Source organism: Nesoenas mayeri, assembly GCF_963082525.1.
Source record: "Nesoenas mayeri genome assembly, chromosome: 2".
Taxonomy (NCBI): Eukaryota; Metazoa; Chordata; class Aves; order Columbiformes; family Columbidae; genus Nesoenas; species Nesoenas mayeri.
Genome location: NC_137543.1, coordinates 59,470,135 through 59,542,223, shown reverse-complemented (window position 1 = coordinate 59,542,223; position 72,089 = coordinate 59,470,135). Strand labels below are relative to the sequence as shown.

General features: G+C 35.8%; 1 protein-coding gene across 5 annotated transcripts; it reads left to right on the top strand.

Moving 5' to 3' along the window:
* The first annotated feature begins 24,687 nt into the window (after positions 1-24,687).
* On the top strand, positions 24,688-54,382 carry TMX3 (thioredoxin related transmembrane protein 3). 5 transcript variants are annotated; one of them, XM_080340273.1, is made up of 16 exons: positions 24,688-24,739; positions 25,019-25,073; positions 29,440-29,479; positions 30,741-30,864; positions 34,001-34,046; positions 35,133-35,213; positions 36,602-36,701; positions 36,958-37,035; positions 38,747-38,813; positions 41,447-41,545; positions 43,548-43,605; positions 44,469-44,522; positions 44,892-44,948; positions 48,006-48,135; positions 50,360-50,428; positions 51,512-54,382. In XM_080340273.1, exons 1-16 carry the CDS (start codon positions 24,694-24,696, stop codon positions 51,776-51,778), a joined length of 1,371 nt encoding a protein of 456 aa, XP_080196399.1. In that variant the 5' UTR covers positions 24,688-24,693; the 3' UTR covers positions 51,779-54,382. The 5 variants fall into 5 exon arrangements, with proteins under 5 accessions (XP_080196399.1, XP_080196401.1, XP_080196402.1 ...); XM_080340274.1 differs by having other exon boundaries at positions 24,700-24,739; positions 30,140-30,864; XM_080340275.1 differs by lacking the exon at positions 51,512-54,382 and having other exon boundaries at positions 50,268-50,388.
* Positions 54,383-72,089: the final 17,707 nt, after the last annotated feature.

Here is a 72,089-nt window from a genome sequence, read left to right as displayed (position 1 = left end):
CATAAAGGCAAAAAAGGTAGAAAGCAGTATTTAAATAAATAATATACACTTAATTGTAAGAATACTTGATAGGCTACAAAAATACAGCTAGCTAAATTAAAATTTGCAGTGGTAGTTTTTCTTGACAATATTGCTTTAAATGACCGTATGTTCTTGCCAAATTTGTACACTTTAAATTATTGTAAGATCTACTCCTCTTGGTGTTGAAGTCAATGACAGTGTTTTCAGTCTGTTAATTACCAACTGCTTTAGAGCATTCATTTTCTAACAATTTATTTCTCAGGTCTACCTGATTTTAACATCAATACTTTAAGGTGAAGAAGTGGCCTCAATTCAAAACTGGTTACACGCAAATACATAAAAATGACAGAGGTCATCTTCTACATTTTTCACTAACCTCCCCTTCTCTGAGAGGTTTCATGACAAAGTGATATGACTAGTTTTATTAGTGATACCTAATATATCAAGGAAATCCTTATAACTTCATTATATTATGCAAAGAATTGCATTCAGAAACTCAAAAACCCCCTAAATTTACTAACATGGGTAATCTAAAAGAAAATCTATGCTTTTAGCAAAAGGATTATTTATAGTAGACTCTGCTTCACAGAATGGTTGTAAGAATCAGTGAGAACTAAGAGAAAAAGCAGCTATCTGGATAGTCAGTAGGCAGCCTGTTAGTACTATTTGTTATATATACTTATTAAACTCATCAACATTACTTTTGAAATTTGACTCTTGATTCTCATTAGCAATGGATCATCCATACAGTCTCACACCATCTGGGATATTTGCCTTTCAAATACTGACAAACTAAATATCTTTGTCCAGTGTTGAGAAACCATAGTATGAATTAATTATATTTCATTGCATTAGAGTAGTATCATATAGATAAGAACACACTTTTTTCTTATCCTTGCATCAGACATTTTCTGAAGGAAGTTAAGAATTTACAACCCATTGATGGAGTTTATGAAACTAGAAACACTAAAAAAACTGCTTGCTAACAGAAGAAAGCAAGATGAACTGCTACCAACTCATAACTGTTCTCATGACACTTATGTTCATAACTCTGACTCTGACTAAGTTACCAAAGCTTTACTGATTTATCCAATTGCAGATGCATTACACATTACAGTGATATTAAAAGGTTTTCTGTATTGAAAAAGTACAATCCTTATACTAATTTCTAAATAAAAAATAAGAAATAACTATTTAACAAACTGCCACTTTGAAAATTTTGAAAACTTACCTGGTTATGGTAAGTAAGGATCCTACTACATCTGAAAAACAAGCTATGTTTAATGGGGTGTTAGAATTAATACTACCCGATAGCAGCAAAAAGGACAGAAGAGAAGAATTTAGCTGGATCTAACTTAGCCACATACTTCAAATACTATGTGTTTTCTCATCCTCAATACTTCTGGTAGGTATTTCAGATTGTTTTCCTCCTTACTATCAGCATGATAGTGACCTATACTTTGTCCCTGAAGAGAAATATAAAAATTAAACAGTAAACCCACAAGCTTAAGACCCCTTACCCTCTGGGTTTGCTGAGCTCCTCTTGCTTCTCAATGCTACAGACACATGTATAAACAACAGAATTTCCTGCATCCTTTTCTCATCTGCACTTCTCTGGGACTTGGCCAACAGGGTTATTTACAGCATTAAGGCCACTCCACAGTAACTTGAAAAAGTTTCTCATTGGTCAGGCTTTATAAAAACTAAAACCATATTTTTTTTAAAGCACAAGACATTTATCCAAAATAAAACTTTCTGCCATGCTGTTCTTCACTAAGTATTGCTTTATGCAGTTTTTATTTCTGCCTCTCTTTCTAAACTTAAGACTGTGATAGCAGTCCCTGAAATGTTATGTATAAGTTTAAATTAATTATTCTAACCACAGTAGTTATGTACAGGCACTCATCTTTTCCAGGTTGTGTGGATTCTTATGCTGCTACTTGCTCTTAGTATACCTCCAGACTTTCAAATATCCCATAATAAGATTAGTTTTTCCCTCTGCATGACTGTATATCATCTAGCTACTACATGCATTTTCATAATTGATGCAGTAATTAGCCAGATGTTGTTGGACATTATTATGAATAGTGGTAGCATTTTAGATTTTCAGAGATATGAAAAGAACATGGTGAAGAAAGGTAAAAAAATATGGATTTTGAAAAGAACATTTCTGAATTTTTGCATTAAAGTTTAAAGTTATCATATTAAAATAGTAGGTAAGAAATATTTCTTTAACTAATATAAGCTCAAACACTTTTTGTAAGTGACATGTGACAAAGCATGACACTCCTGTTCTAAGACTGATATCCCGAGCCACCGACCTGGTAGATCCTTGAGACGTAAAACTGATATAGATAGATACAGCTGGAATGATTTGCCATAGCTCTGAAAAGCTAAAGAATTCTAATTAAAAAACCTCATAATGTACAGAATACTGACAATTACTATGTCATGATCTCAGACTGAAAAGTCAGTGTTCCTTACTCATAGATTTAAGGAATATATCTCTACTTCCTCACTAGCATCGCACCAACCTTTATCAGCAGTATAGCAGGTAGTCTTTTCATCATGAATAGTAACTATGGCTACAGGACTATTCACTTAAATAAGGGCATTGTTTGATACCAGGATATATATATATTTTTAATTTATTTTAAGGAAATGAACAAGCAGAAGCTTACACTCCCCTCAATTACATGGGTATTCTATGACTCTCAAAACATATTCCAGTGCCAGGAGACAAAAGACATTCAGTAAAAAAGCTGAAAAAAACCTCAAGACATTTCTGTAAAAAAAACCAAACAAACCCCACAAACAAACCACAACCAAAACAAAGCAAAAAAACCCTCAAACAAACAAAAAACCAAGCCACACAAAACAATTCCAAAGTAAATTAAAAAACAAACAAACAAAAACAAATCCCAAGTCTATATTAAATTAAAAGCAACAAAAAAATCCCAATAAACCCCAAATCCGAACAATAAAAGAATAAGACAACAGCTACTTTATGCATCTTCCATGGTTTCTTGAAAAACTATATATATCTCATCTCCCACTAGAATACTCTCTGGCTACATTCCATTATCCCTACTGTAGGAAATCAATTCACATTTTAAAAATCAAGTTATGTACACATCATAAGTTACATGGTATGGTATTCCTTTGTAACTAATCACATTTCAACTCATCATGAGATATATAACTCACTTTCTACCATTGTTTGCTCATTGCAGTCTCCCAATGCATCCAAGAAGCCTGTTCCCTTGCCCATACTCAAACAAATTTTTAGTTTCTAGAGAAACTGATGTACATTCATCTTATCTGATAGGAAGCTAAGTGAAATTGATCACAACTGAAAATATCTCCACAAGTGAAGATCTGTAACAGAGAAGTTAACATTCTTTTTTTTTTTTTTTTTAAGTGTCAGTACACTATGTGAAGGAAGTATTACTGTTGGCAGCACTGCTAAGTATATGTTGAATTCTTTGCCATGGGTATATTAAAAATCCCCAAAGCTTCTTTTTTAGTGCTTTTCTCCTGGACATCCATTTTTAAAAAAAAGATGAGTGCTATTAACTACTTTTGGGGAAGGCAAACGATAATTTTCAGGGAAAAAGGCACAAAACAGAGTTATCCATAACAGACCAACAGTAAAGCTATAACCAGAACTCTACTTGGTGCTATTCTGTTACACTCCTTCATGATGCCACTCCTTCATGATGCTAAGGAACTACTAGGAAAAGTACTACGAGGTACTATTGGGGAAAGGTAGCAAGGAACCTGACAAGCCTGTAGTGCTAGATATGATAATCAAATTTAAAGTTTTATTGAAATTAATAAGTGGAATAGTTAGGTATTTTTATATTTTTACTCATGAATTTAATCTTCCTTTTCAGTCTCATTTGACCTTGATGTTAGGCATAACACTAATAATTACAGAACAGTTGTTGCCAACATGCAAGCTTGCTAACACATGACATTCACATAAGGAACTAAATTGTCTTCCTAGAGATCTTGAGGTACATAAAGAATTCTTACTAAGTTCATACTAAGAACATTCATGTGTTCATCAGGAAAATGATTTTTGTAAGAAAACTGTACCAAGAAAATACGATAAGGACTGTAGGCAGCATCAATAATCAGGAACGATACATGGTATTAGCTGTCAACTGGACTTTGCAGCCCTGACTAGTGTGGGATAGATTCCCTTCACTTTGAGTACATTTGAACTTTGGCAGCATGCATGATCTCCTTTTCCAAGATTCACAGAGAAGTATTAACAACATAAAAGCCAAATTTTGAATTTTTTAACGTCAAGACCTATCCCTTTGAGATCACAAAGGAAAAGACCCAGTCTTTTCATGATTACTGAGCCAAAAAGGATCATTTAAATTTGGCTTAGAGGAGGAAGTTACAGCAAGTCGTTTTTCAAAACACACAAGTTAACAATATTTACTATATTGATGCAATTTCCTCAGCAGATATAAGAAATCATGTCACATTACTGTTCAAGCCAAAACAATAAAGCACTTCAAGCACAAATAACAATAAATCAGAACATCCCTGTTAACTAAATTGGAAAATAGGGAGGGTACGAAGCACTGAAATTGTAACCTTTGAAACTAGGCTTCCTCAAGTATTCTCAAAAAACACATAAATATGCTAGATTGCTTGTGTTGATGAAACTAATTTTTAATCTTATTATAATTTCATATTACTCCACACAATTTTACAAAAGTGTTTGTTTGTTTGTGGCTTTTTTAATCGCAAGAAGAAAGCTCAGTTATTTCAACTATTTCTGATTTTATTCCAGGGATCTCCTGACCAGTTGATGCTTATTTTTAAAAGAAGTTATGGTATTTGCAAGAGGATAACACTACAGCAATTTTAATATGAGAAATAAAAGTAAAAATGTAGGAATTGTTTGCCTTTTATGGTATTCATATTATTTTCTACCGAATGACTACAGAAACATTTCCCCTTTCCATACATTATAAATAAGTCACCATAATAGTTTCCAAATGAAGTCTCAACAAAAATATCATTAAAATTTTCTGGTACATCTGATGCAGAAAACACTAATAAAACTTCATAATTTATATTTGTGATTACAGTTTACTGTTGAAAGAATGTGATGTTGAAATAGCAGCAACATACTTTACAAGAATTTTAAATGGAATCAAATTAAGAATATATTAAGCAGTTTCTTTTTATGAAGGAAAAAATATTGTTTCTAGCTTGATATCTCAATATGAAAAACTAAAAAGAGTTGAGTCAAAGAGATATGGTTCTTTTTGCTCTTCATTGTAACCAGAGTGTATAGAGAGGCCACCTTGCCAAACCTTGTATTCACTGCACACAGGTGTGATGCTGCTGTGAATTCTTGTGTCTTCAGCATTTTAAGTGACAAAATTTGGCAAGATCGAAGGTTCTATGTTATTAAATTAATAAAAAGAATGTTTTCAGTTAGGTTTCTTCATATTTGGAGACTTAATCTGTAACTATTTCAGAAAAGAAACTATCATAATTAGGTCTTTAAATCAGCAGATTGTAAATAACACCCAAGTAAAGATGTGTTCCTGATTTTTTCCTGTAGTTCAACATCAGCTGCATACACTCCTTACAGGTCAACATTAGTTAGAAACCATAAAAAGCATGAATGTATTTAAAAACTTGTTCCACACTCCTGTAATGACTTTGATTAGGTCAGTTGTCCTTATCCAGGACTAAATAAAAATTAGACCCCAGATCACATTTATGTTTAGAAAGCCAAAAATTAGTCTGTTGTTTGTTTTTTTTTTTTTTGTTTTCGATAGGATTGGTGTATTTTTTTTTCTAATTTTTCATACATAAATAATAACTACAGCAATATAATACTTTTATCTTTCTGCAGTTTTCTTTACTCAAGCAACCACTGAAGCATGACCAAAAATGTACTTCTTTTGGATAATTCAATAAACAATTTTAGTTAATAAGTAATTTCTCAGCAGCCTAATGAGAAACACAGGAATCTTTTCTTGCAAGCCTCTACTCTATTGTTTGTTAACCTACCTGTTATTGTTGTAAAAATTAATCACAGCCTCAAAACGAACATTGTTAATCACCCATTATATACAGCATAAGACAGTAACACAAAGAGATATGCAAGCTACTTCCAACAGTATTACTGGAGAGCACTAAAAACAAACAAACAAAAATGCATTGGTCTGGGCAGAATGTCAGGCAAATGTCTTGAATTAAAGTTTTCAGTTACGACAGCAGAAACAGTATTTATGGGTGTACTTGTACGTTACAAATAAGCTGCAAAGTACTACACCATACCATGCACTAGAAGTGGTTGTAAAACAGAGCTGGTATTAATCTAAACACATGGATCTTTATTATAGCATAAAAATACCCTCTCATTAAAACTACTAAGCACAATTAATCTGGCTCTTTCCATGTAGTCTCACAGCCATTTCTATTACAAACACTTCGAAGTTTACCTTTCAGCCATAGTCTGAACAAGTGAATACCCACAAAGACAGCATGACACACAACTAAGGGTCAAGATTGTTCTGAATGTCTTGCATCTGAAATAACCCACAGCTCTTGAAATACACCTTTTTTAAAAACTCTTCCACATAATCCCTAAGGAATAAGGAGCCCTTAGTAAAATAAGCCATTCTAACTGGACTTGAGAGTCCTGTAACAAATATGAAGGTGGCTCCTATGGATCAGCCTGAGAAGTACATCCATTTCCCACTACTGAGATTAGTATTTAGTTGACTGAATTTTATTTTGAATGCTAATGTTCACTGGGAGCATATCAATAGGAATCCTAAATCCAGTTTAAACTTTATTTTCCATATTAATGAGACTAGAGCTTGGGTCATCTTGTTTTACAACTTCTTTACTGAAATGGAAAAGGGCATTGCTTATTACCTGCATTCTGGTTTTGTCAGGGACTTATGTGTCTTTGTCATTTCTAAAGGAGTACTGCAGACTCGTGGGTATACATTAAAAATATTTATTCTCTCATTTAACACTTTAGTTTACATTTTAACTTCTTCAACTTTTTAAATAGCAAAACTGGTCAGCACAATCTTGTACAGTTTCAGAGTATTCTCTTACTAATATATTATGCTTAATCCAATTGTTTCCTTCTATTCTTAGTGACTTTCCATCACACTAAAAAACATGAATACCAAGCAGAAATGAAAGGATGAACCTTTCCAATATCCAAGATCCTATCACAGATAAACAAAAGAAATACATTCTGGACTGTTTAACTTGACTCAATTTGATGGCTAGTATTTCTTATGAACAAGAAGAAAAGGACAGGAAAGCAAGAGAGAAATAGAATAAAAATTGTTTTTGTGGAAACTTTGCTCATTAATGCAATTCAGATAGATATTGATAGGTACAAGAATAATTTTCAAAAATCTAAAGTGTTAGTAACTTATTCTTTCATTCTAATATTTGGGATAGTTAAGGTGGGAATAGCATATGGAAAGGAGGGGGGAACAAAAGCAAACCAACCAAATTTAAGTATAAGTAAGGATCCCTTCACACTTACAGCAGCATCTTTATTTGTATTCTAAAAAAAATAGTTTTGTCTTACAGTGCAAGCATCCACTCGGAAAGTATTCTTTAGTGAGACCTTTCCAGTTCTTGTTCTGCTAAATCTCCACTCCATTCCTTGCTTAAAGGAAATCAGTGCTGCAATTGAGAGAGATTACTTTCTAACACAAAAGGAGTTCTGTTCTCCAGCCCTCATAATTTAGCTATGAAGACTCAGCTTTAATAGTCACTAAAAACTATGCTGTTATAAATCAAAAACATGCGGTAAAAATATGGATTTGGAATGAGAAGAAATATGTGGGCAAATTCAAATATCAGAATTAGAAACAGAAACCATCAATAAACTAATTTAGTAACTGTCATGGTTTAACCCCAGCTGGCAATTAAGCCCCATACAACCGCTTTCTTACTCCTCACCCTGGTCGGATGGGGGAGAGAATCAAAAGAGTGAAAGTGAGAAAACTCGTGGGTTGAGGTAAATACAGTTTAATAAGTAAAGCAAAAGCCACACACCCAAGCAAAGCAAAACAAGGGATTCATTCCCTATGTCCCACAGCAGGCAGGTGTTCAGCCATCTCCAGGGCAGCAGAGCTCCAGCACGTGTAACACTTACCTAGGAAAACAAACATCATAACCCCAAACATCCCTCCCTTCCTTTTTCTTCCACCAAAATATATACTGAGCATGCTATCATATGGTATCGAGTATCCCTTTGGCCAGTTTGGGTCAGCTGTCCTGTCTGTGCTCCCTCCCAGGTTCCCGTGCACCTGACACAGCATGAGAAGCTGAAAAGCTGAAAAAGCTGAAAAGCCCTTAGCAACAACTAAAATATCAGTGTATTATCAACACTATTCTCACTCTAAATCAAAAACACAGCACTGTACCAGTTACTAGGAAAAAAACCTAACTCTATCTCAGCCAAAACCAGGACAGTAACTCAAGCATACGTAGATTGTTGATAAATTTATATTTAATATGAGTGGTGGCTACCATCAGCTTGTCACAGTGATTAGCCTTAAATCTTTTAGTGCCTCATGAGTTCTACTGATCTACAAACAGGGACTGAAAACTCCTGTTCCTGCATATGACAACCCCACAGTTCACACCATGTGTCTGAGGGCATTGTCCAGTCTCTTCTTGAACACTGTCAGGCTTGGGGCTGTGACTGCCTCCCTGGGGAGCCTGTTCCAGTGCTCTACCACCCTCTGGGTGAAGAACCTTTTCCTAATGTCCAACCTAAATCTCCCCTGGCACATCTTCCTGCCATTCCCTTAGGTTCTGTCATCGGTCTCTAAAGAAAAGTGTTCAATACTGCTCCTCCTCCTCCCCTTGTGTAGCTGTAGCTGTAGCCATGATGAGGTCTCCTCTTAGTCTCCAGGCTGAACAAACCAAGTGACTTTAGCTGCTCCTCATATGGCTTCCTCTCCAAACCCTTCAGCAACTTCATAGCCCTCTTCTGGACACTCTCCAGTAGCTTAATATCTCTTTTTATACTGTGGCACCCAGAACTGCACACAGTACTTCACTTTGGCTTTAGCACATGACATCAGGTTATTTAACATCAACCACATTATTTTGGTTTTAAAACGGTCTTTTTTATGTGTACCAATACCTAGCTAATAATCCATGGATTCTGTTTTATATATCTAAATGTGATTGTAATTTGACCTGTTAGTCTTTAGTTATTATTTTTTCCAGTTTCAAAATCACATATAGTTAGAATATGTCTTACATGTGTACAGGTGGTTTGTGGCCTACAATGCCAAGTTATACTATTTCTGCATTAAGGATGGGATATTAAAGATTGGATACCACTTTCAGAGCACACTTACTTTATATAATTTAAAAGATTATTATCTTCCAAAGTTTGAGTAAATTCTGAGCAATATGTGGAAATGGGTTTATGAGATTTAATTAGCAAGAAGAAGGATAGAGAAACTGGAAAAAACACCACTTTCAGCAGATTATAATCTTGATATCTGATTTTCATTATGAATGACAACACCTGCTTTGGTATTCGCTTTTACTTCATTTCCTGTTGTGGTTGTCCCTGGGGAGCTGTGCAGGGACAAAGGCAATGTCTAATACAAAATGTTAACCACCTGTGCAAATCTTGTCTTTACTACTCAATATTTATGCATTTATGTATTTTATAATTCTCCTAATATATCTGTCAATTGTCATACTAATGTCACTAACATCACTAAAATCACAAACAAATTGAGGTAGGTAAAAGTCAACAAAATACAGAATAGGTTATCTAATATTAGACGGGACAAGGTTACAGTCAGGCTTTCTCTGTGTGCTCCTTCAGGTAGACTACCACTAAATTTAGAAGTTATTCTGGCATCTCTTTTTTTCCCTTGTAAGCACCTAACCACAGTTATCTCAGATTCTTCTTCTGCTAATAATATTAATATAATAGAATAGGAGAAATGGAGAATTTTAATAGAAACAGCAAATAACGCAGTTTAAAGAGGATTTACGTTATCTATACAAAACTGTGCTGAAATTAAGCAAATGTTTGCTTAAATAAAATCTGCATCTATTATGACACAAATAATTTGCAAGCTTGCACAACTGAACTGTATTGAGTTATGGAAACAACTAGAATTTTTGATAATATTTTTGTATTTATGTTATTTTTTAATATAATATTTAAAATAACTATTTTCCTATCTAGTTACCTTTATTTGTTTGTTCTGATAGTGACCAAACGTGCTATAGGAAATACTTGCTTCTGGCACAATAATTGTGCTGCTGTAGTCTTTGTTTCTAAATCCAATAAGGTATGAAACGATAGATACAGATTCTGACAAGGAAACATTGGCTATAGTTACAGTAAATCACAGAATCACAGTATGTTTGGGATTGGAAGGGACCTCAAAAGATCATCTAGTCCATCTAGTCCTGCTGGAGCAGGAACACCTAGATGAGGCTACACAGGAATGTGTCCAGGTGAGTTTTTAATGTCTCCAGAGTAGGAGACTCCACAGGCCCTCTGGGCAGCCTGTTCCAGTGTTCTGTCACCCTCAATGAGAAGTTTCTTCTCAAATTTAATTGGAACCTCTTGCGTTCCAGCTTGAACTCACCACTCCTTGTCCTACCATTGGTTGTCATCGAGAAGAGCCTGGTTCCATCCTTGTGACACTCACCCTTTATATATTTATAAATGTTAATGAAGTCACCTCTCAGTCTCCTCCAAACTAAAGAGACCCAGCTCCCTCAGCCTTTCCTCATAAGAGAGGTGCTCCACTCCCTTAATCATCTTTGTGGCTCTGCCCTGGACTCTCGCCAGTAGTTCCTTGTCCTCTTTGAACTAACAGGCCCAGAACTGGACACAATATTCCAGATGTGGTCTCACCAGGGCAGAGTAGGGGGGAAGGAGAATCTCTCAGCCTACTAACCACCCCCTTTCTAATACACTCCAGGATGCCATTGGCCTTCTTGACCACAAGGGCACAGTGCTGGCTCATGGTCATCCTGCTGTCCACCAGGATCCCCAGGTCCCTTTCCCCTACACTGCTCTCTAATAGGTCATTCCCCAACTTATACTGGAACCTGGGGTTGTTCCTGCTCAGATGGAAGACTCTACACTTTCCCTTGTTATATTTCATTAATTTTTTCCCTGCCCAACTCTCCAGTCTGTCCAGGTCTCGCTGGATGGCAGCACAGCCTTCTGGCATGTCAGCCACTCCTCCTAGTTTGGTATCATCAGCAAACTTGCTGATAGTACACTCATCCAAATAGTACACCCTCATCCAAATAATTGATGAATATATTGAATAATACCAGCCCCAGTGCTGACCCCTGAGGCACTCCACTAGATACAGGCCTCCAGCTAGACTCCGGCCCACTGACCATGACTCTCTGGCTTCTCTCCTTAAGCTAGTTCGCAGCCCACCTCACTACCTGATCATCCATACCACACTTCCTCAGTTTAGCTGTGAGGATGCTGTGGGAGACTGTGTCAAATGCTTTACTGAGGTCAAAGTAGACCACATCCACCTCTTTGCCATCATCTATCCGCCATGTTATGTCCTCATAAAAGTCAATGAGTTTGGTCAAGCACAACTTCCCCTTGGTGAAGCCATATTGACTGCCCCTGATGACCCTCTTATCCTTGATATGCCTTGAGATGGCACCAAGGATAAGTTGTTTCATCACTTTCCCAGGGATGGAGGTGAGGCTGACCAGGTCTATAGTTACCTGGGTCCTCCTTCTTGCCCTTTTTGAAGACTGGCAAAGATGATGGAGAGTGGCCTAGCAATAAGTTCAGATAGCTCCCACAGCACCTGTGGGTGCATCCCATCTGGACCATGGATTTATGGATGTCCAGATTGCCTAATTGCTCCCTAACCCAGTCCTCATCAACTAAGGTGAACTCCTCCATTGTCCTGACTTCCTCTGGGGCCTCAGAGGTACGGAGCTCCTCAGGACAGCCTCCGGCAGAGTAGACAGAGACAAAGAAGGTGTTCAGTAACTCTGCCTTCTCTGTATCTTCTGTCACCAGGGCACCCACCTCGTTGGGCCTACATTGCCTCTGCTGTTAGTTTTATCTGCCATGTATTTGAAAAAGCTCACTCTGTTGTTCTTGAGACTTCTCACCAGGTTTAATTCTAAGGAGGCCTTAGCTTTCCTAGTTGCCTCCCTATATCCCCTGACAACAGCCTTATATACTTCCCAAAAAATGATGGCTCTTGTCACCATGGCAAAATACAAAGAGAAAAAATGTTGCAAAAGGAAAATTTTTTAACTTCCCAATGAAATGGACTCAGCAGCAAAAATGCTCTCGGACAACATTTGGCACATGTGCTATCATTTTCAAACGTGAAAAACATCAGTTCTGCCACCTTTTTAAGACTGGACATATGTTTATTAGTATTTTCAGATGGTTTTTGCTCAATTATATGTCTACTTTCCAGGAGAGATACATGTTTCCAGGTAGTTAGAAACATACTCTGTTTCAACTTGACTCTGTGTGGTTACTGTATGGGAAAAGATTAAATCAGCTTCTATATCAGTTTTATCAAAACTTTTTATGGCTTAGTTAAGAGAGACCTGATTGGAGCTGACTAGTGAAGCTGAGATAAAGGTACAGGCACATGGGCTTAAGAATAACCTGTTTCAAATGAAGCGTATCAAGGAAATATTGATAAGCATTTAAGAAACTTTGTAAATTATTTATCCATAATGATGTCAATAAGACTTAAAAATTAGTAACGATGTTTTGCTGTTCTGTGGAACACTATGTACCTTATGCACTGTGAGTCAGACTACAGTATGAAACCTCAGCATTACTATATGATCATAAAAAACATTAGTACTGTCAAAATAAGCTTAAAAATCAAATAACATAAAACGAATAAGCTGGAACTCTTGCCCGGTTTGCAGAAATGAACACTGTGAGCAGACACTGAAGATGAAAGATGAACAGTCTTAATCATCAAATTCCACCCAGCCTGAACCTGCCGTGAGACTGGGAGAATATAGAGGTATTTGAATAATAATTCAACACATGTGTTGTAAAGCACAATAGTTATGGGAACTGTTTCAGCAGATTTTGGCTGAGGTGTATCATGCCTGTGTAAGAAAGAGCAGATCTTAGTTCTTTGTCCACAGGTCTTAGCAAGAAAACCCATATCTCTACAAAGCAGATTTCAACAAAAGCAAAAGTATCATTATTCTCATATTTCCATAGAGAAAATAGGTGGAAAGTATTTGACTTTTTCATACTTAGTTAGCTAAAGTATGAAAGTTATTTGACTTTATCATATTTTAGCATCTGAGCTGCAGAACTATGAAAAAAAAAGTCCTGAGCATCACTGCAGCAGTACTAGCCGGTATATATCACCTCCCTCACAGTTAAATTTCACCTGGTCTTCGAACTGATACTAATTTATTCACTATGAGACTGTAACATTTCTTTTGGACATCCTGTGCCTTGATGTGTGTAGGACTTTTTACCACTAATCTTTGAATACAGTTTTGTGCAGGGCATCAGGACACCACAGCGGCTAGGAGGGTGGTGGGAGCTCTGCAGGGGTCCCATCAATGCAGGCAGTGGCAGACAGGGTCCTGCTCCAGCCAGGAGCAGGGCAGCAGGGGACACCGGTGCAGCCCCAGTCCCAGGTATGGGGCACCTCTCTGGGGATGGGCTGAGGCTGGGACATGGACCTGGCTCTGGGGTCCCACGGCTAGGCAGAGCAGGGCTGTGGGGGGCTGGAGACTGGCCTGGCTGGGATGTTGCTGGGACAGGGCCTGGTGGGCCCAGGGGACTGCAGTGGTGTCATGGGCTGTGGGCAGGGTGGAGGGGCCCTGGGGGTGGGCTGGGACAGGCAGGTCTGGTGGTGCCTGAGGGCCATAACACAAGGCATCTAATGATGTCTCTTTTCCCAGTTCAGTCAGTATTGGATATTTTAAAACAAATCAATATAGAACAAAAATGTATTACAGAAGTCAACTTAATTACATCTATGAATCTGAAAGATATAATTAGCTTTGATAGTTATCTTTCATCATTGTACCTTGATACTTGGCCATGGCTTCACACTTGCATTTAGGGAAAAGAAATTTAAAGCTAGACTTTGAATAGATCATACTTGTACTGAATCTAGTATCTTAAAGCATTTATGCTATGCTCTTTTGCCCATTTTTCCCATGCCTGACTTTGAGGGTTTTTTTCCACTGCCTTCTTGGCTTTTGTACCAGCACTTTTCTCAGTAACTTCTCTCATTAATTGCTGTATGACCCTCTGCCGTGGGGTTCAGCCATCTGAGATCCACAGCCCTAGTTTGCACAGCCTTTCTACCCACCCTTGGCTCCAGTACACTTAAAAACCCTCTTGTTTAGGTTTGAGAAAGCAGGCGAGCCAAAATTAAGCAAGATAAGGAAAGTAAAAACAGATGGAAGTGCAACCATTGAAGCGGGAACAGTTAACAGCTCCAGGACTCTAAGGGAAAAGTACTGACGTAAAACTGTGAGACCTTTCCCTCCTGCCAGCTCCAGGGAGCTGGAAGACAGCAACTCAGCAGCAGCAGCAGGCCATGTCAGCCCGTTTGGAGGAGCCTGGACTTTCCCTAGCCGACCAACAGCTTGTCTGGCCTGTGAAGACTCAGCCACTCCCAAAAGGGTGATGAGTACATTAATATCAAACCCAGGAGCTTGCTAGTTCTCTCCCGCCATCACATGTATTATCCCTCCGTACCCTTCAGTAGCACATATCTTGCTACAGAGCCTCTGCTTGTGGTGAAAGCTGACAAAACAAAGTGAAGGAAGAGGACAGTTTACAGGTTCTAAGAAAGGACATTGTGTCCATCATACAGCTAGCAAAACATTTCCCTGTCCTATGAGAATTTAGAAAAAAAAAATATATATATATTATCTAGAAATTTCTAACAATCAACTGGAAAAAACATAGAGGGAAAATTTAGAAGTTATAAAATGAGAGCACTTAGTGGCTTCATGCATTTATCTCAAAATTAAGAATTAGTGACTGAAAAATTAAAGCTATTTATTTTCAAAGTAGTGCCATTTTTAGAATTTAAGGCCCCCTTTTTATGCATCTATGAAATGTTAATTGACGACAACATTTTTGCATCAACAGTTTTGCTGTTGATAAGCATTTTCAGTACAAAACATTTTGTGGAAAATTTCTACCTAGTTCTCTGTATTTGGATTTGCTGTGGGTCTTCCATTAAAATAAAGCAGGCTAAGGCATGATAGGTCTAGAAAACAGAAGTTCTCAACATGTTCTCAACATAAGCAGCTAATAAAAGTACATCTACACCTGCACGAAGTGACACAAACTATTTTGATGAAATTCTGTTAGTTATTTTCTGCAGGTATCTAGAAACAAGATTTTCAGTATATCTAAATTATTGCAAATATATGTTAGCACACAATTTTCCTTTCTTGAAACTAAGACACTAAGACACATTGCTTGTGATTTCTCAGAAAGAAAGTCTCTGGCATAGCAGGTTATTCAATTCTGTCCTTTAAATCCTACATTGGGTTTTACCTGCACCACCTGCCTCTCACATTTTCCTTGATATTCATGGATATTTCAAATTAATCCACATTGTATTGTGAAGTTTAATGATGAAAACTATTCTTATAAAGACAGGTGCTACTACAAATACAAAAAATAATGTTAAACTATACAAGCAATTATGTCAGGGGAAATTTAATATCTGGGATAAAGGAATGACAGAAATTACAAAAGCTATAATATTTCATGTAATGTGTCAACTTCTCCCTTTTTCATTGTATAAAATCTTAAAACTACATAATACTTTATTTTTTTTCTGTATTGGTATAATGCAGGGAATATCTATGAACCATATGTAATATTGACTTATTTAACTTGAAGACAAAGTAAATCTTTCCGCAGTGAAATTTTAATTATATGTGTAGTTTATATGTTTATGTTATTCAGAGCTAATATTCTGAACAATATGAATTTTCTCTCATGAGACTTCTGAATGGAAGTGACTAGAGTGTGCTTTACAAATATTAGATCTCACAACACCCTTACGATAATAAAATTTTTATGCATCTTTGCAGATGAAGTAAATGCGTACCATGTATGTCACACAGGAAGTAAATGACACAGATGACATGGAATTCAGACTCCTAGACTCTGTCAGATTAGAATCTTTAAAAAAAAAGTGCACAAACTCAATCCTTAGATAAGGAGAAAAAGAGAGTGCCAAAACAAGCAAATAAATTCAAAAGACTATAAATAAAAATGTAGGGAGGTTGTGGGGTGTGTTTTTTTTGTGTTTTTTGTTTTTTGGGTTTTTTTTATTCAAACAAGATTGTAGATTGTCTACCAGAACATAATGTTTTCAGATCAATAAGAGCAGAATAATTTCTCGCATGGATGGAGGAATCAGAATGGAATAACAGCAAACTCCCAAAATATTTTTACCAGATATCTCAGCCCCTTATTATATTAGCTCTTCCAGTTTCTGCTGCTGCTAATAATCACAGGATGCTGACATGTGTACAGCTAGTTTCTACCAGTCCCAGCAAACTGTAGTGAGCATGCTGCAATTTACAGTTCCAAGATGTTGACAGACTGGTTCACATGCCAACAAAACATTACTTTCTTTCATAGCTTCAAAGCCTGAAAGGAGGACATAAAGTTCTGCAAAAATCAGTGGGATGCTGGAAAGCTAAGGCACAAGCTTAGCTGTTTGTTACAAAGATGCTGGCCATCATTCCAGGGGAGATATCACAGATCTGACTTCAACACAGCATCTGGCAACAGGGTTGCTCTCTACACAGGCTGTAAAAAATAGGCTGAGAAAGTTTTTCTTCGGGGCCTCAGCCTGGCATCCAGCTGTGTATCATTTTTGTGCACTACCAGTTATTTCAAACAGTTATATTTTATACACATTTGAATTAATTTTGTATTGTGTATCTAATTCTGTACTTTGTGCAGGTATTTTTTCTGACAAGTGTGTCCTTCGAAAATTTTGGTATTTCAGGACAGCATTTAGATAACTGGTCTGTCATTATACTTCTGTCAATTACATGAGGCTGGAATCCTGAAAATCTCTCTAGTTGCTATTGAAACTCTTGTCTGGCAAATATTCAATTTTTGCATGTGCAATTGTGTTTCAAAATCCAAAAAGGAAGGATAATATGTTAATACTTTCAGAGATTAAAGAATAATAAATGTTACTTTTGAACCATGTGAAAATATTAGCCTTAATTCTAAGCCTCTGACCTCCAGACAATAGGAGATTATAAAGTCAGGACAGAGCAAAAGTAATCACAGTGCAGCACTGGATGTCAAGTGACAGAAAATGTCTGGCTCTAGAAGAAAACTTGCAGCATTGTTATGTTCACTTGGATGTTTAAAATACCAAGAATAACCTTTGTAGGTTCTGCTGTATCCTTTTACCCAAATAGAACAATCCCATTTGCACTGTGCAGCTGTCAGCCTCTGCCTCAGTGACACCCCAGCCGGGCTAGTCTCCAGATCCCACAGCCCTGCCCTGACCACCCATGGGCCCAGGGAGGTGCCCAAGGCCTGAGGTTGCCGCACTATCCCCTTGCTACCCTGCTCCCGGCTGGGGGATGGGATGGGCTCTGGCTGCCAGACCCTGCCCTGAGAGACCCTCATGGGGAGTCCCTGCTACTTTCCCTTCTCCTCAGGAGCACCAGTCCTGGCAGTGGCCCTGAAGGTTTCTCCCTTCATGTTGTGCAGTCTCAGAGGCTCGGGATGCTGATGGACACCCTGGTAGTGCTGTCTTCAGCTCTTCTGCAACCAAGAGCAGACATCCTGCATGAAAGATTGTGAATTTTAACATTTACATTTAAGTTCTGCATAACATACTACTGTGTCTCTCTTCCAAAAGAAGACAACTTTTCTTATGCGGAAACTATACGGATACAATACGGAAATCGTAATAGTTACCAACTAGAGAGATTGGTTTTCTTTAATACAGTGTCTGTTTTTTATCACAGCTATTACATTAGCACCACACAATCTGCTTGCATCCTGTTGGCTCTACAAATAGAGCTCTGCAGATGTTTGCTATTATCTATAATTTAGAAACTATTCCACCAAAGAAAAAAACCCTGAGAATTAATCACCCTCTTTGTCAAAGGGCCCTGGAAGAAGCAAAAATGTCAGAATCATTGCAAACAAATAAAAAAGTGCTTGCATGTCTGTTTAAAACAATATAATGTTGTTCTTACTAAACAAAAGTTAAATTATTTTTCTTTAATATTTTTTTCACCACGAAAGCAAATTACAGCCCATGCTACACCACATCTATAAAAACCCTCTATGAGAAGAGGGAGAAAGAAAATCCTTAGGTGATACATGGACATGTGCAGATCAACAGTAACAAATTAACTTATTCAAATTCAAGAAGGGTAGTGGTCATCATATGCATAGTGACACACAACTTGCGTAAACTAAATAGGTCTATGTTTGTGTGGTTAATGAGATACTAAAATTACAGTGATCAGTATTAAGAAGTTATTTTATATTTAATCTGATATGGCACCTTAACCTGAAATTGTAAAGTAATTTTTTTTTTTTTTTTTTTTTTACTGTAGAAAATTTTAACCATGGAGTTTCCAGAGAAACAATAAAGAAGCTACAGAACAACTTATAACTATGTTTTGTCCCAATTCCTCCTGCAGGTGTTGCATAGTGTCTTGTTGACAATACATTTTCCACGTATGTGAAATACGGCCTAGTGATGGGTGAAATCAGATTTTTCACAATATCAGGGTAATAATTTATAGTACACCATTTAAATAAATTTTTTTTTTTTTTTTTTTCTTTTTTGCTTCAGTGTACAGTTGTTTCCTTCAAAATATTTTAGCTTATTTATCCTTTACATAACTGGAAAATTATATCTATGCAAATTCTAGTCTGCATTCTGAGCATACAGTTAACTGTGAATAGTAATTGACGGCATAATGATGTCAATAAGACTTAAAAATTAGTAACAATGTTTTGCTGTTCTGTGCAACACTATGTACCTTATGCACTGTGAGTGCGACTACAGAAGCCATCATCACCATACTAATTTGGAGTTGGCAGAGGAAGAGGAAGCAAAATGAAGAAGTCATGGGTACGTTTGGAAGCATTTTGAGATTTCAGGGTCAGAATACAATTAATAGCTGAAGCAGGAAGGGATTCTTGCTTATGTTTGGCTCAGTGTGAATCTTCAGTGGTTAAGGCTTAGAAAAGCTGGTTCTCTTCCTGTTTCTGCCATTGGCCTTTGAGTGTGGTCTTGTGTAACTACTTTCACCTCTGAATGTTTTTTTTTCCCCTTCTTTTTTCTTCAATAGACATGCTATTACTAATATGTTTTGACTCAAAAGACATCACCAGCCATGTTAACTAACATTAATTTAAAATATATTTTCTTTTGTTTTCTTGTTCTTTCCTCCTATAAACTCAATAGTTTTGCTAGAAAATGACGTGGCTAAGTTGGGAAGAAAATACTGTTGAACAACTCCTTGCCTTTCCTCTAGATCTCCCAAAAATACCACAAATCTGCTCTCATTTCTATAGTCAGAGTGATGGGCAACTTCTCTGGCAGCCAGCAGAAGAGTAAATATTAAAGTATAATAAAGCTAAATACAAACCTTGCATAGGACAGCTCCAGAGTTTCATGTATTTCTTTTGCATGAATTAGTCTCTTGGAATTTCAAACAATATCAAATAAGTGTTGCGACATACAGAAAAATCACTGTACTGAGCATAACAAAAATTCAGATGTGAAAATTACTCTTCAGCTGACATGCAATTGAAAGTTTTGCAAAACATCACTTTAATGTGTCTGTAAACTTTTCTTAGGAAAAAAAAAAAAGACTCAGTTAACTAGCCCTTAAAGACTGTCAAACAACATCATAGGCATAGGTCTAACAACTGCAAAATGAAAAAAAAAAAAAAAGAGAGAGAAACGAAAAACCCAAACAAACAAATAAAAACCAAACAAAATAAAAAACAACCCACAAAGATAATTTCCACTAAAAATACCCACAATGACAATTTTGTTTCACCAAGGTAAAACCGCATTCAAAATTTGGATAAGAATGTTCCTATGTTACTTGTATTCCTTGATGTGAATAGCGTTCATTTTAGCTGCAAAAACTCAGTTTGACTCCCACCCACCCCAACCCTGACTAAAATATAGATACCTAGCATTTAAAACTTACTTAGCAGTACTTTCCCATGTGGAAAGAGTGGATAGGGATGGTTTTGCCTAAAAGCCAAACCTAGTTGCTTGTTAAGAAGGCCATGGCTGGATGACAGTGCCTGACTGCCTGCCTGCAGCTGCTTATAGCTGTGCCCAGCTGTATTCTGAGGAGGTCCCTGCTGTGGGTCGGTGTCAGAAGCTGCTGTGGCAGGATGGCTACAGGGGTGCGAACTGGAAGAAGCTGCTGCAAGACCAGAGGCATCGTTCCAGGATCTGATTGACTCTGCCTGACAGTCTGGGTGTGGTGTGAGTAGAGATCTAATGTTAATAACACCTGCAATTACCAATTATGCTGTGTAATTAGCTGTAATTGCCTATTATTTATAAAATGCTATATACATAGAGTATTATTAAAACTTTTCTATGGTAGCATAGTGCTGCTCTTGTCAGTGTTTTCAGTGTAGAAAGCACTTCTTTTATGTACTAACAGGTCTATCTGGACATTAAACTGGTTCTTTCGTAACTTTCTGGTCATCATGTCAATCTCTTATAACAGACAAACCTGAAAAAAACCACACAAACTGAATGCTGAAAACATGAAAACTGAATGCTGATTACTCTGACATCAAATTTTGGAACAAATATATTTTTACCCTAATTAGTCTATGATATGCCCAAATCACTCCTCCATATATTTCTGACAGGGAAGAACTAAGAAAAACACCCGTGATCAACCATGGGAATCAATATTCAGTACATACTGGATAATATGTAAATGTTCTCAAATTAATTTTCAAATTATATAGTACCATAATATAGGATGTTCTAAATATTATAAGTTATAAAGCAAACTTTAAAGTAAACCCAGATAGAAAAAAGGAAAATGATACTTTTATAAATACACTCAAAGACCACCAGGTGTCTCTGTAATAAAAGGAACCTAAAAATGTAATGCTAAAAAAAAAAAAAAAAAAAAAAAAATCAATCTCCAATACTCCCCCCTGAAAACCACATAAAAATAACAACAAAAAAAACCCCTAAGGATCAGTTCAATCTAGTCTAAAAACCTAAAGTTATACAGAAAGGTGAAATGTTAATACAGGATGAGCAAAATTCTGCTCCCAGTGTCAACAGTATTAATGCCATCAGAATTATGTTTTTTATTCAGATTCTACTTTATGTTGTGCCTTGCAAAAACTGCAAGCATTCTCATGCAAAGTATACATAAAAATCCTCAAAGTGTACCAGAACATGTGTAATTATCTCTTCTTCTGATTAAACATGACATTATTTCATTGCAAGTTTATCACTACTTTGAATTTAACTTTGATTAATGACAACTCTATTAGTGATTTAATTCATTTTATGAAACAGATTTAGGCTATTTCTAAAGGGCAGTACTGACACAGGTACAGCGGTACAAACCCACTATAATAGATGCAGTCGCTATAGGAAGATACTATGTATCTGTACAGATTATTCCTGTAGTGGAAAAGAATGAACACCACTAATACAAACTATTTACAGCAGGATAACTTTGCGTATTGTCTATTATGAAATTCAGTACTGAATGATACAGTTACTGATATTCTTGTTTATAATAGTGCCGACATTACACATGAAGACAAACACTTCTGCAGCTGGCATGTAGTCGAAGAGTGCATAGATGTGTTTTGTAAAAATGTAACACCACAAGAAGCATTTGTTCACAAATGTGCACATATCACTTTCAAATTCCCTTTACTTTGTTGTTACAGCCTACCTGGTTTATGCGAAAAGCTACTTGAGTAGTATTTAGATTTTTGTTTTGCCTAACATGTCTTTGACAGCAATTCTTAACTGTGAGCACCGTAATCTTAACTGTTTGGTAAAAAGGTCATTATCAAGGAGATGAACATTCTTAAAGAACAAAACTTTTATACCTTATTAAGTAATAAGAAACACATTTTTCTATATTTTCAAAACCAAGTCTTCTTTAATTTTGAAATTACTAAGTTCATTCTGGGACTACTTCTATTAAAATTAAAATATCCTTTTTTCCAAACATTCTCAGATTTCACATAAGAGCAAGGAAAACATGAATAGCTGTAAGCCATTTTGTATAAAATCTTTGTGTATATGTTCAGAAACATCATTTTTTTCATACCTTCTGCTCAGTTCATTTACCACTCATCCCTTCTCTTCTCTAATTGTCCTTCTTACACTAAACTCCAGTGACTTTAGTAATGTATTAATCCTGTATTTTTTTTTTCTCAAATGAAATGTTCACAGTAGAAAACAAACTCAAAACCCACTTGAGATTTCTCTAGACCACATCTATCATTATTTATTTCCTTTGCGTGTCACATTATTTTACCACAATACTTTGTTACTTGGCTTCAGTGCAAGAGCTTATATATGCATATCACAAATGGCTTTATTCAAATCTACACAAAATTATGTAAAATGTTCCTTGCACTTTAGAGGTTATTTAAAGCCAACCATAAAGTAAGTCAGAGAACAGGATTATACTAATTTAACAGTTACTATGCTATTCCGATTTTCCACTGTATGGATTTTCCACTAAGGGATTGATGGGGTAAATTGTTTTCATTATCTCAGTCTAGACAGCAGCTAGATTAGGATCAAAACAGATGCCAACTCTCATTTGGTCAGGCATACAGACACCACTTAGCTAACTGTGGTATGCAGAAAGTGAAATGCTGTGGAACAGAAATTACATGTATTCAGTGAATAATTTTCATAGTTTATCCAATACTTACTAGTTTCCCTATTGATGGGGGTGGGAGAAGAGGAAGGAAAAAAAAAAGTGAAATAGTCTTATCAAGATGTATAATGCTACATAATCTTTCAGTGAAACACAAGAAAGAAAAAGATGCATCTCCCATAGAACAGTCATATACTTTTGAATTCTTGACCTATTTCTCAACCAATAAATCTATGCTATAGTATTCGGCTTTTCCAAAGGGCTGGAAAACTCTGCAGATTACTTGATGAATTCAACATATTCAGAAAGCATTAAGTGAAGGGGAGGTCCTCACCAGGGCAGGTATGGCCTAGTGATGAAGGTAATGAGTAGCCAGTTCATTTTCACGCTAGAGAAGGAGAACATGTATCTACATACATGTAGATACCCGCAAACGTACATACACACAGAGCAGCCCCAAAGTGAGGCAACTGCAATGTTAGCTCGTAGACCCCATCATTAAAGGAAGAGACTTGAACATCTAAGTCAGAGGAACTGAATTGTCATTGGAACAATCTATCCTTCTCCAACAAAGACCTCAAACATTTGCAGGTACAGCTTAGGAAAGTAACTCCAGTATAGAAGGGTGTGTCTAAGAATTTTTACTGAAGGAGTCAACACTGAAGAGGTCAAGGAATCACACAGTGGTTGAGGTTAGGAGGGACCTCTGGAGGTCATCTGGTCCAAGCCACTGGCTCAAGCAGGGTCACCTAGAGCTGTTCAGGACCACGTCCAGAAGGCTTTTGAATATCTGCGAGGTAGGAGACTGGTGGGCAGTGCCCAGGCACCCTCACAGTCAAAAAGTGTTTTCCACACCCTCACAGTGTTTCCCGATATTCAGAGAGAACCTCCTGCGTTTCAGGTTGTGCCCATTGCTTTTGGTCCTGTCACTGGACAGCACTGGAAAGAGCCTGGCTCTGTCCTTTTTGCACCATCCCTTCAGATACTTAAAGACATTGATAAAATTCCCCTGAGCCTTCTCCTCTCGAGGCTGAATAGTCTCAACCTGCTTTAACTGAAGAGGTGTTTCGGCTGGATTAATGGCTCTTCCAGGACCTGCAGAGCTGTACTGGAAAAGACAAGCTAGTTGAAGATAGGGAAGACTATAACAGGCTTGAAGGAATGAGGAGACCTAAAGATAATGACACGGTCATTAAGAAGCAGGTAGCAAGCCCGTGTTTCGCAGCCATGCTGCAAGAGGGTTACTGACACAGCAGCAAGTGGCACGGGATGCACCCTGCCCATCAAAGACCGCTGGCAACACGACAGGCATAACACGCTTTTCTGCTTTCCAAGGCATCAGATCATTAATTTCGCTTAATGAATCTTGTGGGCCCCAACTCTGCAAAGCCCTGGGGAGATGACAACGTCCACCCACGCCGCGACCCGGCACCGCGCCAGGGTGTCACGATCACTCCCCCCGCCCTCCAACAGCGCCTTTCGGCGGTGCGGAAGACCCGGGAGTCGGCAGGGAACACGTCGCCCGCGGGCCGGGCCGTCGCTGCCGTTAGTCCCCTCCGCCCCCTCACGCAGACCCCGCGTCAGCTCGCGCGAAACGGCCGCCAACGGCCAAAGAACCCCGCCCGTCGCAGCCCGCACCGCCCTCCGCGCCTGCGCAGTGAGTAGGAAAGGTCGCCGCCGCCGCGCGCCGCTTCTCCTTCCGGCCGCGCCGGAGCTCCTGTCAACATGGCAGCGGCGGGCGGGCGGCGGCAGTGGCTGGTCTGGGCGGCAGGTAGAACCCGAACAGCTGCTCTGGGCTGGTGGCTCTGGTCTGGCGGCAGGAGGAGGAGGGGGGAAAGCGGTGGACTCCGGAGACGGGGGAAGGGCCGAGGGGAGCGGCGAGCAGCGCTGCGGCAGCGGACAGCGCGGAGCGCTGGGGCTGTGGGAAAGTATTGAAGGCGTGAGGGGAGAGGAGAGAGTGAGCACAGGGGTGAGCCTGTCAGCTGGCGTGGGTGGGCACCCCCAGTTTGGTTCAGAGATCACTCACGGTGCGCTTTTCCTTTTCTCGCAGTGGTTGCACATGTGGTGGCATCAGGTGCGGGGTTTGTGGAGGATCTAGATGAGTCGTAAGTACTGGGGTGCCTTGCTTGATTATTTAGATGTCGTTTGCCTTTTTGCGGAGGTGGGGAGGTGACCTCAGACTGAACAGCTGTGTGTGGAGTGTGGCTGTCAAGAAAGCTACACTGAAAAAGTTTGTACATAGCAGGAATAGCAGAAAGATTGTGGCCTGTATTCACTAGATGCAATTCATGAAGCTGAAGATCACCTTTGTTTCGCAATGATATTTAAAGCTGTCATCATGAGTGCTGTTAACAAAAATGTTCTCAGGCTGCCTTGCTCGTTCCTTCTTTTTGGTAGAGTAGATGTATTGGTAGATTGATGCCTGCCCTGAATAAAAGCTGGTTATGTTTAACCACATTCTTCATTAGAGTTTGCTGCGTAGCTGCTGTAGGGAGTTGAGAGAATAAGTGCATTCACGCATGGCCAGAAACAGTAGAGAAAGGAAGGCCTGCAGGACTAGTTCATGGCTGCTGGGTCTCCCAATTATATTCCAGTGTGAAAATATGCTTTTACAACAGATTTAGTCCTAAGCCCATGGAGGTGTTGAAATGGATATTCTTGCCCTTAATTTGGTTGTATATTGTCATTGTTCTTGTACTGCTTTGCTCTAGCAGTTTGATGGCCATGTACTTGCTGTTCCCAATAAAAACTAGCTTTCCAAAAATTAAAGTAACTTTTTGTTTGTCAGATAAGGAAGTTAATCTAAAGTGCTACAAAGCAGCATGAGTATTAGAATTGAAATATAAGGTATAGAAAACACTAGCTGGTAGAAGAGGAGAAGGTGGCATTAAATGGCTGTTTATTGTAAATTTAAGCCAGTCGAAGGTGATGTTTTTCGAGGGTTCATCCATGATAAATTGCATCATAGAGCTAAGCAGTCAGAAAAACATTCACCTTTTTACCATATTTCTTATTTAGCTAGAGCAAATAATCATAGGATCAAATAAGGTTCAGTGAAATTATAGGGGAGAGAATGGGAACATATGGAAGGGGTACAGGAGAGAGAGAGACAATAGCATTTTTGACTGGTGTTTAAAGTGTTGTTAAAAAGCAACTGAAGCACAGCAACAGCTTGGACTTGATTTTCAAAGCTTATTTTTGAAACATGCCTTATATTTTCAAGAACTTAAGATAAAGCGATCGAGTGAATAAAATAGCATCTATCTGTGCCTCTGTATCATGTTTCCATACTGTGTTTCCATACCATGTTTCCACAGATGTAAATTTAAATGTAGTTGCTGTTTTGGAATGAAGAAGTGTAATTCTGTAGTCACATAACTTTTTTTGAAGTAGTTGATAGAAGAAAATCTTACTCTAGAATAATTTGATTTTTTAACTACAAAACTATACAGATGCCTCTATTTGCAATTGGGAATAAGAATCAAATGATGAGTTGTTCAGGACAGGTTTGTTATTTGTGTGGTTTTTGTTTTTGTGGGTTTGTTTTGTGTTTTTTTGTTTGTTTTGTTTTTGTTTGTTTGTTTTTACTTTTTAACCAATTGACAAATGGTGTAAAAGGTGAGGAAAACAATTACTTTTGAAAAAATGGAGCAGTGACTAGTTAAAGTTTCAAGTTTTTCATTTTATATATAAGTAAACATTATGGAGCTTTTGCTGTCACTGAAAACTTTGAGTTTTATTTAAATTTTGGTAGTAGCAAGCTATGCCTTCTAGCACGAGGTGCAGGTGCCTTTCCCAAGCTTGCAGGATGTAGGAAGACAAGTAGCAGTGAAGAACTAACAGGTGCAAATTACACAGCGTCACCCATCTGGTCTGTGGACAAGATACAAAATAAGAGCTATGGTTCCTGTCGGCTTCTGCTGATCTAAGTGCTGCCTGCCTCAGATCAGTGCTCATTCTGCCATATTTGCTGAGTTGTTTCCAATGTGGTAATGAAGCAGATAAGTAACTTGACTAAAAAAGCAAATATTTTTGTCTGTGAGGATGCATTGGTGGTTCAACCCTGGGTCGTGGAGATTGAGGCAGCATTTCGTCCTCTAGTTCCAAATGTTGTGAAGTTGTATGTAATTGAGACAAATAATTTTGATTCAAGGGTGCACAATGCTTGTGTCATGTTTCTACCAGTATGATTGTGTTTGTTTCAGCTGACAGAAGGAGGATTGCATAGGACAGTTAATAAGAGAAACTGAAGTCTTACACTTGGAAATGTATTTGCAGGGCCTAGAAACAGCACCTTCATAAAATGCTTAAAAACTCATTTATACAGAGTATTATGTTTTTCTTCAGCAGTATGTTGAACTTCGTTAATATTGTCAAATAATTTAATCATTGACATTACCAAAACTATAATAAGTTTAGATAGTTGTTTTTTTGTCACACTTCAGATTTTTGTTTCTGTTGAAGTTGATATTTTAATTAAATAGGTGCTTGTAAATGAGTGGTACAACTTGAAATTTATTATTGTAAAACTACAGTATTTTTTATAATATCTTAGGCCAAAGTTACTAAATTCCACTAGAATGCTCTGCTTCCAGAGGTTTCCTTTCTTTCCTGCTTTTCCTTGCTGTCTACTGGATTTATAAGATTTCATTTTACCTTTCTCAGTTCTTTAATGGTCTTTGTAATCTCCTGTAACAGTCATACTGTGGCAGGAGGAGGAGAACATTTCTTTTTAAATTCCTCTTTAACAAACCAAAGGTGATATTCTAAATTGAAGCATGGCCCAGGATCTGATGATTCAGTAGCTGCTTTCTGCCTCTTGCATCATATCCAATTATTTGACCTCGTAATTGGAAGTTACCTGGAGCTTCATTAGAATCCTCAAGAGATGCTAGATACTAACTAGTTCTTTCATTAGCTCTTTAGCACTTAAGATGGTGAAGTATATTTTTAGTGAGGTGGTCAGCTAAGCAGTTTTGTGACTTAAAAATGCTGCTTTCCTGTAGCTGTTCTGTATTGGTCACTTCAATCATTACAAACTTGGTATGCCATCAAGAAAACAAAAAAGGCTCAAATTTACCAGTGAAATGCTGCAATTCTAGGTTTCAAACCCTCAGTGCTGTGATTAGATTATAGTAGTGATTTCTGATTTTTTTTTTGTTGTTTTTTTCAAGCAGTAGTCCATCATCAGCATTAATTTTTCTTCAAGACTGTTACGGACTGCTACAAATCTATTCAGCTTTAAATATCACAACAAATCTTCTCTCTCTGCTAACTTCCTCTGAGCCAGTTATAGGAATGCTGCATATTTGCAACTGATGAGTTGGGCTATAACTTCTATTAATTGAATATTAACTTAAAGTGTAGATCTCACACTTAGGATGTAATTCCACAGATATTCCAGATGCTTTTGCAGTAAGAGTGCCACAGTAAGAATTTTGTTTAATGTATTTTATAGCATGTGACAGTAGTCCCAGTTCTAGTCACTTTTACAAAGGCTTTTACAAAAATCAACCTTGCATTAAAATTCTGTATTATTTAATTCTCAACATAGAAATATTTAAGTAATCTGATAATTTCTATGATCTTGTAGTGACAACAGTTCAGTGAAGCGTGTAAGCAACGTTTCAAGAAGTACCAAGGAACTTTGATGTATCTAGTTCTATTTTTGTTTTAGAGGTTTTAGCATTTAATGACAGATATTTAATATTTAATGACATATATTTAATATTTAATGACATGTATTTAATAAAACTAGTCGGTTTATTAAGACACCATTACTTTAGCATTAAAAGTATTCAATAGTACCTATATATCTCTGTTTTTTGTCAGTAACTTGAATGTTTTTGTTCCAATAAGTTGGTTTCTTGTGTGCAACTTCGATGAAAACATAAACTGACACACCTATAGTGGAATGTTGAAGGAGGTTGAACTAAAATTGCTTTGCATATTAACTTTGAAGATAATTTAGTTCGCCTACGTTAAGTAAAGCTAAGATTAACAGTGTAAGCCAGTGCACCAAGAGTCTGTATTAGTTGATCTATAAAAATGCAACATTTTCTAAACAGTCAACGACAGTATTTTATATAACTAGAACAGCTGCAAAATACTTCTTCCCCTGAGATTACATATCCTAATCAAACATCTTTTGTGTGTTTTAGTCTGTTTTCTGATTTCTTAATGTTTTTCTTGTTTGTTCGGGGCTTTTGGTTGTGTGTGGTTGTTTGGTTTGTTTTTCTCTTGGCAAGTGGCTGTAGAGACCTAATTGGTACAACTGTGTATGTGCAAGGGCAATCTTAATATGGAAAAACAACTCTTTCCTCCTTCCCTCCACACACAAGAAACAAAGCAGAATTCTTGTGTTTATAGATTTATACCAATTTGATTTTAGACTTTGCCTGTTTCAAACATGCACTTCACTTATTTATTTTCAGATATCTTATATATTGATTTCATTTTTTCTCCCTCTAGGTTTAAAGAAAACCGTAAAGATGATATTTGGCTTGTTGATGTAAGTATATGAGAATAATGGGAAGACCTGCTAATGGAAATCAAAACAATGTTACACTCTGTAGTAAAGCTGCTTGGTCATTCAGAAAATTGTTTGTACATGGTGCAGAAAAAATGACGGTAATTCTTCTGACTGCGTGGGTAAGCAATCTGTCTGTATTGTTCACGATGAACCAGGAATTAGACTGAGTACTGGATGCAGACAGACTTCATCCTGTATTTTACAGTCCTTACAAAAGGAAAGCAGATTACCTAACACAGTTAGGAGGTGATAACCTCTGTTCTGAATTTTTACAATTCCACTCTCTAGTTATACCAGTTAATTTGAGTTCAAGACATTTAGTACTACAGCATTGAATATATGAGAGGCTGCTTTTATTTTTTTAACATACTTGGAAAGATTCAGTGCTCCTTATTTCAGAGGCAATGAACTGTTAAAGAGATTGAGCTTGTTTGGGCATGAGAGAAAATTCTTTTTAGCTCACTCAAATATGAACTGTAATTCCAAAATTGTGTAATTCAGATTTGTCATTTTTTGAGTAAGGAAAACTATATATGCTGATTCAGAATTGATCAGTAATGTATAGGAAAACAAAATCCAACATTGTCAAGTTGCATTCTGATCTTGTTATACCAAAACATTGATATCTTCCCTATTTAGTTCACTGAGGTGTTGCAGCGAGACATAGGCAGAAAGATGAAATCGAGTCTCAGCTCTGCTTGACCCTGAGAAAATGGGATCAAATTTACAGTGGGCATGTAGAAAAGTAGTTGCTGAAGAACTGAAATCCAGACGGCAGCCTGGGGAAGTATACAAATATACATCCTTTCCAATAATAGTGTTCCCTTATTGGCAAATAAATTCATATTCCTGGATAGATTCATTACATGATCTTTTACTTTCAAAAAAGAGGAAAATATTCCAAAAGGGAGTTGTTGTTGGTTTTGTTTTGGTTTTTGGTTTTTTTTTTAATGTTAATGCACAGTCTCTTTTAAAATAAGAAATCATAAAATAGTACAGCAATTGCATATATTCTTTTCAAACTTGTGCTTTCATATTAAAAGTAGCACCAAGTCATAAAAGCACCGTTTGTCACTCCAGCTTTGTAATCAACTTGCAATTTTATTAAGACTTAAAGAACACCATGACTGGAAAATAAGCCTTGCTAATGTATTTGAGGGTTAATAATAGAATCAACTTCTCTTAATTATTTCTTGTCATTAACTTATTTTTTTTTTAATCAAATGCGTTTGCTTCTCAGTTTTATGCACCTTGGTGTGGCCACTGTAAGAAACTTGAGCCTGTGTGGAATGAAGTGGGTATGGAAATGAAGAACATGGGCTCTCCAGTAAAAGTTGGGAAGATGGATGCAACTTCTTTTTCTAGTAAGTATGGTTTGGTTACAGGTAATTTCATGACAATTTCCATTTGGAAACTTTTTAAATTTTTTTCATTAGTCATTCTTTTGTATCATAGCAAATGTATACACAGTCATTGGAGAACAATTTCCTGATCCTTTTATTTCCAGAAGTAACAGCATGCATTTTTTTATCGCGCTCTTTTCTGCTTGTGTAGGGAATTCTTCCTGACAAATGAAAGGTAAAAGCTTTTCAAAGATATGCTTTTGATAAGCTTCTTAGAGTACTGTTATACAGGCATCTTTGTGTACGTCTCTTGACAGCATCCTGGTTTAGGTTCCTTATATTACTGTTGGACAAGTTCTTGTGTTCTTGCTGTTACTCTTTTCAGGTAATCAGTCCTTAAGATGTTACACCGAAAGCCTGCTGAAATTGCTGAAGTCATTGCATCAGTATTGAGCCATTTTTTTTTCATGTTTCTCTGTAAATGTCTTCTTGAAGAACCAATTTCAGCTATTTTAACACTTGCATTTTTGATGATGACTTTATGTAGTGATCTTTTCAGAGAAAAGCCAAAACTTCAGGTATTCAGAGAAGTGGTTTGGGCAGGCATTAGAGGATTGTTGCATACTTAACAGTATTTTCTTAGTTCTAGTATGCTTGTTGTCATTTCACTTTGATCTATGTTGAACCAGGAGGATATTTAAGAGGGAAGGGATAGGGAGTAGTGGGGCCAAAGTGAGATCTGTACATGATAAAACTCTGTTATACATGTAAAGTTTTTAGTTAATAACCATTAAACAAAATTATTCAGGATTGTTAAATTTGTGTAAAATATGATGCGGAATACTTTTTTTCACTGATATTCCATTTTTTTCTGTATTTACATATAGCAGAGTTTGGTCTTTTGAGATTAAAATGATCTTATCTCAAACACCAATTTATCATATGTAGCTTTTCCTGTAAAACCACATAAATTTGGCCTTATGTTTCATCTTAAAAGTAATTATTTGCTAAAGAAAAATAAGTCTGGAGAATTAAGTTTCAAGATCATCTAACCAGATAACTTCAAAATTGGGGATAGATTTGGTGTATCTCTAATGTTCCAGTCTTGTATATCACATTCTAAATCATATAAATTGTATAAAGTCTTACTCCAAAATATTTGCATCTGTGATTCAGATATGAAATTTTTGTATTTAATATGTAGAACAGAATTGGCACTTTGTTCTAGAATTCAGGTTTGCATATTTAAAAATTACTAAAAAACTTCAAGGGTTCCTTTGTGCCCTGCAAATGTTATTCATGTCAGATTTGTTACTGGTTTTGTGAAGAGTAAAGTCCAAAAATATTTTGAAATAGTTTCATGCCTTTATTTTGAAAGCGGAAATTTTACAACATTAGGTATGAAGAGCTCAGTCCACTCTACTTAATGTCTTCCCAATATAAAGATTCTCTGAAATCCAAGTAATTCAGTCTTGAGAATACCAGAAGGAAATGCAGCTGGACACACATGTGTGACTGGGGAGGAACATAATTAGTTGACTCTGCATAGGCTGTGTTTCTATTGGGAATGTGAAGCAGTGTGAAACACCTGAACTTTAGGTTGCTGTCATCAGAGAGCTGAGACCACAGCTGAACGTATAAAGCATTCAGTAGTGTTGCCACTGTTAGATGTGTGGAATGAGGATACAGCAGTTATATCAACAGAACAGTCACCTGGTGGTGCTTGATATCAGTTGAATTTTCATGGATGTTAGCCTCAGAAGTCCACTGAATGTGATAAAAGTAGAAATATGTTGCACCTGGGTCTAGCATAGTTGCTGCTGTTTGCCTATAATGCATTCTTCATATCAACCAGTGGAAGTGATGATGTCAATAAGCAAGTAACTTCCATGATGTTGAGAGGACTTTAGTAATCTCCATGGCTGGGATGTTTAAAAAATGTGTTAAATAATGTCTGCTTTGTAGTTTTTACTGTGCTTGAGAGCTGTGCAAGGAGGAACTAACTACCTCTCGACAACTCTTATGATTCAGTGTTCTAATTCACATTTCAATGCATTCTACTTCTACGTAGTACAGCTATGAGAGAAAAAAAAATCAGAATCAACTTGATCCTAGTATGCGTATTTCTTGTGTCAGTCTCATTTGACTAAGATGTCCATAGGCGAGCTGCTAGTTTTATTTGTTGTTCTGTGCAATTAGGATTTTGATCCAGGCAAACAACTTTAGGATCACCGTTTCCAAACTGTTATTCGGAGCCCTGCACACAAGTCCTTGCACATCTGCTGCTCTGCCTTGTAGTTGGTAGCTTCCAAATATTTATGTTAAAAGTATTGCATCTGGGTGCATTTGAAGGGAATTGCACAAGCATAGTCAGAATGTTAGACTTACTGTTGCCTTTTTGGAAGAGTACTTAATTTAACTTTTGGAAAACGCTAAATTGGCTGGAAAGTGTAGTTTAAGGTGGCAATTTTTACGTTCACAACAGGGCAGTTGGAAATTGTACTCTAATTGATGGGAATAAGGTTTTAAACAAACGTGATGTGGGGGGGGGAAGTTTGCAATTGTCTTTTTTATCAGTTTAGTAAGCAGCAGTTAAGTAACTGATAGCTTAGAAAGTGTCTGTTTCTGGTGAAGTTGATGACTGTAGACATTTACCTCTGCAGAATATGCTTCAAAAACTGACTTTTTTGTAAATACTACATTGTGATACTGCATTTTTGTTGTTACACATTACTGTAGCACAAGAAGTTTGTCTTTTATATATTTTTTTTAAGCAATAGTATTTGCGACTCTACATCCATGATGCTTAATTCTCACCTCTGGTATTTCCAGCCAATTGTATGTGCATATTAAATGCATTTTACCCTTTGGTGAAAACTGACCAAGCATGTCTATTTATGTCTAATCCCATTTGACTTGTGTCAAATGAATTGAGAGCCTATGCTGGGACTTTACAATATCCCAGAAAGAGGTCAAAAATTTAATGATGTAGCTTCATAACAGCAACTTCATTAAAGCAAGTAAAATAATTCATATTGAACTAAGTGGTAGGTTGTTTATTTATTTGGTGCGATCTGAATAGTAAACTATGTTTAAAGATTAAGATAGGAGAGTGAAAATATCTTGGTTCACTTTGGCATTAACACGTTTCTTTCAGGTATTGCATCTGAATTTGGAGTGCGAGGCTATCCAACAATTAAGCTGTAAGTTGATGCTTCCCATTGAATTTCTAACAGTTACCTGACCTACCACTGATTTCATGACGGTAAAAAAAATTAGTGCTCTCCACTTAAAAAACCTGAACCAAAAAACAAACCACAAAAAATCAAACAGAAATACTCCACCTTCTGATTTTGACATCATATTTGATTTCTACTGAGCTGTTTTGCATTGAAATTCAGTAATATCAAGGTTCTTGTTTAGAAATTGAACTCTTAAAGACAGGTTAGCAAGTTCGGAATTCATTTAAGTGCTCTTTTCTGTGCAACTTTGTAAAAGTGTGCATATATAAATACATACTTCACATTATTGCATTATTATTACTAAAACGAATTTCATGTACCAATTCACTGGACAGTTTAAGTGGGATTCAGTCAGTAGTTGTGTACCTGAGTCTTGTTAACTTTTCTGAGTTGCTGATTGCATTTTCTTACTTTTAATTCCATTCTATTCACTGCACCTGAAAATCTTATGTAAATGACAGTGGTGGTTCCTATATAGGGTGAAGTGTGAGAGCATTTATTTGACTAGAGAAGTATATGGAGATTCTTTTTTTTTTCATTTAATTAAAAAAAACCCACAACACAACATTGGAGGACAGCATATATAGAAAAATGCCAGTCCATAATAGTAGACATAGTAATTTTGAGTATTTTTTACTATGAAGGTATGGGTTTTGGTAGCAGGTTATTGTTTAAGCAAATAGTATTCATAATACATAATAAATGTTGTCAAATCAGTTTTCTCATAAAGGCAGCAGAGATGTTTAACATATTAATCTTCAAGAGTTAAAAACTTTATTGGCGTATAGAGGCATAGAAAATGTGGTCTGTGATTGGTTTTTTTTCTGTGAGTTTCCTAAACCTATATGAATTCAACTAAACCTGTTAAAAATAGTAAAACTTACTTGAATATTCTTATAATCCCTAAGCAGTATAAATGCTGAATATGTAGGGTTTTTTGCATGGTGATAAGGTGCTAAAAAGTGACTATAATAAACATGTAAAGATTGAGATATAGTTTAGTTGATTTAAGTTCTGTTCTTTTTTTCCTCTTTCCTGTTTATCTAGCTTAAAGGGTGACTTGGCATACAACTATAGAGGACCTAGAACTAAAGATGATATAATTGAATTTGCTAATAGAGTAGCAGGGTAAGTATACTTTTCTGTGAGACTCGTTTTGGTGACTTAAAACTTTTGTAGGATTTTGAGGTGGGCCAAAATTTAAATCTGTTTTAAAAAGAACAAGACATTGACATGAAGTTAATAACTGTATGTACTATACATGTGGTTGCATGTGAAACTGGAGGTGAGTGGAATGGAGAAGGTACGTAGAGAGTGGCCAGTCACAATCCATTCTTTACAGTGCAAGAACTTGGGGCTTTTCAAAGTAGTGGAAACTCTGAGCAGCTGAAATTCTTGGAAGGGGGAAACAAGAATACTAACCTAAATTTTGTCTGATATAGACATCATTACCAAGGCAGAATCTGTTTAATACTCGAAAGTTATCCTAAAAATGTCAGTTTAATATATGCATCTGAAAGGTTCTGGGAATTGGCAACATAAGGAAATTGCTTTTACAGAATTGTTCATAACAGTTTCTGTTGGCTTTTTTTTTCTTCCCTACGATGACTTGTTACCTCAAAATGTTATAGAGAGTAATCTTTGGGGAGAAAAAAGGATCATATTTCTTTCCTTCATTCTTAGATATAATTAAGAAGCATTAATCTAGGTACATAATATTAATTATTGTTCAGAATTCTGTGGTTTAGGAATTTCAATGGTCTCTATTAATTTACCAGAATTTTGTAAGATTGTGTATTTCTAAGCACACATTTTCTATCTGCTCTGCTTACATTCAGAATTTATCTCTCAAATGGTTGAGACTTTATTGTGGCTGGGGAGATATTGTGTCCTTTCGCTATATGAAGAGGGCTTATAAAAAAGACGGAGAGAGACTTTTTGTCAGGGCCTGTACTGTCAGGATAAGGGACAATGGTTTTAAACCAAAAGAGTAGAATCACATTGGATATAAGGAAGAGATTTTTTGATAGTAAGGGTGGTGAGACACTGAAATAGGTTGCCCACAGAAGTTGTGGATGTACCATCCCTGGAAACGTCCAAGGCCAGGTTTGATGGGGCTTTGAGTAACCTGATCTAGTGGCATTGGGGGGTTGGAACTGGATGAGCTTTAAGGTCCCTTCTAATGCAGCGCAATCTGTAATCTGGTAAGTGGCATGTGTCTTTACATTATAGCAGGATTTTGTACTAAGATATTAATTTCAAGTGTTCTATTAGAGGAACGTAAGTTTATTTGGGGGGGATTTTAGTGGTTTTGCTTTTAGTTGAAACTGAAATAAATTGAAAAATTAAATGAATTTGCATTGGGGAATTTAGGTTTAAAACAAACAACCAAAAAAACCCTGTATGGCATTTTCTTGGGGATTTTTATTTGTTTGAGTTTTGCTGCTTGTAGGAACTGAGATTTTTTTTTCTTTTTTTTTTTTTTTTTTTTCTCTCGTTTCTCTCCTTTCTTCCAGACCTCTTATCAGGCCACTTCCTAGCCAGCATATGTTTGAGCATGTGCAAAAGAGGCATCGTGTACTTTTTGTGTATGTTGGTGGTGAATCTCCTTTAAAGGTTTGAAGCTTGATTAAACAAAGTTACTTCTTTCAGCTATTTGTGGACATAGTTTAAAGTATCTTCTATAAAGTCCAAAGACTCAAATGCATGCTTGTAATAAATTCTCATCTTTTAGTTTATTAAAGTGTTTTTACAATCTTGTGTCATAGCCATATTTTCTAACTACTCTTTGAAGATAAGATATGTCACAAAACTTTCATTTGAAGCATACTAAAAGTTCAGAAATTGAAAACCATTGTTTTTATTTTTGCAGGAAAAATACATTGAAGTTGCTTCAGAACTAATAGTTTATACATACTTTTTTTCTGCCTCAGAAGATGTGCTGCCTGAGGTAAGCTGTTTCAGTTCTGATTATGTCCTCAGAAATTGGATAGTTCTCATATACAATTTTGCTGCTTTGATGACACAGAGATGGCTTCTTACAATGTATTTGGCTTTGATAATTTTTCAAACTGATTACACTCAAACATTTAATTTTTGAGTCTGGTGAAAGAGTACAAACTAAGTTTAAGCCTGTCATTGCTTTGTATTGGCCAAATTACTTGTTCAGCCATGTTAATAAAATTAAACAGAAGATATGCAAAACTCAATGTGGACCTGCTCAAGAAGGTAGATACTTTGATTTTTAGCCAATGAAGACCTCTTGTTGCTCCTTACAGCCATTTCACCAGCTACTTTTGTATTTAGTTTGGGGGTCCATGGCATGGAGTACCACTGGTACCCTAATAATCAGAGAAATGAAAAGGTAAGTTATTTTCATCTTGTGCAACACAGCTGATGAAAACATTAGTCTGCTCGGGGATCAACTGATCCAGTCTCCTGTCTGCAGAATTCTCATGTGTCTCTTTGGATAATTCTGTAACAAGGAAATAATTTACAGTTAGTCACAACAGTGGAAAAAATTGCTACTACTGTTGTTAGTCTAACCATTTTGCCTTATGTGTTGAAACAAAATCAAGAGGCTTTTTAATTTCTTGTTATCTCCAAGTGGGACCTACATCTACTCCAAGCCTGACAATGCATGACTTTGAAATTAGTTTGAGATTAGCAAACTGAGAACTAGCACCATTTATTTATTTTTAGTCACTCGCATTTTCCAATATTTTATCTCTTTATAAATAGTATATTGTTAGATTTCCAGTAGCCTGGTATCGAAAACTATCTCAATTCGAATATTGCTATTTGCATGTCAGCCCTATCTAAGCAAAAGAAGTACTGTTCACTTGTGCAGTGGAAAGAATGTAAAAGGCTGGAACTCTCTGAAATTCTGTGGTCACAGTGATTGATCTAAGCAGTGAGAGCTGTTTTCCCTGCCAAACATAATTTCTCACAAATGTGTTGTAAACTGAAGTAATTATGGTATGCAATAATCTGTGGAGAGAAGCAAAAATGTTATTAAATCACTGGTTGCTAGTTATAATGAGCTTTTGCATGACAGTATTCGCTGTTGGGCTTTGTTTTGTCACGTTAGGTGGTGGTGTTCCAAGCTTCGGGCATCTTTTGCTAGCAGTAAGCTGTACGTAGGCTGATTGACCCTTTAAAGGTGCTAAACTATGTTTTAGGCAAATAAGTGAATAAAATACCGTCTAGAATTACCTTTGTCTTACTCTTTCATATGAGCTGTTACATTATAAACCTACTGCTGTTACATTGTAAACCCATTGCTTTTACATTTATTTCCAAGAAGGATGATGCAGAATGGCATGTCATTTGGAAAAGCACTCGTGATGCTGTTCTGGTGTTTCTCAAACATATTGGTAAATTAGACAATTCAGCCAACATCATCATCAGAACAAAGCTCCTGATACAGTCCTTGGTTCCTTTACACTGTGAGAGCTGCATCTCAAAAATATTTTTGTTGTGTTACTTTTTCACATGCAGAATTTGGTAAACCTATTTTAGTAAGAGTAGACAGGAAACATTTAAATGTACTTTGAGATTTTCCCCATGGACTAGGTTTCCACACTTTAAGATTTTTTTGTTTGTTTGTTTAAAAATCTTTCAATCTTTCAGGGATTAATAGAAAACCACCTCTCTTTCAGTATGTGACATTACCTGAATTGCCTGCTGTTGTGGTCTTCAAAGATGGAACTTACTTTGTTTATGATGGTAAGTAAAAGTGCACCGTACCTTAGGGCAAGATATTTAACGTACATATAGAGAAAGTGAAACAGTTGAAATTTTTTTGAAGGTTATGTTGAGGTGCTGGGAAATTCCCCAGTTTTATGATTAATAACAGCTCCTTCATGAAGAAGAGAAAAACTAACTAGTTCTTGTGGAACAAAATTCATTTGAGAAGGAATTAGTTTTAGCAAATACTGAAGTAGAAGTGATGACATTTGCTCTCTGCTATTAGTAAGATGTAGCTTCTAATATTATTGCTTTGCTGTCATTAATGCGCTGAGAAAAGTTATCTCCTCACTTACTGTCCAAAATATGTGCAAAATAGAAGAAAACTCTTACTGAAGCAGAATCACACATAAGATGAATTTCCAGTTCCAAACAGTTAACCAGATTTTTCTCTAAGTGCTTTTTTGGACAGTTGTATCTCTCTCTGTCTTAAGCGTAACATGATTTTTTTTTTTTTCCAGATGCATACTCTGCTCAGAGATTACTTGTAAGAGTCCAGTTTGAGATTTTTGTGCCTTGGCAATACAGTCTGTGTATTTTTCTTAGTACAGCAAGTTTTCCTTCAAAAATTATAAAGGAAGTAGAAGCTGATTTTGCTTTTATTCCAAATATTGAAGTTTGGAGGGCCTTCACTGATAGCTTTGAGCACATTTGTGTTACTTGGATATTGGTAGTGGGAAAGGATCAGACAGCATTAACCTCTCTCCATATAACTGACAGAGTGTACTGTACATGCATAGAATGGTTGACCATTTAGTCTGTTTTTTCCTTCTTGCCTGTGTCCCTCACAAAAAGAGGTTAAGAAGACGTGGACTGTTGTCACTGGAGCAGTTGATAAACAATTCTAGGCTGGATAAACTCCTGTTGACTGGCTTATTCAGTGTATAGACTGTCCACCTGAGACTGGTGGTGTTTCACAACACCACTGCAGCAGTACACCTACCATTTATATTAAAAAATGTATATCCATATATATAAAAAGTGTATAACTGTGTGTATGGATATCCATATATAAGTGCAGCATTATACTGTACCATAAAACCAATGCTTTCTAGTCTGTAAGATGCATGCACACACATGCAGTTAAATTGCATCTCGTGGGTTGGCTTGGAGGTACATTGCTTCTTTACAAATACATCTACTCTTGATTTAGATTGTTTTAAATGCAAGTTTTTACTTTAAGTTGAAAGTGCATCACTCAGATTATTCTGTTGTTTTAATTTCTGAGGATCAGTAGTACCACAGCAAAATATTCCAGATGGGCTGTCAAGGATATTCTTTGTGATTTCATAAAATGGTTGTACTGGTGTTCCTCTTAAGTCTGTTGCCTTACCAATCATCTTACAGAGCAAAAGTCACTCTACAACTCTTTTGATTTGCATTTTATTTTATTTTATTTTATTTTATTTTATTTTATTTTATTTTATTTATTTTATTTTTTTTTTTTTCGTAATGGGCCTGGAGAATGAATACTTGTCAAAGAGAAACACTTCTGAATTGCTTTTTACTGTGTGACCCACTTGCTTTTTCCACACCTTTCAACACAAACACAAAACTAGCAACAATGTAGACTTCTAAATTACTTTGCAAAAATTTTACTCTTCTATAATGTACTAGCAACATTGTAAAGCAGGTTAGGAAGATGCAGTATGAGTGACTGAGTGAGATTATATGTGCAACTATTATGATTAGGCAGAAATTTGAAGAGCTCGCTATAAGAAAAAGGTTGAACAAAATCCATTTCAATACTCTGGCCTTTTCTGGCATTTTTTTTTTCTTCCGCATAGTAAGGGAATGGGATGCAGATCTATAGTAAGCTTTAGGCTTGGAACTGCTTGCTACAGTCTCGTGACAGTTGTTAACCTGAAGCTATTGATAATTCACTCTATACAATAGGATTTAACACAAATTATTTAATATTCATTTATATGTGTGTGTATATATACGCATCATATATATGTTTATATACGTTATTCTTTTTTGCTTGTGTTTAAGATATAGTATTGCTGGTATGTGTTAGAATTTGATTCTTTACAGGTTAAAATATCTAGCATCTCAACCTTTCTTTCAATATGACTGATTTTGAATCATGTAAATATTTGTTCATTTACATTCACAATGCTGTTAGTGCATCTGCTTTTTCTTGATTTCTTTCTATTTCATTTAAGGACTATCACAAATACTGCTTGTTTTATTTTTGTATCTCTTGACTTTGTTTTAAACTTGAATGTGTTCCCACAGCACCGCTCCCCCCCCCGCCCCGAACAGGGACCGAAAGTGTTCCTTTCTGCACTGGGTCACAGTTATCTTCTAGAATAGTATTATTAATCCTTGATTTAGGAACAAATAATAATCAGTTCAACTTTTCATACTTTACTATGATACACTTACTTTTTGTTCAACATTTGAAAATAGCTTTAGAACGTGTAAAACTGAAGAGAAGTGTTCAGAAATCTGTGAGATCTTGTCAAACAACAGTAAAAGAAAAACAGGGAAAAAATAGTATTTGTAATACTGAAATAAATAAATCTGATTACCTACCTTATCAAATGAAAAAAGAAGATATTTTAATGCATGATGTGTGCTTAATTTTCAGCATTTTTTTTTCCTAGAGTATGAAGATGGTGACTTGTCATCCTGGATAAATCGAGAAAGATTTCAAGGTTATCTTCATGTAGATGGCTTCACGCTGTATGAACTTGGAGATACAGGTGATATGCTGCTGCCACTGAACTCTTTGACATCTTTTGTACTTAACACTGAGAAAAAAAGTAAAAAGCAATAAGAATGTGTTTTTTAAAACTCAAAAACAAATTAATCTCAGAGTTAGTGTTGATAGTGCCAATCTTTTTTTGATGTAGATGAGACCTGTTCTATTGACTAGAGGCTTCATCCAAAGCCTGCACTGGTCCTTTCCTCACAACGTGAAAATTAGGATGTCTAATCCTGTATTAGTCACAAAAAATTAGTAGGACTTTTATTTTAAGAGCAGCCTAAATGTTGCATAAATTACACATTCGGTCTTGGAACACTTAGAAGGAATTTTATGGCTGGATTTAGAAGTATCAAATCTGGATGTGTTTAGATATATCTTACAGCTGATGGATTCAGATATCTTTAAAGGTGATAAAATAGGTAAGGAAAGGAGGAGAGCATGTACCAAAGTGGACCTGTCCTGTAATACTTTGGCTTTTCTCTACTAAAATTTTTTGCAAGCCAAATGAAAACTTTGCAGCCAGGTGACTTCTAGAATAGACAAATGACTTGTACTGCTCTTAAGGTATATGTGCTCTGAAGTAGAAGAAATTCTCTTAAGTGTTGATTTTTCTGGGCCAGGATACCTTATAATCTACATTCCATTTCAAAAAAAGAGAAGTTTATATTCAAATAACATTGAGTTATTTCAAGTTTTAAAGATTATGAAACATCTAGTTTCTTACATGTTTGTGAAACTAATATTTTTACACCTACAAAGGTAATTTACAGACGTGCTGTTACAAATTGTTTGAATGTAGCATATTTCTTTGTTACATTTTTGTCTAACAGTTCCTCAAGTTACCAAAAAGCCATCATTTGCTTTATGTATAAATGCAAAGTACTTGGAATTTATCTCCATCTTCTTTTTTGGTCTGAAAAGTAGTTGTCTCATAGTGTATTCACTAACTAGTGTCTTGAGGTGTGGAAAGAAGTGGGAAAAGTGAGGAATGTGGTATGGGAGAAGCTATTACTGTTTCACAAGAAAGCCTGGGAATGAGTCATTGTACTTGCTCTCAAAACTCCTCAGTATTACTTGAACAAGAGTGAGTTTCTTTTTCTGAGGGGAATGTTTTCTGCAGCGTGATGATAGGTAGGAATTGAGCAATAGATTGGTCTGGGAAGGATGGTTTTTGAGTGAATCACAGCGTCTAGAGAGACTTAACAAACGCTTCTTCTATGCTCTAGAGGCTTTAGTTAATCCTGCTGATGACTATACTCTTAACAGCTCTGGTTCCGTGTCAGAAACTGCTTGATCTGAAGAACCTTTGGCCAGCTTTTTAAACATATTTTGATCTTGTTCACCCTAGGAGGCTGTGTGTTTTGTTTTGTTTTTTTCTTTTAATCAGAAATCACAGAAGTGAATCCAGAAAAGATCAGTATATTCTGGTGTTTGGTCTTTAAGCTCCTCTGACAGAAATCTATGAACTAAGGTTTTTTTCTTTTTTTTTTTTTTTTTGATGTAATGAATTCTGGGCTCTGCCAGTAAATTTTCCTTTTTTTTTTTTTTTTTTTTTCCTATAAGGACAATGCTCAACATTTTCAATAGTATGAAAAAAGTCAGCACTGAATCCATACTACAGTGATTCAATCAGTTAGAATCAGCTTGTAATTGCAATTATATAATAATGTTTTTTCACAGCCTCTTATTTAGGTATATGGAAATATGCAGCTTAAGAAGGGAATTAATTTTTATCGGTGTTTTTTCCCTTTTCAACTTCTTTCTTTAGATAGGCTTTTCATAGAATGCTAGTGCTGTGGCTTCAAGCCACATCTTAATTTATTTACAGTAGCTTTAAGAAAACCACAGTTTAATCAGCTAGAAGAGGCTGTGTGGCATTGAAGTTGCTTTATACCTCAAGCTAATTCCTGTCCGTTATCTTCTAGGTTGCAATGTTTTCCATCTGACAATGAGTGTTTAATTTTAAATGTTTTCAAGTATTTTATTCCTTATTTTAGGAAAACTTGTGGCTATTGCAGTCATTGATGATAAAAACTCTTCAGTGGAACATACCAGGTACAAAATTTAGTATTGGTGACACTATGGGAGAAATGTGCTGGTATGACATAGAGAACTTTTGGAGTTTCTTAAATATTCAGAAATGCTAGGTTACAATGATGGTTACATTGCATATGTTCTCTAATTTACGACTTCAGCCTACTGAACTTACTTTATTTATGGCTCTGTTGAAGCACATGTGTGTTTGATGAGATGATGGGAGTTCCTGTATCGCTCTTCTGCCGCTTGCAATGAGACGACAGGAGCCAACAGTGATTGCATAGCTTTTTAAAGCTGTTGTGTCACCTTTTAAACATACATGAGAGTACTTGAGGTCAAATGACTTTGAGATGAACTTAGTAAGTTTAAACAAATGACTGTTCTTCAGGTCAGTTACATTAAAAATGAATTTACTAATGCTTATATCTTAGTTGTCTGTGGAACATGTACTAAGAAGAGACACTTTCAGTTGAGTTGGGGTTTACTGGAGAGACAGAGAGGAACAAGACCTTCCCCTTCTCTTTCTGATTGCATGCATTGTTAGACTAATAAAATATTGTTCAAATACTGTGTATACTATTTTCCCAGACCTCTTTGAGTTTTCTTCAGAGGCACAGTACTGCATATTCAGAAGGCAGCAGGTGGAGTGAAGCAGCCTGACTGTCTGTGTTTCTCTCATGTTGAGCTGATGTGGTAGATAGCCTTTCAACCCTCAGAAACCAAGCAAGATGAACAAGGTGCTTTTTGTTAATGGAATAGGGAATCCTTGTTGCTGATGCAGTACTATTTGCTGCTTACTGGGGGAGATCTCTGTATTTATTGTTTTGTATTTTAACAGAATATATCCTGGATTATCAATGTCACTTTTTTTTCCCTTGCAGACTAAAATCTATTATTCAGGAAGTTGCTAGAGATTATCGGGATCACTTTCACAGGTAGACACACATGGTACAACAATATCTTAAATGAACTTCTGCATTAACCTTTCTAGGACAGCAGTCTTTTTTTTCTTTTTTTTCCTACATGAAAAATGTTGTAGTGTCTGCTACTATATTCATATACTCATAGGACCAATCCATTAACTGAGTGTGTTTTGGGAGGCTGACTGTCTTGTACAACACTGATTTTTATTTTTATTTAATTGTTTTTATTTATTTATTTTTATTTTTCTCTTTTTAAATTATATTGCTCAGTGTGTGCTCTCATCTTCAGTTATAGAAAATGTATTTATGGAAGAACATTTCCTGAAACCCATTGTTCTGTTTTCTTTTGCGTCATTCTGCTTTTCACTGCTTCTCTTACAGAGATTTCCAGTTTGGCCATATGGATGGAAATGATTACATTAATAGTTTACTAATGGAGTAAGTAAATTCTTACATTAATATTCTTTCTTTTATTGTATTTGTTGCTAAGTTTATTTAATTGAAAACAGAATGCTGAAGAATTCAGCATGTAACACAGTATCAGTTGCTTGTTAAATTAAACTGCATAATTTAATGTCAGAAAGCTTGGCTTACTGATAATGCTAACTGACAAAACTTATATTTTACGTCTACTTGGTTAAATTAATTACCCTGTTAGAACTGTAGGGTTTTTTTCCTTCACTTAATTTACAGGGCACTAGACAAAAGTTATGTCAATTTGTAACAGGAAATGTACGTAATGGTTATATATTATCTATGGTTTTTATATCTGGAAAGGCACATTTCATTCTTGATGCACTTTTAAGACAGCTGCATAGAAATATGCTTCTGCAGAGAAGAAGTATAAGATGCATGGAAGATACTGTCTGCACTTGATATGTACATAGTACATTTTGTAATGTATAAGTAGATGCTTGACATTTGCCCTTATTGTGTTTCTTATTTAAAAATGCATAATTAGAGAGTTAAGTTTCTTGTTATTTACAGTTGACTACTTGTTCTCTGGCCTCTTGAGTGAAAAAAAGGAAAAACAGGGGTCAATATGCCAGTTCTGTAAGTTTTCCAAGCTCCTTTTGTGGGGATCAAAGCATGAACAAAGCACATGTTTGTACCCCTCAAATTTCTAGGAGGCACAAGGTCTGTATTTCTGTGAAACGTCTGTAGATTAACACCCGAATTCAATTAATTTAAGAAAAGCTTTCTCTCAATTCAAGTTAAGTAATGTGATTGATCTTGTCTTTGTAGTTCCAAAAAGTAAGACCTTCCTCACTTCCTTAGTTGCTTCTGTGCAGACTCTTATGTCTGACTGACTGCTGAGCTGTTTCAACCTGTTTGTGTGGCAGAAAAGTGTTTGCTTTTTCGGCCAGGCGAGTAGGGGAGTTATTTTGCTGATGCAGCAAAACTCTTTAATGGCTTCCCATGTATTCTGCTGAGTAACAGAACTGATGTGCAAAGAAGCAGGATAAGGAGATGAGGTCCCTGGGAGGAAGAAGACAGAAAGAACTGCCACTTAGAGCAGTACTGATCTAGTAGGAAGATCTCTTCAGCTGGATTGTTTAACTTAATCTGCAAAATGCCTGATTTTATAATTTGTAGTATATGAGAAGTTGCTGTTGAAGTACTTATAGACTTTTGTTTTCTGAACAGTGTGTATACATTTCCAGCACAAGTGGGAAGCGGCAAAGGAATGTAGCAACATGTGTTCAGTGTTTTAAGTAGCTTCCCTTCATGTGGCTACTTGGGTAATTTAAAACCTTATTGCAAGTGCTTCACTTTTCCTGTAGGTGGCAGCAAGTGGAAATAGAAAAAGCCTCCTGAATAGTGAGAACTCTGTAGCAGAACACTTTTCTGCTGTGCCAGGTGCACATAGGAACAAATTCTGTTTCTTCATGAAGGACAAAATATTGTATGATTTGTGGGGACAGAAGTAGTAGTCCTCGATAGAGGTACACTTATGAACTTGGCTTTAACTCCATTAGTAGACATTATATTTTATCTGTCTCTTCAGCACTGGATGAACATGCTTTTGCTGGATTAAAAATACATGTGCATGGTTAAAACCATGCACAAAAGAGGAAAACAGCCTTATGTATTTTACTGAATGCAAAGGGACATCTGTGTGTAAGCTAAGGCAAATAGCATCATTGAAATGTCAGCTGTAGATGTATATTGAGTATTACTACGCAGCTCTTGGAAGAAAATATTAAACATGTTTTTATGAATCTCTGTATAGTGTATGAAGTTTGTATATGGAGGTAATTGTTCAACTGTGCTACAGTGAACTCCAACAACCTCAGTTACCAGACTCTTAAATGATGTAGAAGCACCTTTTTTTTTTTTTTTTTTTTTCTATTTTTGAGCTGGGGAATTGGGAGGCGTATCTTTTCTGTATTCAAGTAATAAAACTTGTTCTGTTTTGTCTGGGATGAGTTATTTTGGCAGAGGTTGATAACTTGTTACTAGGCTGTTGCAAGAACACCTGGCTTGGTTTGGTTGCCTCCTACTTATATTTCTTATGTTTTCTTAGTAAATAGAGATTAAAAATGTAAAAATGGGAAAAATGTATTTAGAGAATCTTATGTTACAGGTTGTCACTGTTTACAAAGTTTTGGTTTTTGTTTGTAAAGTTTCTTTGAAAGGATGAAATTTTGTTATCTCTGTAGTTGGCCTTACATTTTCTGCGGTGTTACTATACTTTCAACTTGATTACTGAGAATGTGATATTTCTCACCTTACTTATTTAATGCATTTTGAGTATTTCTTTTTGAACAATGTACTTGTGTAGTATTACATTTTCCTAAACATGATCTAATTTAGAATTTATGGCTTCTTTGAACATTAGATTATACTAATTTATCTCCAGAGTTAATTTCTAACCTTTTTTTTTTTTTCCCTATTGTTTCTATCTGATTCGGTGATATTAAACAATGCTCATGCAGGTGAAGGTCACCTGCTGAGTAAGAATTGTTTAGAAACTCTGTAGCTCATCTGCCATATCTAAGAGAGACGTATAAAAGCTTTGGTTGGTATGGCTTATTCTTTTGACTCAACAAGTAGGGGTCTATTGATAGAGCTAATCAATTGGACAATGGCTGTATGGATCTGAATTTTTGGAGTTATACTTCAGCCATTTTGCACTGAAACACTTAATGTGTTGTGCTAATAGTGTATTTCAAAAACACAGCTGCTATCTGTGATCTCTTACTAATTGGCAAGTCGTAAGGTACCTGATTTGCAGTCGCTATGGATATGTAGAATTCAATAAGCCTCAATAGTGTCACTGACACAGATGTGAAGGAAAAAATATTAATGAGAAACATGTTTGTATAATTCAGGTGGTTGTCTTTCCCCTTCCCTCTTGCCTTTAAGGAAGTGCTGTAAGGAACATACAGGAAGATTAATTATACCCTTCTAAATGACAGAGTAATTATTTGAATTGTAGTATTTTATTCAGAAGTTCTTTAAATGTATAAACAATCTGTTTTATTTTTCCAGTGATGTGACAATTCCTACTATTGTGGTTCTGAATACCTCCAATCAGCAGTATTTTCTACCAGATAGACACATTGAGAACACAGAAGACATGGTTCAGTTTATTAACAATATTTTGGATGGTACAGCTGAAGTAAGTCTTCATTGTGACTTGGAATATGTTGGTTGGTGTAAGTAAGGAAAAAATTTCATCACTCTAATGTGCCATGTGTTTTTAGCTTCCTGTCCTGTCTTTCTTTTTTGGGTACTGTCAGTGAATATGTGATTCTGAATTCTTGAGGTATGCTGTGGCTGACTGTTCTGACTGTAGAACCTCTTGCAGAAAGCAAGCTTTTTTTTTTCTTTTTTTTTTTTTTCTTTTTTTTTGTGTTTATAGCATGATGTTAGCTGACTTCTCTTGATATTCCTTTTACTGGTAAATTTAGAGCTTTTTATTGATCTCCTGGTGTGCTTTAAATGGGTTAATTTAAAATTTTCTTTTTAGTGCATAATTCAATTCTACCTTTTCTTTTGGTCAGTAAACTAATAAACCCAATAGCTTGATGAATGATAGATACACATTCAAAAATCAGTGGTATACTTGCTTTGCACATTAGAGAGACACAAGCTCACGCCTCTGTACTCTGAAACTAAAAATGAGCTGTCTTTTGTGAAAACAACAAAATTAATAAATTCCTCTGGAATTGATGGCTTGAACATTTTTTTTAATGTTGGCAAAACAAACTCAGGTTTGCTTATTCCCTCAGTGTACTGTAAGTTGGCCAGAAGGCTATGTTGTGTGGATGAGGAAAGAGATCATGGATCAGAGGTTTCATTTGTGTTTATGGAGCAAGAAGGCTTTTCCACGAGGAGGGGTATTGCTAAGAAATCATTTGGCTGCCTCCTGGGAGAAACCTGTGTTGATTTGAGCCCTGTTTCACTGTGCTTTGCTTACTGTGTTAGCATAACATGAAGTGGCATTCAGCTGACAGTTTTGGGTCAACGGGTGGTAATGGCAAGTTATGCTGTAGGTTGTTTCAGTCATATGGAGTACTTTCATTTATTTAATCTTTCAAGTTGATGTAGCAACATGATATAGGTGGATTTGTTTGCTGTTCTTGACTTTACTGGCCATGCTTCCAGTTGCAAGGTGAGGGACATTCCTAGAACTTATTTGGTAGTTATTTGTTTTTAATTTCTCACCTTTTAAATGTTTTATTAGTTACACTGAATTCTGTTATCAAGAACTATTTGACTCTATTTAAATATATCCTTTGGGTTGAAACAGCAATTGAAAATGGTTTCTGTCTGTTTTTTAACTTTGAGGACATTCTTTTGGGATGCCTTGTGTTTTTTGCTATAGTGTCACTTAGATTTTTTTTTTTTTTACTTTTTGTTTGCGCTATTTCAGCAAAAATGATGAAAGGTCTGTCTAAATTCACATCTCTATATAAGAGTGCTAATATAAGACAAACAATACGAGATGTGACTTCATAAGCTAAATGGTGTCTGTAGACATAAAATGGCTATGTTCAGGCCCAAGAAATCGTGCAGCTGTTGGGGGATGACAATCTTTAAATTATGTTGGTAAACAACTAATAGAATGCAGACTTTCTGAACCACAGTGACATTTCTGAGAAGCATAACACTCCCGCCCTCTCCCTTGGGAAGTGTTGGATTATTCACCTTGACTTTCTTGTTACTTTCTGTAAGGCCCTATAGGTAGCCTATTTAACCTTTATGGAGTTTTTTGTAATTTGAGGTGTTATGGTCAGTGTCAAGTGCTGATCAGTTGACTTCCAAAATGTAGGTTTTCTTCCCATTTGTTTTTCTGGCAACTCAGGGCAGGTGAAAACTGGTCCTGTGCAACAGACAAATTGCCTTTGAATTAATGTGGTCATTTTGAAGACTGCTAAATTAGGTGCAATGTAGGTTTAGTATGTCATTGCTTGACACAAGTTTTCTTTATTACACCTTTGTAACTTCTTGTTACTTAGTTCTAACTGCTTCTGTCATAGTCCAGAAATATATATCTGTCAGATGCAGGAAAGTTTAAAAGATCTCTGCGATTTTATAATTGTTAGATGAAGACAGTTGCTAATTTCTACTAGTGTTCCTCTGTGGTAAGAGAGTGGAGTACAGTCCACTGCTAAAGTTTGCACTGATTGTTTAAAACAAATGTGAGAGTTTTCATGAGTCTATTGAAATGTTTGTCCATGCTGGAGAAGTTGGAGTGTCTGGGCCTCCTAAGATGCAAGAATAATTACTTTTCATTTCCTTCTAAAGGGACTTAAGATTGCAAGGTCTGAAGAATGAACTTTTGGAATCATAACTGAAAAGTGTCAGCAGTTTTGACATGGTTCCATTTGAAATTTCAGGCGCAGGGTGGTGATGGACTTCTGCAACGAATCAAGAGAATAATCTATGATGCCAGGTCTACCGTAGTGGTAAGTTTTATTTTTCATTAAATTAGATGGTACTCCTGTCAATCAAGATGCAAAATTTTTCAGAGGGTTTAGAAATATTTTTATATAGGTTTGTTTATATTATATGTCTTGTGTATATATTATAGGTGTATATACATTAGGGTTAAGCCAAATGAACTTCTTGATTAAAGTTTTTAATAGTGCTTTTCGGTGTGCAAATATTCAACATACGTTAGTATCTTCATTTTTCACTCCTTTTCTGTATTAGTCTGGCATGTATTTTAAGGAACAGAACAGGGAGAATTCAAAATCTTTTCCTTGACCCTTTTGACATCCTTCCACTGAGATTGATAGCACTTTCACATTCTGAGAAATGTTGTGGTTTCAGTCTAATTAGTTGGGGCATAAGGGGATTAAATACTACACTTGGTGTAGCTTTAAAGCAAATACATTTATCATCTTATAGGTTAATTATGCTTAACAGAATTGCGCTGGGAAGATGCACACAAATCCATTTCTTATCCTACACAAGCAAAAAGCTTGTACTGTGTATTTAAATTGAAACTCACATGTTTCTGTATGAGTGGCTTCCAGACTTCAGTGAATGTGCAATTTTTAGCCATCAGTTTCTGAAACCAAAAGTCCTTCCTCCTCTGCCATTAAACTAGTCTTCAGTAGGAAGCTAATAACAGAATGTTTCTGCAGATCCCTCAATCTCAATCCTATTTCTGAGAATGAGACACAAGGAAGTGATGGAAGTGTTTGCTTCAAAGTTTTAACACTATTAGAACAGTTGTTTCTCAAGCATCAATTAACAGAATGTACAGTTGACATGTCAACATTAGCCATCCCAATGCAACATTGTAATATTTGATGTTCTAAGACATTTAAAATTAACTTCTAGTAGGAGTGGTTAAAATGAGGACTCTTTCTCCTTTCTGGGCAAAACAAAACAATACAAAGAAACAAACAAACAAACAAAAAACGAACAAAACAAAACACTTTGGGTGTCTCTGAATAAATAAACAGAGTAATAAGAGAAGTAAAGCAGTAATTTGTATATTCACTGAAAGTATTTTTTACCTCAAATTTGTGTTTCAACAGTCTGTATTCAAGAGTTCACCGCTGCTGGGATGCTTTCTCTTTGGCTTGCCCTTGGGGGTCATCAGCATTATGTGCTATGGAATCTGCACAGCGGATACAGATGGAGGGATAGATGAACATGAGGCAGCTAAAAAGGAAAACGGTGATCGAGAGCTCACAGACGAAGGTAGTGAGGAAGAACAAGAGAATGAAAAGAATGGAAAATATACAGAACTTTCAGATGGAGAGCTTAAACAGAAAGACATAATGGAAAAGAAAAAAGACTAACTTGTTTAGCAAAATTATTCTCTAGAATTTCCAAATAGACTTATATTTATTGAAGGTAGTCATTTATTGATGATCTTCACGAAAGAGGACCATTTTGTCTGCATTATGGTAGTTTTGACTTGCATGTATTCAAATTTTCTCAGAAATTGACAGGAAAAAAAAAATTGATATTCTCTAGATTGTCTTTAAAAGATTGACAAAGACCAATTTAAACTGAAGGAATTTGCAGGTACAATTCTACACCTTTTTTTTTGAAGAGTTTTGAATTTTCAGAACACCGAGATAATGTTACTTGACCTTATTGTATGTGCTCCTAATATAGTCCAGCTAAGCACTCATTCATGTAAAATTAAGGCTGAAAACTTAGAATGATTGAAATCTGTAATGTCTTGCAGGGCCTGATAGCTAAAGACAATTTAGAGGTTTCTGGGAAGTCATGTGTTCTACCTGTTGCACATTATTTTGGAAAAAAGAACCCCAAACTTTTCTATTTTCTTAAGTTAAAAGTGAACTTTTAGGAGTTAGAGAACTGTTGTACCATGTAATAATATAATTATTGGCAGTCAGGAATGTTTACTTGGTATAAGATGTGGGAGTTATATACTAAAATAAGTCTTTATTAGCGCTTTGGCAGCTAAAAAATGCTGGAAAACTATATTGGAAAACTTTTAGAACATGATTGCCTGTTTAATTTTTTTTTTTTGTATGAATGCTTACACAAACTTATAGTGCAAATGATCTTTAAGTTTTCTGAATCCACACTTCAACTTGATAAAGAAAGACTTAAATGTAAACAGCCTCTGACTATTTTGCATAACCTTCTAATGACAAACTTTTTGAATGGTGTAAATTTGTTTTACAGCGTTTAATTCAGATTGTTATATATCTTTGAAGTAGTTGATGTTGATAGTTTTGTTTGAGACTGTTACATACACTCATTAACTCCCTTCTTCAGAGTAATATTAACATTTGTAAAGATTAATCAGGATAATGCATTTTGGTTACCTATTTAATCATAAAAGTCAGTTTTAATACAACCCTCCGACTGTGAAAAGGACTAATTTGTGTCCAGGGTTAAAATCTTCAAGGGTAAGCTATAAAACAGCCTTTGGCATTGTTGTCATGGAGAGTACCACAGAAACAAAACAATATTCTTCCTCTTAGTATTCATGCTGGGGTTTTGTGGTGTGTTTTTTTTTAATTATTTTTTTTAAAGGCTATATTACTGTATAATATGGATTATAATGTCCTCCTTATAAGAGAGCTTGATCACTTAAGAAGTTACTATGCTATAGCACTGAATTAAGGAATTTAAATAAAAAACATGGTTTAGCTTAAATAGGCATGTTCCATGTTTGAGTAAACCTGATGATGATATAAATCATAACCAGGAAAAATGAATTGCATCCTTTTTCCTTGTAGGAAAGAAACTCGTTTCTTCTGTTTAAGTAGCTTGATAACAGGTGGCTTCGTGTTGCAGCACAGAGTACAGTAAATAAATGCCTGACTTCAAAGATTGTTGTTATCAAATCGTATAAATGATGTCTACGGAGATTAGGAAGTTTTTCCAGGAAAGATTCCATGTCTGATTTTGAGTCCAACCTTTCTCCTTTCATGAGGACTGAAAAAAAAAAAAAGAATTCATAGAATGCTGAGTAGCAGGTGTTTAATACTTTTTTTTTTTCCTCTTTGTTTTCTTTTCCTTCTATGAATTGCCTTTTTTCATTTTTTCTAATTATAGCCAGTTGTAAATAGTGACTTGAGTTTTCTTGCTTTTTATCTTCCTTCTTCTTTTTTCTTTTTTTTTTGTGGAATCTTTGGAGTAATAGTTTTAGCATAGATTTGAAGAGTGAGATGCTTAACAATGTGCTTAGAAAAAAATTTTAACGTGATGTAGAGCTCTTAAGTTGTATTTAAAAAAAATCACTTAATGACAAGCCTGTAAATTTCTTTGGACAGAGTCAAAATGTAGGACTATTAAGGCAGTAATGTTTTCTTGATTTGTTTCTTAATATGTAACAGATCTGTATTTTACATCTTTAGTTTTGGCTCAGGCTGGAAACCTGAAACTTTTGACTTAATAAAAGAACTGAAGTGGTCAGTGGAACTCTTTCAAGTATGAGCCTTCATTTTTTTTCTTTTTTTGTTTATAATCAGCAGTAGCCAAGTAAGTTACTGAGAAATCTGAGATACGGACCTTAATATGATCGATACTGTGTAAAAAAACAAGTCGAACTAGGATCCGTTAAAACTGACATTTCACTGCTCGAGTTAGGAGGAGAGCATGTGTGTCAGTCACTTCAGAACTGTGATATCAAGCAGATGTGTACTGAACTATTGAAAATTAAACTTGAAATGTACTGCCATTTTCACCAAATCCTTCTCCCAGCTGTATTCAGCAAGACACAGGGAGAAGAAAAGCGTATAAGTCATATACTGGGTGTCAGAAATGATGTGAAATTAAGGGGTTTGCTGTGGTCATGCAAATAAATCTAGAATGGTGTCTGAAGGGGCATCTGGCATTTTATTATTTTCTTCAGTCTCTAAAGGTTTCTTAAAGCAACTTCACTGTAATAACTTTGAATTCACAAAATAACGCTGCTTTTTAAGTCAAGTGTAAGCCTTTTGTTTTTCTGTAATAAAAACATTTAAAAGAGCTTGTTTCCTTTGCTTACTTTACACTGTTAAGCTTAGATAGTACACATTGTGTGGGAGGCTGTGTCTCCTGGGACAATAATTGCAAGAGTACTTTTGGCCCTGAGTAACGCAGTACTGGTGGCTTTTAAAATGGCAAATAAGTTAATCCTGTCTGATTACTTCTCTTTGATATTTTGAAAATATTATCTAGATGTAGGAGTTAATATTTATGTGTCTTATTTAGTGAACATCCTAGAAGTATAAAACAAATGCATTTCTGAAAAAGAAAATATAAAATACCAGTTCATTCCATTAGCACACTCTCAGATTCTTACATGAGTTTCAGTAGCAGAGGAAAGCCTAAGGGTGACTGTCTTAGTATACATCTCTTCCTGGAAGGGCTTTAATTTGGGTAGCCTTGACACTGGGATGTGCAGAATCTCTTACTGCTTTATTTACTTAGGCTACTTGAACAGATACTGTCCACACTGTGGTGCTCACTGCTTAAAGGATGGAATGATGACACTCTGGTAGATCTGATGTGTTGAAGGCAGCACAGATGTGATTCATTTTCATGAAGTGTTTAGGTGAAAGGTTTAGCTCGCTCTGTTCTGGCCCAGAACTAATTTACCTGTTCCTTTTTTGTCAGCATGTTTGAAGGAGTGGTTGCACTTGAAGGGGTGGGAGGGTGGAGACTTGTTCTGATGACAGCCAAAAGCTCAAGTCGATGCAAAGGGTGCAAAACCAGAATGTACTTCCCTTAAGCTGTTAAAACCTCATGAGACTACAGGTGTCTCAAGTTGTATTATACTGTGACAGAGCAGTTCTGGCTCCCAGATCTTCTCAGGGAGCAAGGCAGGTTCCTGCTCTTTTGTTCTCATGGCTGAGTACGTTGCTAACAGATTGAATCATACGAAGCTGTTGCATGTTATATTGCTGTAACCAAATAAGACAATTTTGACAATATGGTTTTGAATGCTTTGTTGGCCTCTTTAACGCAGAAGGTTTTCATAGTCTGCCTAGGCAGTGTAGGGCATTCCCGACATTTTTTTATCTGGTTTCTGAAGTTTTAAGCATTTTAAAAGATTACTGCTAGTAACCTGTATTTCAATTTACTGACATAAAGCACCATTTAGCAGCTGATGTGAACTTCCCTGTTGCTAGCCAGTTTCCTTCTGATTGTATACCAAAGAGCATAGGAATGTTTGTAGTTGTTTAGCAAGGATGAACTATCAGTATTTTACATAGATCATTTTTGAATGGAGTATTGTGGTTTTTAACAATAAAACCTGTAAGATCTAGAAGATTATTTGAAGAAGAGCAAGGAAACCTTTAAGGCAATTCTGAAAGGAATAGTATTGCTTTGTAGCTCAGTTTCCCTGTGAGTTTAGATTGGAGAAGGGAGAAAATGTCACTGAACACATATAACTAGACAGCTTATTTGTGCTGAAGATGTTGCTTTTCTCTTGTATGCTTCTCTCACTTCCCTTGCACTGCATCGCTTCTAGTACTCAGCAGCCCCTGTTGCTAGGTTGGCTTAGTCTTCAGATGGCTTAATGACTCTCCTGACCAAAATCATGGGTGGTTTTATGCTGTCTTGAGTTCAAAGGTTGAAATTTTGGTAAGCACTGAAGCTGATGCACAAAGGGAAAGAAAATGCGTAGATGGGAGAGATGGGAATTGGAGAAAAGAATGGAGCAGGGCCATGAGTTCTCATCCATGTCTTACCTTTTGATGTTGATGAGCTACATTTAACATATATGCATAGCTAGTGGGAGTTTAAGTCCTCTCAAAAGAAATCTTATATCTATTTAGTTTATAGAGAGAGCCTTTGGCTGGGTAACTTTGCCTGACACAGCGAGTAGCATTGCTAACCAATCAAGATTACTTATGGATGTTTTTGCTGTTTCTCAGCAGAAACATAAGACTCCAGGTCACTCAAAATAAGATACTTTAATGCTTATCCTTTATTTGAAACAAAAAACAAAAACCAGCTCTCTTTCTGCTTAGGTTGCTACACTGCTACTTTAAAGGAATGATAATTTAGAGTATATTTAAAGGTGGCAACTTGTAGTCTTAATGCATTCAGGAATTTGAGATCTCATTGATAATGTAGGATTTCTATTTTCATCTTAAAGAAGTTGGGTTTTGATTGTTGTGGGGTTTTTTTAATAAGAAAAAAAAATTGCCACAGTCACTTGTTTCATTCCTTTTACCTGAATAGTAAGTGTTGACTCTTAATTCAAAGCAGTGTACTGTGAATAGACTGTAAAAACTTCAAGTGACTTAATATTAAAACAAAAATACCAGTACCTAAGTTTTTAATCACCTCCCAAAGTATTTTTTTTTCTTTTATTGTTGAGTCATTTTGACTTAGAACTCACTGCTACTTTTTAGCTGATCTTTTTTTTTTTCCTTTTATTTTTTTCTTAGCATGCTTCTCTAAAAGAATTTCTGACTATCGTGATAGTACATTGTACATTAGAACTTGAAATGCAGACTGGTGTTTTGGGTGGTCACTGGCTAATTTTATTTCCTTGCTTTTGTAAAATGTCATTTTTGATCTTACCCTTGCACATGGAGCCAGGTGAGCTGCTTCTGCTTACCACTTCTTGCAGGATCACACAACTCGCTGTTGTCCTCGAGTCTATGTTAAAATTTATTAAATAACATTTTCTAAAAGCAGACTCTGAAAAAAAAAAAAAGGATATCACTTAGAACCTGTTAAAATATCAGAGCGTTTTTGGAAGATATTTTTGGAGATTCTTTTTATCAACAAACATTTACATCTTCAAGTATGAGGATAACTTTCCTGTCTCTAAACATTCGTTAGAAGAGGAGGAATTATAGAAAAAAAGGTGGTCCTACGGTAGACTGCATCTCAAGTAGGAGAAGGCATATGGGTGGTCTGTATAGAAATTTGAAGTTTCTAGGAACATAATTGCCCTTTAAAGTAAGATACCTCCTTTTACATGAAGTGGAAGAAAACACAGGCTTCCTTCTTCTCAGTCATTACGAAAATTAAATTTGAGTGTATTTCCTGGTATACGGAAGATGGGAGAAACACTTTTTGGGCCAGACAAGTCCTTGGCAATGGATTAGTTGCCCTGCAGCCAAAGAAATAGATTGATTGCCTTCACCAGATTTATCATTTAATAGCTGTGCTTGAGTCTCAGTGGAGAAAATAAATTATGCTGTGCATTCATGTAAAATTATGCTTTATGCAAATAAAGACACTTGAGAATTGAATTAAACCTTGAGATGGCAATACTGTGGTACATATCTTACCCCTTTTCCTTGCACATCTTTTAAAAATATATACTTCAAAAAATGCAGAAGGAATGCGTATTTTTATTCTCCATGGCTTATATATGAAATCTTAAGATGCTTCAATCACATCCCAAATGCCATGGGTTGCAAGAGATGATTCAATATATTGTGATGTTAACTTTTTAAGATTTACTTGATCCTACAGTGAAGTAGGAAGTATAAAAAAGCTTTCAAAGTAAGTCGAAGGAGAAGAGGCAATATTTTCTAAAAGGTAAACAGAAGTATTGTTCTGTGTTGAGTGCCTCTGACAGACAGATGTAACACAATATGAAAAATACTCTTTGGAAGAGATCTTTAAGTAGCTGGGAGCTTCTTGTAACACATTGTCATGATTTAAAATAGAAGGATTTCTAGTGCTTTGAATCATGTGGTGTTGAATTTAACTGGTCTGTCTTCAAGCAGAAAGCTGTCGGTGCATTCCTGTGAATCTGTTGAGTTTTACTTTCTGGAGAGTACCTGGAATTCAAGCCTAATGCAGAAGCCTGGGGTTCTTTCACTGGACTGTAACTCTGTGTCAGCTTCAGTTGTCAGAAAGCTAAGACATGTTAGAAATAGGGCCTTGAGCTTCTTGCTTAGCTTTGCAAAGACTCAGGCTGTGTATGGAAAATTAGTCAAAGGCAGGTGTTGTGTGTTAGCTAATGGAGAGTGATTATCTAAGGCTTAAACAATCCTAAGAAAGAAGTTGCAGGCCTTTTAGTTTTGTAAATAATAGTTATGAGGTGGGAGGAATTTTTCATACTGACATCCTTACCTGTTGCATCCAAAAGGTGCAAGCTTGGCTAGAAACGTGCAGCAAGGCTTGTAGGGGAATGAGGTTCTCAATGAGGGCTAAAGGCATGATGATCTTAAAGTAAGACTGTTCTTCATGTTAAGGTACAGTGGAGGCTTGGAAAGAGTTATAATGGAAGTAGATCATAAAATAACAAAGCTTGTAATGTTCGCTTTCAAATATTATACTATTCTATCATGCCAGTAATTTAAAAAGAGTGTTTGTAGACTTGAGGTTTTGTCACAATATGAAGCACTATGCTGGTAAGAAAAAATGAAAAGTTTCCATAGCACCGGCAGTTGTTTTAACTTCTTCCCTTTAGAAAAGAAGAATGCCTCAGTGCAGACCCTTGGTGTGAACTAGCACGACTGATCTCCAACACCAGTTTCTTTTCCCAAGTTGTTTCTCAGAAGCAGGAGCTCAACTGCACAGAGGAGTGTCTCTGGTGAGCGGTGGCTCTGGGAGCCCCTGTCACACATGCCCAGGTTAGCCCCAGGCATTTCCAGAAAGAGCTGGAAGTTGACCACAATGAACATGAGGCTGAAAAGTGGCAGTAGCACAGACTTCGGGAGCCTCAGCTTTGACATGCAGTACGTGTGCTGCTGTGGATAGCTTTAATGACCGTCTGAAGACATAAGGAAAATAATTCACATTAAACACTTCAAAAAGTCATCTTTGCATCACTGTGATGATGTATCATAAGGCGAGAAAGAATACATGAGGTATGACATTTAGCAGACACAAAAGCCTGTGGGTTATTTCCTCTGCTCAGGCCTGTACAAGCTCGTTTGAAGCCAGGACAAGGCCACTCTGCTTTGGGGACAGTGAGTTGATGACCATAGATGTAGGTTGGCCTGTGCTTGTCCTTGGACAGTGAGTTTGCCCTGTCATGTTTAAATTAGAGTGTAGACATGCCATGGAGCATTAAGTTCAGTTTCTGGCCATCTTCCTTTGACGTGGAGTGCAGTTTTAGGCAAGTTACTTAGGCCATAGTTTGATTACACTGCAACTTTAATGACAGTGCTGGCTTAAGGAGTTTCTGTCTTCATGCCTTTGTATGCTGCCCTTCAAATTATGTCCACACAAGCTGTTGGAAAAGCAGTGCTGCAAGTGGATAAATGAACTAGTCCAGGTGAATGTAGCTCTTCAGACAGAACAGCATGCCAGAGTATGAGACAGCAACAAGGGTTTGGAGGCAGCTGCAGAGTGAGAAACTTTTTAAGGATATTTAATGATAAACTGGCTATGCTGGCTTAGGTATTTATTTCATCCTTTGTTTGCCCAGAAAACAAAGGTGATTTGGCTGAGTCCTTACTGTAAAGAAACTGTGGGTTGCTATCCCATGATTCCTCTTTCAGTAATATTATTTGTAATGTATTTTAACCTCTCCTTGCTAGGAGACAGTTAACATGGGAGGGGAAAAATCTTCCGTCTTGTCACATTAGGCAAAATGCATCCACTGGTTGAGAGTGGGAAGGATGCACTTCTCAGAGTATAACTGTGGGCGATCACTGTCATAGTGATAGGGTGGCTCACTAAGTTATACATTTGTAGATAGATTCTGCTTTGCAGTTCTGCCTGCACATTTAAAACCACTGAGTCCAGACTTAGCAATCCTTTTCATTTGTGTGTGACTACCTATGTAAATAACTATAATAAGAGAAACAAGAGCTACATAATAGACAGGGACAGGGTTTTCAGACTTTTATTTTAAGAGACAAATTTATTTCATGTATAGTGAAAAATGGCTACATGAATTTTAAACTAAACTATCCAGTGTGTAGCAGTTGCAATTTTTTTTTTGGTAGAATTTTCTGTATCGGAATCTAAGAGCTTTGTGAGGTGGGTAGATTTAAGAACTCTTGCAAAAGAAGGTCAAATGAAAATCTCAAATGTCTGCAATGCTTTTATTTTGGAAGCACTTTTCCCAAGTTAGATGACAACATTGTGGTTGTAGCCTTGGAGAAACAGGATAAAGTATCAAATAATATATATAATGATCCTAGTAACTTGAAAGAAAAGCAAAAGGCACATTTAACCAGCAGTGGTCAGAGATGTATGCTGATGACTTGGTGACACCCTTGGCCACTCCACTTGGCTGAAAAGTCTACTTTCTTCAACCAGTTGGTCTCTTGGCTGTTACGTTTGTTGATTTATCCTGGTTTTGTTTTGTTTTGCTTTTCCCATCTTTTCCCCCTTTTCTCTAATTTTCATTGTCTCTCTTCTTTCACATTGTACCATTTAACTCTTACCATCTCAGTTTCTTCTGCTCTTTTCCAACCTTTTTTTGATTCTCCTTTCCCTTCCTATATTTTAGCATCCAGAAATACATCGAAAATATCACATAATGATAAAAGAATCTGTAGTTTAAAATCTTTGTTCAGGTCACTATATGACCTCTCAGGCTGTTTTGTAATGATGTTGTTAGTGGCCCAACATGCTCAGGATTCTGATAACTTACTGTAGATACAAACCTACCTGCTACTCCTGTTGTTCATATAGTTAATCTTTGGATCAGCAACTGACGTCCAGTTAATTAAAATATAGATGCAAAGCATATATTTTTCAGATTGGGAAAAAAAAATCTTTTTCAGGATTTTTTTTGTTTTCTTCTTGCCTCCTATTTTTATAGTTTTGAGTGAAATCTAGAGAAAGCAGATAATAGTGTGACCTAGAAATTAGTCGTTTTAATGCAATGGCACAACATTTGTGGAAAACACAATTGTTACTGTTGAAGAACAGTTGATATGTTTGTTCTCTTGACAAAACTATTTTAACTGAGCATAAATATTGCTCTCTGTTTTTCCAGAATGCCATAATGGTGCTCTGATTCTTATACAGCCAAGGTGTATTCATGAAGAAGTCTTTCTCTTTTTCCTTCTTTGTTAATGTCCTGGTTTTGTTAAAAACAAGTTTCTCTTTTAGTGATTTTGCCCGTCAGCTAAAGCCTTCATTTTAGCTGCATTTTCCTGGAGAACTAGACACATGTTTTGGTAAACCTAGCAATGAAATGAAAACTTATTGATAAGCATGGATGGACATCTCGCGAGAGGGGTGACAAGAAACAAGTGACCAAGAAACTGACCAACTATGTATAACATTCCATTCACGTGAATACTTCATATAAAAGTGGGAGATCACAAGGATCTCATCCCTTTTTTCCCTTTCCTTTTTTTCCCTTCTGCTTATGGCTGACATTAGGAGAGGACCTTGTTAGTCGTTCCTGTAAACGGAGGCCTAGTGACAGACTAAATCCAGCTCCGGTTGGCTGCAGAGTCCAACCCAAGACTTTGGGTGCCAGCTCTGCAGTTGCACTTTCAAGATTGGTTTTGTATATTTTGTATTATTTTCTCTATTCTTATTAGTAGCATTAGTAAAACATTGTAAAATATTGTTAGTTTTTTCCAACTCTCTTCTCTCTGTCCTCCTTTTCCTCCCGATCGCCTGTCCTTGGTGGGAAGAGGGGAGAGGGAGGGGCAAAAGGGAGAAGTCAGGGGGGGAGAGGGGGTTAACAATACATCTGCCAGGGTTTTATTGTCACTCCGCAATCTAAACCCTCAATAGTTAATGTAAACATAGTGACAAACTACTGGGACCTTTGCAACTGATTGGCTGTGTGAGTAGTTCTCATAATGAAAATAACTGATTTTGCTTGTTTTAGATGTAACCAGTGCTTCTGCAATATTCACAAGAATAATTCCCAATTAGTCCAAATGATATATGTTTGAGCAGAACTATAAGATGTATATAGTTCCTTCAAATCTTCCTTCTACTGTAGTTCATTATCTTTTTGCAAGGTAATTTTTTCATTAATTGCTTGTTTGTCAATAGCATTATGTTAGCAAATTTCTAGTTGTGCAAGTTCTAAATTCCTGTGCAGCCTATGGAAATGAAATGGGAAAAACAATGATTCAGTGAACTCTCTCTCTTGTACAATACAACTCCAAACATTACAAATTAAATGTTAATTTGCCTGTGATTATTAAAGCTTAGACACTAAGACTGCTAGTTAGTGTAATTTCTGGTATCTTTGTCTGCTGCAGTGGGCTGAAATATTTGATTTTTATATGATGCTGTTTAGGCTATGCCACAGCTTAGGTCTTCTCCCCAAAAAAATAAAAATGTATTAGTCTGATCCTGCAGCACCATAGTTGAGGTCTGGTAGATTGGTTCATTGAAATATTTGAACCATGGTTGTCTCTGGAGATGAAAAGCTAAAGCAATATGTAACTTTAACATAAGTTGATGCACAGATTGTACAAAGAAAAATAACCTCTCCCTGTCAACTCTCTGAAACGCAGCTATAAGAAACAGAATTTTAATGTAATTTACTTCTGTTTGAATGGTTTTGCATCCCATTGACTAACAGGTTGTTCAGCACCTTTATGCTGTTCTAGAGTAACTTGCTGTGTGATGGTAAATTAAAGTTATAATTTTATAGGCTTCATGTATCTACACAATTGCTATGAAACATCTTTAAATGTGGACAGTACGAGTATAAAAATAATTGAACTGTCTCTAAAACTGAGAATCTCAATGAGAGACAATAAAATATTTCAAAATAAATATATCACTAATAAAATAAACTATCACACCTAGATCACATAGGTTTTACTAGATCACACAGGCAACAATGATAATATTCTTATTTAAATTAATATTTACATCTTTTTAGTTTCATATATTCACAAAAGAGCAATATTAAAGGATTGTTTAACTATCCATTCTTTAAGTCTTTGGAGATTCAGGAAAAATACTGAATAAAGAGGAAAAAAATATTATATCTGTCAATCATGTGTATAATTCAATTTATTAACAGCATGTGACTCAGTTACTGGGGACATTAATAGAGAAAATGTAGATTGTCTTCCCTGAAAAATAGATTTACGATCCCATGGGTTGTCTGTTCCACAGAAAATTAGAAGAAATCTCTGTAGTTAATACTATGCATTTTTCAGCAAAAATTAAGACAGTTCTGGACAGCTGCTTGTGAAAACAGACCAGGGAATTTAATTGGGATTTCAAGTCCTAATCTTCCAGCAGTGACTCTGTTAATATGGTAATATTAGTAAATGCCAAGTCTCTAAATCTAACTCTGTGTTAATGTGGGATCTTAATAATTAACAGCCTAATCCAGTCCTCCTAATAGAAGGCCACTGAAGTCTCTGAAATGTAATTACATATTTAGAAATAATACAATGGGAAAAAAGCACAATGTAAAGTGGCTTTCAAAAGAATTTTCAAAAAATAATGTTTTCAAGTCTCTTCCTTTAATGTTTTCTCTTTACAAATGTTCTAACATGTACCTCCCTTGTTCACCACCACTGAGAAAGCACTTCTTGACTCATCAGTTGCAACTGACTAATAAAACCGAGAAGTGGATTTTAATGCTTTAGGTTTGAAAATAGTTGATCAGCACAGTTTAAAATTCTAACATATACATCTGAAAGATGATTGTCAGTCAAAACTCCCTACTCATCAAAAGAGAGACTACATTGCTAGAATGAATCATGGGTTTTGTTCAGCTCTAAAATAATTCGGTACATTCTGTGTTTAACTGTTAGAAGTTTAAGTTAAAATTGTAATATTAAGTGTAGAGCTAAGTTATCTGCTACAAACCCTTTATCTGATTTTTATGAATAATTTTTCTAAACTGGTCTGGTTACCACCTTGAGCTGTTTTTTGAGTAACCTTACTGTACACATCTAATAAATGTATGCACCTAAAACAGTGAATATTTTTGAAACTACAGAATGTTGAACATGATGCCACTTCCAAACTAAAAAACAGAAACCCCAAACCAAGCCTTATCTTTTTTCTCTCTGGAACGTTTGACTACTGTAACGCAATGCACTTGTTCTTACTCCTGTGGCCCATCCATAAATATGCTATTTTTCTCCATGCTGGGATACTCTTCAATTGTCTGTCTTTAGGATAGAGGCAGCAAAACAAAGTAAATTATATTTAGACGTCTATTAGTTTCAGTATCTTTTTCCTCATACTATTCTATTCAACTGTAGGTTGTGAATGTACACGTTTCTAGAATGAAGATACTCTATCCTGTTCTAGAAACATTTCTAATGTAATCTGTTCTCAAATTGTCACATAACAGAATTCCTGGGACTCTTACATAATATTTTCTACTAAAATGCAACTTTTAGAGCTGTCTTCTAACTTTATACATATACATTTTGAGACCATAGAGTGTGAGCTACTTTTTACCTGTTTTTCCAGCAGTATTTTAGAATTCCTATTCTGAGAACTCAATAGAGCAAGATCTTTAAGCCAGTTACCTTCACCAAAGAAGGTGGAGCTAGCCAAAGGAAGCTAAGTAACAGTCTCAGCTGCTTAGGTGCTTGAATGCTGTTCATACAACACATTTTATGTCTGTATCATGTTTATAATATGTAAATGTTAGATATTTCAGCAATCTGTCCATGAGCTGTATATGATTTTCCTGTAGGAACTACTGGAAATATAATAAAAACATTCCCATAGGTCTTCTCCCCCCCCAATATTTTCTATTTTTTAATGCTTCTTTTCTGTGCTAGTTTCAGTATTAGAGAAGAGAAGACTCCAGAGGTTTGATAATGAGCTTGCTCAATTATGATTACTCTTTCCCTATTTCTTTTGAAATTAATAGTAAATCAACTAATTAATGATGGAAAAATAAATCACCAAAAGATTCTACAATGTTCCATATAAACCTTACTTGGCTACGGTTTTGCACTTCTGATTATAATGAATACTTTTTTTTAAAAAAAGTATTTTTCTCCAGTTTTGTTTAAATTATTTTTTTTAACTGAGAGTTTTATAGTGAGTATTAATAAAAAGTGAGAAGTTAGATTCTAACTTAGAGTATAGTTAACAGTAATTATTTTTTTTTTAATTCTTAAGGTCATGTACTTTTTTTTCTGCTTAATGGAAGAGCTTTTATTTTTAAAAAATTGGCCTCTTTTCCTACATGTGGTAAGGAAAAGTCACAGGTTAATAATAAGTCTGGTAAGGAATAATGCTATTTTCCTGTTATGTTCTGTCATTTTTAATTACTCTTATTACTCCAAGAATTTCTGAATGCATTTAAAAAATATATTTATTTTTTTTAAAATGCATTGAGTTTTTTTAAATGAACTTGAAAGAATGTAATCTGAATGTTCCAGAAAGTTAAGTGTTTAACATGCTAGATATAGCCAAACTTTTGCAAGTTTTATATTGTACTGATGGATTGTCACAATAGATACTTTCCAAAGGTCAGTACAGTAGCAGAATATAGATTTTAATAGATATTTTTTTCATGGTAGAAACAAGGATTGACATATAAGCAAGATTGATTTGTATCAATAAACACTGAATCACAGGAAAGCATTATCTAATTTTCAGCAGATTATAAATAACTCCAAAGCAAATGATTCTGATTCATAACTTCATCATTCTTTCCCCCAAATCATAAATATGAATTGAAAGTGTATAGTGAAAATCACTTGAAGAATGTATTTTGGTCAGGGATATAGTCAGAATTTAAAGAATGTGTTGAATTCAGCTGATTAAAAGATCTAATAAAACTTTGATCTTCAATGTGGAAAACGTATTTCAGCTTTTTTACACAAAAGGGGAAAAAGATGAGGTGGGCGATTTAGGCATACATTCAGTATTAGAAAAGACTGATAAATTGTATATTTCAGTATAACATGTAGTATTTAATATACGATGCATGTTTGTCCATTAAAAAAAAAAAAAAAAAAAAGAAAAATGTTTAAAGAAAGATACTGTCATGATGACTAACCAGTTCTTAGATCCAGATCTGCCCTGGTGTTTTCCTACACTGAAAGCTCTTTGATGTCATAATGAAGGCCATGGAATTTCATTATAGATGTGTAACCTGTTCTGCAAGAGTGATTTGTTAACCATGGTAAATGACAAATGTTAGATAGACATTCTCTTTGAGGTGCTGCTGGGCCTGTTCTTTCTGTGCGTGAGGCTTTTATAAAGTGTTCACTATTAGTTACGCACAGCTAAATGGGAACATCCCTATAATTAAACTTTGTATGTCAAATATTGTCTGTTTAAAAAAACCAAATATCTCTGCTTGTTTTGTTGGGATTAAATCATGAGCTGTGTGTTATTAGCTTGCTTGTAGAGCTTTATGCAGGTTGTAACTAAGGTGTTTGTAAATCTTGTAGAATGCCCTAACATGTTATTGTTCTAGTCTTGTGTCCTATCTTTTATAACATTTTACTGAGTTTTTGTTTAAATTTTATTGTTTTGCAACATTATCAGTTTTAAAACTTTTTATTTCCTGAGCATGAGTAGCAGCAATCACAGCTTTGGAATTTCTTCAAAGTGAGCAATAACAAGCTGCAAGAATATGTACAAACCTGCTTCATAAGTGAGGTTGATGAAATATAATGTGTTGCTTTGTGTGTTAACATGCCTGTGGTTTGTATGCAGTACATTGGTTAACAAATGCAAAACCTGAAATATATTATTGCTTGGAGGAAGAAAAACAACTATTTGGAAGGGGAATAATTTTTAATAGATTTGGTGTTATCTTCTAGTTCTCAAAAAAATTGTCAAAGTATTTGGAAAAGAGGGGAGGATTTTTTTTTAACTAAACAATCGTCTCTCAGTCCTGCTTTGCTTTCTCTTTTTTCGCAGTTTTTATCAGGCATTCTTTCAATGCTGACATACACTAGGTCCTAAAAAATATTTTTCTGAACAAGTTCAAAATTAACAGTAGATTAACAGATAACAAAACAAACAAACAAAAAACCAGTTTTCATTGGAATGTGCTTACTCACTGAGGTGGAAATTCACAGAAATTTGCTGTACTTGAGATTAAAAAAAAAATGTGGGGGTGGTGGGGGGAAGAAAGAAATAAAAAAAAAGAGGGGCTTGTTTAATTAACACCATGATTTTTCCCCTAGTGGTGGAGAGGAGTAAACTTTGCCGTAAGGGCTTTTGGATTAGATCACATACAATTTGGGAGATAAGAGTTAAAGTCACACCTACACTGTTTGGTTTGAAGAAACTTCTCCTGTATCTCTAAAGCTGATTCTCCTGAGTCTCAAAAAAATGCTATTGATATTGTTGCATTTTAATAGAAGAGTTTAGCATGCATCACTCGAAAAACAGCAGAAGGTACCAGTTACATTTTTAGTGTTAATTAAAAAATAATAAAAACAATACTAAGACTTGGTAGTAATTACTCTGTTTAACTGTTTGTTTCACATTGAGACATTAAATAAGAAGAGCTTCAGTTTCTTGTTCATTAGGTACTTGTTACCCACAGAAATGATTCCTGTTTCCAGAGCAATGAAGCAGTGATAAAGCACGGGAGATTTTTTTCATTCCTTGTGGCAATCAGCCCCTCCCTAGTATGTAAGAATTAAAAAGTGGTTTGATTAGAAAAAAGAAAGCTGATGATAATTCTAAGGTTTTAGACAAAGAGGTACTTACATGCCTATACTCTTAAGTGTTAACTTGAATTAGGATAATAATCATGGATACAGGTCTATTTTTGTATTAAGTGGTCTTTGACTCTCTTTGCCCCACAGTCTAATATAAAGGTGTTTTCCCAGATCTATAGAGAGAAACCTGTGAGATTTCTCTTTAAGTAGTACCAATGATGAACAACAAGGTGAATTACCTGTACTTGTTTTCTTCTCCAAAGAAACACGAAGAATGTCATCTTTTGCATCATCATGCTTTCTCTTCCATGGGAAGATGACAGAGTTTGGAGCTGGTGCACAAGGCTGACAGCCACTATCCACACCCTTTGCCATTTTCCTTTTAATGATTTACTATTTGGATGATGGTTAGTTGGAAAGAAAAAAATGTTTCCATAAGCATAAAAGACATCCAGGCTCATATCCCTAATTACTGTTCTTTGGAAAGATGACAGCACATTTCACTGTAATTATATTCAGCTGGATGTGTGCTTATGAAAAAAGTAGTCATTTCAGATTATTGGATAGGATGTTAGGATGGCATTCTCTAATGTGTGGTGTTCAAAACCAGCAAAGAATAGACTTGAGATTGTTATGGATTTCTAAAGATATCAACATTTTTTGCAATAGATCTCATGAATATTCAGTTTCTTTGCACAGAAACTGTGAAACTTAATGTTAAAAGAAATTTTGAAGTGTAGTTGAAAGCAGGATTAGACAAAGACATTATCAAAGACAGCTGGAGTATTTTAAAAGGCAGCAAACCAGTGTTATGGTTACTGTAACTTCAGCACACAGAGAATCCGTGCTTGTATGTAGTAAACTTGCCCTAAGCATTTTAGTATGTCCTTAAAATATAGTCCTATTTAAAAGCTGACTAGAAAAACTGGAAGGTGCTGCTTGAGATATATGATACCTGGGTGTGTAGATGTCTCCCTGCTTATTTTCATGACATAAATACATAAATTGTCATTCCACATTTTTTTTTTTCTTTTCTTTTTTTTTTTTTTTCCCCTGGGTTAAGGAAGTGTGTTTTTCACTGTTCTGATAGTGAAGTTCCAAGAGGACAGGCGTGAGATGGATTTTCTTTCTGTATATCACCTGGAGTTTGGAAGGTTTTTGCACTTATGAATGTATTAAAACTATAAAAGTAACTGAAAGCAGAATCTTACTCTGGATTCTCTATTGAAAATAAGTCCATATGCAAAAAATTCAACACCATAAGTTTTTGCTCAGATATGTTAGGTGAAGAAGTTGCCAATGTATAATTGGGAACAGTACTTAGCCAATCATATCTGAATTACTAGTAACCTTTGTCTAAAAGGATGCATATACAGTCCTGTGCTATTTTTTTTCTATGAAGTGTGAGGGAATTTCATTAAGAGTTGTGAAAATAAGTTGTGCATGCCAATTTTCAGGACAAAACAAAGCATGGCTAGATGAAAGTAGCACCCTACACTTGTCTTAACTTAGAGTCTTAACTTTCTTAAAATTCAGTCCAGTGGGCATAATGACATTATGTGCTGCAACCTGCTAAAAACAAGACACCAAAACAATCAAAACAGCCGTCTTCTTTTGATCACTCTAATGTCTTTTGATAGCATAAATCAATGCTGAATCTCAAATATCTACATAACGTTTTGACAAAATGTTTGGACTGTGTGTACTAAAGCTTTTGTATGTCTCATGCTTACTTGAATAAAAGCTGTATATTGAATCTGAATTAAGCTAAGGTAGTTCCTTTTTTTAGGGTATCTTTTAGTTTTGAAGACAGTAGCACCTGCATTGCTTTTATAAGATATGTTAATGGGTATTTTGCTTAGTATAAAAGCTTAATAAATATAAACTGAACTGTGTATCAGAAACCATTGCAGAAAAGATAAAATACAATTAAATGGTCTTGTTAAAAATCTGATCGTGGCCACTATATATTAAGGTTCTAAATGACACATCAAAGATCATCTTGCCAAAAGACAGAGATGTCAAAGCAAGCCAAGAATGTTTACTGAAGTAAAAAACGCCTACTGACTCAGGAACTTCTAGTAAAGGGAGACCAGAGCCTTCAAATAAAGGTGTCAGTATTTATACCTGTGTTTGTACAGCTGTGTTTGTAAAAGAGTTGGAAGAATTTGCTGCATCATTCTGAGATTGTTTGTACACCATGATTATGCAGGAGCTGGAAATATTTACTGCTTCATATTGAGCGACATCAACTCTATTTGTGCTAGTCCTGGCTTTTGTTTTGACCTCCTTTCACACATTCCCGTTAGTGTTTGAGTACAGCTGCCTATCCCTTCTGATACAATAATGAACTAGAGGTAAAATTCTATTGAAGGAACAGAGTTTGAGTTGGATGAGCAATCAGAAGCGGAATGGAACATATTACACATCCAAAACCAATCCAACAGTAGCTATCGTTTTGACTTGCACTACTACATGTCTCTAAAACTGTGCTTCCAGGTCTCTATCCCTCTTTAACACTTTTCATTCTCTGCCTTGTTTTGTATTTGTACTGCTGAATTTAGAGCTCCATGTTTCACTAAAATCAATTGCTAATCCTCTGCTATTGGGAAGGCTCTGAAAGCTGAGGAAAATGTGATTAGAGCATTGTCATTGCCTGGCGTTCCAAAAAATGTGCTAGTTTGGCCAAATCTCCCATTTAATCATTCCTGAATGAGCAGAGAAATCACCAGATGTCAGTTTTGATAGTCTAAACAAACAAACAAAAAAATTAAAGTTTGCAAATGAGTTGAAATGTATTTGGTTCTTTTGCCCTCCACAAATCTTCAAGACAGTGAAGCCTACAAGTGAGTTACTATGCTATTTCTCACTGAAGGAAGACTGTGTCTGTATATTAAGAAAGAATAAAAATTAGGGTTTGTATCTCTGGTACATGATGTCTTAATTATTCTTTGTACACAATACTGTCTTCTATATATACAGTGTTTTGTATATGTGTGAGATATCCACTACAGAGATCAGAAACAGCCAAGAATTTTAAGAATCTGTCCTTAATACGTGTTTTCAAACTTCAAAATAAGCCATGTACAGGAAATTTTAGAAATCATGGAAGAAAGTTACCTCAGGCAGGTATTGAAATCAGTTTGTCAGAACCAAAATATTTCCTTGTCTCTGTTTTTAACATTTGATAGCTTCCAGGTAAAAGAAGAACACTTTTTATTGTAAGTGTTAGTACTCAAGACTCTTACTTTTTTACTGTGATGGAGATTTCTATTTTAGCCCTATGCCTCAAGATGCTGAGGTCTGCTCTTCTATAAAGAAATTTTAAATGAACAGTTACAAAAAAGCATTAGAAGGCAAGTGTGGTTTTTTTGTTTGTTTGTGGTTTTTTTTTTTTTTTGTTATTTTTTTAAAGAACAAGCAGGCTTCAATAAAAGTTGAAGCTTTAAATAAAGGAACAGAATAAGAGCCAACTCCATTATTCTAGAGACTCTCAAACCTCCTGTAGTCCAACTCAGTAAATGTCTCTCCTTGTTTAATTCTTGCAACTCGCATCACTCAGATTGAATCTCTCCAATTAGTGTTGCCTGTCCAGTTAACGATCCATGTTACCTACTCCATTTCTTGGGCTGTTAGACTGGTGAGTTATGGTCACAGGCCTGCTGATTTATGGCTTTCTCTGGGAAAGTTACTGCTCAGTGAGCTGAGGTTTGAATTTTCAGTACTGCTCGCTTATTCCACTTCTGTTTTTAAATACTGTTGTGAACAAGCTCATTTGAAAGTGAACTTAAAGTACACAGAGTAGGTTACCTGGAAAATTACTCAGTGATGAATTGTAGGTTCATTTTGTGAAAAGGGATTAGGTTTTTTTGTTGTTGTTGTTTTTATTTGCTTGTTTTTGTTGTTGTGGGTTTTTTTTAGACAAATCAAATTTTTCTTTTTATTAAAACTTATTAATTGCAATTTATGCAACATTTAGAGTTTTATTCTATTAACTTAACCCAGTGGTCATTGGTACTATTATTAAGGTGCGTGAAAAAAAACAATTAAAAAAAAATGCTATGGAAGTGCTACAGGGCAAAGGTGAGGTATAGAAGTACAGCCTACAGTATGACTCAGGTTAGCATTTTGCCTGGATTATGTTCTAAATATGATGACAATATGTCTT

What these genes read in the sequence shown, in the direction of transcription:
- TMX3 (XM_080340273.1), top strand. Translation starts at nt 24,694, where the DNA reads ATGGCAGCGGCGGGCGGGCGGCGGCAGTGGCTGGTCTGGGCGGCAG. An exon ending in ATGATATTTGGCTTGTTGAT is followed by an intron (nt 29,480 to 30,740) that starts GTAAGTATATGA and finishes TTTGCTTCTCAG; the next exon opens with TTTTATGCACCTTGGTGTGG. An exon ending in CAGAAGATGTGCTGCCTGAG is followed by an intron (nt 37,036 to 38,746) that starts GTAAGCTGTTTC and finishes CCTCTCTTTCAG; the next exon opens with TATGTGACATTACCTGAATT.